General features: G+C 46.6%; 1 protein-coding gene and 1 long non-coding RNA gene across 3 annotated transcripts in view; both read left to right on the forward strand.

The window, feature by feature from the left end:
• The first annotated feature begins 27024 nt into the window (after window positions 1-27024).
• dag1 (dystroglycan 1) lies at window positions 27025-59467 on the forward strand. The gene is made up of 4 exons (XM_023324899.1): window positions 27025-28117; window positions 44903-45511; window positions 54643-55101; window positions 55828-59467. Exons 2-4 carry the CDS (start codon window positions 45095-45097, stop codon window positions 57631-57633), a joined length of 2682 nt encoding a protein of 893 aa, XP_023180667.1. The 5' UTR covers window positions 27025-28117; window positions 44903-45094; the 3' UTR covers window positions 57634-59467.
• An 11291-nt stretch (window positions 59468-70758) lies between these two features.
• The window catches only part of LOC111605913, a 1590-nt gene continuing 571 nt past the window's right edge, over window positions 70759-71777 (forward strand). The window contains exons 1-3 of one of the 2 annotated variants that reach the window (XR_002751897.1): window positions 70759-71078; window positions 71333-71496; window positions 71628-71777. The exon at window positions 71628-71777 is cut by the window's right edge and continues 571 nt beyond it. This is a non-coding gene — a long non-coding RNA (uncharacterized LOC111605913). The remainder of the gene's footprint in view (window positions 71079-71332; window positions 71497-71627) is intronic. The other variant, XR_002751898.1, reaches the window with a different exon arrangement.

Below are 71777 nucleotides of genomic sequence, written 5' to 3' on the forward strand. Positions count from 1 at the left end.
TCATCGTGTTTCATAAACGGCAGCAGAAATGTTGGACAGTTTGGATTAAAGTTCATTATAAATCCTGGAGCTGAAATGATTTTGAATTTGAATGAATTTGATCCAAATATTCGCTCTGCTCTGTGTTCAACATGTTCACGCTGAAGCAAACAGGAGGGACAAACCTTCAGTCTGATTGGCTTCTTGTTCTTTCCTGTTTCCTGTTCAGATTCAATCCAGCGACTCTCAGCAGAACGGCTCCAAACGGGATTATTTAAACCGCTGCACAGCAAGCCAGGATTATTCTCTCCTTCAGCGTTTAATCTGATTCTGCAGGACGTTGAGCCGCTGTCCCCCAAAGAGAAGACATCTGTCCCCAAACGGTGAAGGACGTCCAGGTCTGTCCACAGAAAGACGGGAGGTGAGGAGCAAATGGAGCGTGCAGCAGATGTGCCAGAGAGCAGCTGGTCTCCGTCCATCCAGGGAGCGCTAAAAGGCCGGAGCGTCTCCGAACGCAGCAGCTGAACAAGACGCTGTGAGAGGAGAAGAAGAAGCTGGAGGACCAGGAATGAAAAATAACGAGCGGAGAGGACACGGAGTCTGGCTGACAGACGGGAACATCAGAGGTTTGATCTGCTGCTGCTCAGAAACATTTTATCCAAACCGGGACGTACCAGGTCGCTTAGGACGGGGCGACGTTTACAATGACTCAGTCAGAAATTAATCTGGGTTATTTAGTCTGAGGGAAAATGAGGAGTTCAGTTTCAAAGTCAGATTTTCACCATGTGAATCATTCTTTTATAAATGTTACAGTTACAAAAGAATATATAAATATAACATTTAGATCTGAGACACAGCAGATCTGCAGATGAATCAGCGCTGAAGGATTCAGAGTTTATATTGAGCTTCTCAGCTTTAGGTTAACATTCCACTTTTCTGCAAGTAAATTAGCTAATCACATAACTCAGAGCTGACTAAATATTTAGCTGGTTCAGAGCTGAATGTGAGAAACTTAGATTGTTAATTAAATATTTAGTTTAATAATTGAAAGATTAACACAATGAAAATATGACTTTGAAAAATGAAGCCCATTTTGTTCTGTTTTGACAAACTAAGTAACCCAAATTACTGCTGATAATTTATGACTGTAACTCTACAAACGGTAGAGGCACACGGTGAAATAACCACAATAATTCACAAAGTATTTTCAGTGGAGGAGGAGGAGGAAGATGAAGAAGAGGAGGAGGAAGCAGAAGAGGAGAAAGAGAAGAAGAGAAAAAGGAGGAGGGGGAGGGAAAGGAGGAGGAAGAGGAGAGGACAAAGAGATAGAGGAGGAAGAGGAAGAAGAGGAGGAAGACGAGAAGGAGGAAGAAGAGGCAGAGGTAGGAGAAGAGGAAGAAGAGGAGGAAAAGAAGGAAGAAGAGGAAGAGGAGGAGGAGGATGAAGAGGCTTTCAGAGAGTGAGTATTCCTCAGTTCTTAACATTGTTCAGTTTCTGAAACAAGCTGCACCTTTAACCGGACCTGGTACTTATCAGGTTCAATCACTCTGGAGCTTTCCTCGCATCACCTCTAAATCCACTTATTTACTTTGACTAGACCATGCCGGAGGGCGTTTCAACCCCACAGGAGCTTCTAACAAACCTCTGCTGACTTTTATTGAATCTGAAAGCAACGTATTCATGATCTGGTGGACCGGGCCATGAAGTGCCAAAATCACAGAACCTTTGACCCAGACGAAGGTTCTGGAAACATGGAACCGATCTGGAGATTCATGAGGTCAGCAGAGCGGCGCCTGGATGAGGGACGAGACGTCCTCTGGACAGAGGGGACCGGAGCGGAGACGAGTCGCCATGACGGACGGAGAAAACACCCGGCACTGCCTGCCCAGCACGGCGGTGGAGGGATGATGATCTGGGCTTGGTTCGCTGTCATTCCAGAGGGAACCATGAGTCCATCAGGCTCGGTCCAAACTGGGTCATCAACAGAACCAAGATCCCAAACAGAGCTGCTGGTGTGCAGCACGACTGGAGACTACAACGGCCTAGTCAACCTGAGCAGGGGTGAAAGGGCGTTTAGGACGGCAGAGAGCCTCACGTGTTTCACATCAGATGGTTGGTTCATGTGGAGACGAGTCCAAACTGGGAACTTTTACTCAGGTTCACAAGAACTCTGGGAAAAAACGGGAACAGAGAGTTTTATTCAAACTGAATCTTCAGTCTTAACTTCAGACTCCAGAACCTCTGGACTCTGAGTGATTTGGACCGAACTGGGTCATGTTACTGATTGATTAATTTGTTATTGGCTCATATGAAGAGCAATAAATGTGTTTGTATCTGAACTGATTAAGACGCATGGAGCTGGTATCTAACTGATCTGGTCCAATAAGGGAACCAGACATGTCGGAACCAGAACTTTTCTCTGCAGACATTAACGTTGCTGATCGCCTTACGCTGCTGCCTTGATTGGTAATCAAACAAACCAATTTAGCATCAACGCAGCAAAGCAGAATCAGCATCCATCAGCTCCAATCAGCGCCTGACGACATCATCACAGAGAAAACACGACTCTGAGATAAATCTGGTTCTGTCTGGTCTCTGATTGTCCTCTCTGGTTCCTCTCTCATGTGTTAATGCTAAAGGACGGTGAAGGAGGATTGATTTGGACCCGGCAGGTAGAACCCAGAGTGGTATCAGTCAGAACAGAAGCTGCAGTCAGCGGACGTCTTTTAAACTTTCTCCACTGACTCTGCCCAGTCGGCCATTTTTGTTCGTCTGGAGAAGTTTCACGGGATTTTCCGTCTGTTTGTGTGGATCAGGGGCGTCAAACTCCAGTCCTCCAGTCGCTGTCCTGCAACGTTTAGATGAGCCTCTGCTGCACCATCTGAACAGAATAATTAGGTCATTAAGGTTCTGGAGAACTGATCCACACCAGGAGGGGAGGAGGTGATGAAGCCGTTTCATTCCAGTGTTTGTACCTGTGGCACATCTAAAAGCTGCAGGACGGCGACTGGAGGACTGGAGTTTGACACCTGTGGTGTGCATTGTAGCTCAACATCACACACTGTACCACCAAACATGATACATTCATGTTTTATTATCAGCATGCGTGGAGTCCATCAGGTTTTGAAAAATCGTCCCTGTGAACCAGGCGTAACAGGAAATCTTCATCTGGTTCTGCAGGTGAAACAATCCCCAGTAACTAATTTATTCCTTTCTGTTTCACAAAGTGTGACCTTAGAGCCCCTGATCATCCAGCACATCCAAATTATTGTCAATAAAACTTGGTTAGCCTCCTCTGGGTTGAGGTTTGAGTTTTATAATCACATCAAATCAATATTTCCATGTTACTTTCTTAGAATAAAGAGATTCATGTTAACTACGGGTCTTTATTGTAGATACTTTACTTCCTAAAGTACAACACATTAAAATAATCAGTGAACTATCATTACAGCAGGACTACTGTGAGGTTTTATGGTCTAAATGAGATCAGTACCTGGTTGGTATCGGTTTTTCTCCTGGTCCTTCAGAACCAGAACCACTATCTAGTTTGTCATCCTCTAAACGTTTGCATCGTCTCTGTGTCCCGGGCCAGCTGAGCAAACTAATCGATTATAATCAGGTAACCAATCAGGGTGCAGGTAGACCAATTAGGGAGCAGCAGGGATCCTGGGAGTTTCAATTAGAGGAGCTGATTCGGTCTAATTTAGAGCAGCTGCTGCCGAGCTCCGGGTGACGGCTGCTATTCCCTCTAGCTAGGACCGAGGTGTCTGCACCGACACACACACACACCGACACACACACAGAAACGGATAATAATCCAAAGTATTTGCTCAGACTAACCATGCAGAACCACACTGAACTCTTGAGGACAAAGTGACTTTCTGGCTGTCTCCACCTCCCTCTCTTCTTTCCTCTTTATCTTCCACTGGTTTGCATCCCTTCCTCCTCTCATCCCTCCGTCCTGTGCTCCTCTGTAGAGGTCAGAGGGTAAACACATGCAGTTTAGCGCAACTTGACATACAGTAATATTCTGTGTCTGCACTGTGAGCTGACAAGGAGCAGAGATTTATCTGTAGGTTGGTGCAGAGCGGTGAGATGATGTCATGATGTGAAGCTGAAACCGGAGCGGCTGCACGCTGCTACATGCAGCGCTGACTCAACCTCACTCTAAAATCCTCTTTATCCACGATCACTAATGGAGTTTGGATGTAATGGTTCCCAGTATAACAGGCTGAACTGCAGCCACTTTAAATCTCCTTGACGTTATTGTGCGTAATGCTTCAGGCCCTTCGACGAGTCCCTGATGAATCCCGCTTCTAGCCGTTATCTCGGAACGCTCCGGCTTCAGGTTGGGAACAGGAGAGGTTTGTTGGGAGCTCCTCAGATAACCTGCTGGTCTGGATAACCTGTCGGTTTATTTTAGCGGCTGCAGATCAGAGGAGTTCGCTCTGTCTGGGTAAATATCTCTGGATGCTGGTTAGTGAAACAGATCGCTGCGTGTGGTACTGATGGTTTTGTTTCACTGACATGGCAGACGGACTAAACTCTTCTTGTCTGTCTCTCTAGCTCCGTTTCATTTGGGAATATCTGGCCACTGCTGCTACCAGGAAGGCTTTCCCATTCCTCTTCCCAACTCTTGAAGAGTTCCTGAAGTTATTTTGGTTCATTCTTCCTGCAAACACGTCTTAAAATGTCCAGCAGTAAGAGACATGGTTCTATTTCTGGCTCCCTGATCCTCCTCTTCCCCAGCCGGGCCTTTGGGTCACTCAGCTGACTGCCAGATGACCGACCCACCACAGGGACATTTCATTTCACTGCTGTAAGAAACTGTAATCAGATGACTCTCATAAATGTCAGGAGCTACGTGTTTAACATTCAGATGCTATTTTAGGCTAGCATAGCTTCGCTGATAGGCTAGCTCCTTTTAGTACAACTTCAACACAACAATGGTGTTTCCATTGTCCAATCAGGTCGCTAGAGTTAGAAGGACGAGAGAAGCAGCTTGGTTGTCTATCACTGCTGTTAGCGGATGTGGCTGTGCATCAGATTAATGGGCGCACCAGAAACATGCAAACAGAAAGGTTCCTCAGAAAGGTTCCCGACCTGATAGAACTTTAGCATGGAAACGAAATTTGGATTAATCGAGTTAAAATCTTTAAGCGCCTCTGAAGAACATCCGGTTGTTTTCTGGTCGAATGTTTTTCTCCCAGGTTCTGTCTGCTGGTTCTGAATGCAGAGGTCAGAGATCACGACCTGAAGCTTCTCCAGGTTCCTCCCAGGGTTTTTTCTGGTTTTACTTTGAGAAACATGCCGTCCGTTCAGTCAGTGGAGACAGAGCGTCAGCTGTTCTGGGTCCGTCCACAGCGATGGTGACGAACGCAACGTCGGTCTGGTTCAGACAAAACCTGAAACGTTCCCAGGAGCCGAAGATTTTCTCTGATCTCACAGGAAGATTAGCTTCTTTTTCTGTCATTAGGAAACTTTCTGAGGGACCTAAAACACTCTGACCTGCCAACCCTGGATCAGCTCAGAGACACGTTCACACTCTGATCATTCCTCTGCTTTCACACACACCCACACCCACGGCTTTCTTTGGTGGTCCTGCTCTCTGCTGATAATCAGGGGGCTGATAGTTCGGCTTTATTAACATCAGGCTTGTATCTCCTTGAAAACGCGATGGGCGAACGCGGACGGGAACAACGCGACCTTTGAACCCAGAGGGCATCTCATTCAGCTGGCAGCTTGCACTACAGCAGTGTGGGTGTTTGCTTAAACCCAGCAGCTTTCATTAAAATCAGCTGGCTTTGTTTCCACGGCGATCAGTCAGGGTCGGAGGTTTGATTCCCTGAGGAGCAGAAACACACTGAGCATGAGATCCGCTTCTTTCAGGCTTCATGGTGTTAAAAACTGATATAAATCCACTGCAACATCTGATTAATCTCTTGTATTTTATGTTTGGCCGCCTTCGATAGTTTGCATATTCAACGTCCTGAAAATATCAGATTTATGGCTGAAGGTTTCCCTTTATCTCGTTGCTCTGCACTGAAAACGGGGCTTTATGAAACAAACCAGCCACTCGTGTTAATTTTCCACAAACTGATCCAACGTTCACACGACGCCATCGCTCCAACATCACCTGAGTCTCCAAACGTCTTGTCCACCCATGAGTGGGTTTATTTGGGTCAAACATCCTGCGAGTCTGCAGCTGCGTCAGCGAGACGACGACCGACGGTTAGAGGGAAAACACGCATCAACACGTCACAGTTAACTCAGCTGTTTTCTCCAGAAACATCCAGCCGCCTGCAGTAGATTTAAACTTCAGGTTAAACAGCTGATCCCATCACTCCATCTGAGAGCACCTCTGACCTCTGACCCCCTGCTGGATGGTGGGTAGTGGAGGAACCAGAGAGAAACCAAACGGATGAAACTTCCCGTTTTAAATGTTCTGGTAATCGGATGTGCAGCATCTTCTGTACGTTCCAGACGGAGCTCCATCTCTGACAGAGCTGAAGCTGGACTGGCTTCAGGCTGGAAACCAGTAAGCCGGGCCGGAGGCCTGGCCTCCTGCTGGGATCAGAGCAACGTTCAGTCAGATCTGCTCTTCCGCCTCACCTCTGAGCTGTAACCCAGCAGACGAGCTGGGAAATCATTTCCATTCGAATATTTCAGACGTCATTGACTCCATCGCTGCCTTTAAAGTGAAGATCATGTCTGGAAGGAAGAAATCTCGGTGGAGATTTACTCTGCTAGTCAGAGCTTTCTGTCAAAGGACAGAATCTACATGGTTAAAGCCTGGACTTCATGTTCATTATTAACTCTACAAAGGCAGACTGAAGACATCACTCTGCAGTCAAACATGAGGGAAACGTTGTCTGTGGAAATCAGAAAGAAAAACATCAACACGTTGTTTACCACAGTTAGCAAACCGTCCTGACGTTAGCACCTGAACTCCAAAAAGAACCGCAGTGAATCCAACTTCTTTACACGGAAAAGTCAGAAACGTCAACTTTTTGTTATCTCTCAGTAATTTTTCTCTCCATAGCCACTTCATCTGATCTGGCTTTCTGATTGGCTGATTCCTTCTTGGAGGCGGGACATCAGCTGACATAATGCTGCCATCACCTAATCCTTCTTCCTCTCTGGCTGTTAAATTTTTACTTCTCTCCAACACAGAAGGTTCTCCTCGCTCAGTGTTTCTGTCTCTGGTCAAACATCCAGTCTGTGTGGCAGCTGGACAATGGTTCTGAGCCTGGTTCTGGTTCTGGCTCTACTGGAGGTTCCTTCTTGTTAAGGGGAGTTTTTCTCTCCGCTGTCGCCTCCTGCTGGTCAGGAGGACTGAATGCTGCAAGCCAATGTTTATAGATTCTCAGGTGCAAGAGGAATCATTTGTGAAACCATCAGAGGAACTTAGCTCAACCTCTGACAAACTAAATCTGGAAACACAGAGGTGACGGAGTGATGGTTGTCATGTTTCCAGAGGTCAGAGGTCAAAGGATGACCTCCATCCCTGCAATGGCACCCTGAGACACAAACCCACAGAGACGCTCCTGCATATCATTCATTTTAAAGATGAACGTCAGCAGAAGCCCCCGCCCCTCCTCCTGTCGCTCGTAGGTCAAATTAGTTCATTACTTCTAAAGGTGACACTCAGAGGTTGCGGCGTGAGCGGAGCTGGAGTCGTGCTGCAGGGGAGGAGGAAAAGACAATCAGGGTCCATTCTCTCCTTGGATTTTAATCTAGACTGAACTGTTGTCGATTATCAGAGCACCTCCTGAACCCGGTCTCATCACAATGGCTGCTTAATGAGAGCGCAGGTGATTGGAGAGGGTCGGCTGTTGCAATAACAAAGAGGAGGACATTCATCACTGATTAGGCTGCGCTCTGCAAGCAGCCGCAGCGGCTTCGATAATCACCGAACAGCAATACGCTCAGGGCTTTAAAACAAAAACACTGCAGATCCACCGAGACGCTCATCATGCTTCAATTCAGAGCCGAGTTCAGGAAAAATGTGCAACCAGAGTTCAATTCAAACACCAGCAGTAAATACCGGGCGGTGCTGTGGATTTCAGTCAGATTTCAGTTCCTGAGAGCCGGACGACAGATGAACGTGTTGCTGCCATCTTCAGAGATTTTAATCTACAAGCAGAAAAACTTTGACTACACGAACTGAAAATAACAGAAATAAATCTGTGGCTCCTGCTGGAGGTGGACGAAAAAATTCAAAATATTCATAAAATCAATACCAAGACTGAGTTTGTATCAATATTAGCATAACAATACTTTAGTTTCAGATTCCCTCTTAATATTTTATTTTTGGGTTGTAGTTTCTCAAATCTACTTGCTCTGAAATATTTTTTGCATTTTGATTTTTCGAAAACAAACTGCACATTTTATTTTTCTATTGTTTTTGTTTACCATGTAAACATGTTAAAGTATTTTGTTGGCCGAAATATGTTTTCATTTTCCTATTAACTAAACAAAAATGTTGTTTGCTATATGCCAAAACTCACAATTACTTCAAAATATATAAATCTTTTGCTATATTTTCCACCACGGAGGGCGCCATTTTTCCACTTTCGCAATGCATGCTGGGTAGATGACGCAGTTTGGTGTGTTCAGTAATGGAGTCTACAGACAGGAAGGCTAACTTTACCTGAGTTCTTCTTTATCCTATTGCGTTTGACTGGTGTGAATTTATAAATTTAGATTCCGTTCCCTGTAATTTAAAAATAGTGAGGTGAGTTTTTATCACACATGAAAACATAAAGAAAAGCGCAGTGGGAAAGAGCCGAACGGATTTACGTTTGTGCCCTGTGCATTTCTCTAAATAAGACTTAAGAGGGTTGATGAAACTGATGAAGGTTCTAACATTTGTTCGTTACCTTAACAAGCTAAAAACAAATGACACGCAACAGTTTTTATCCACAAAGCGCCTAAACTCCGCCGCCGGGTGTTGAGTGAAAGACAGAAACATCAGAATGGAAACTCTCTTAAATGCTAACGGAGCTAATGCTACACCCTGGACAGCCGTCCCCGGACCGGACACACAGCGACAGAACCACTTACCGGATCACACAGTCCGACCCGAGGTACGTGTCATTCCTTGTTTCATTCATGAAGGTAGCAGCAAAACACCAGTAGCTTCTTCCTCCGTTTGCTTCTCCTCATCTTCATCACGCCGTGTGATTTCTACATTCCCATCGATTTCAATTATCTCCGGTTCAAGCTGAAAAAGCTTAATAACGTCATTCATTAAGCCTTTAATGACTAACTTTGGCGATCAGACGTAGCATTTGTCATTTACACAGAATGCATTGCGGCGTAAACAAAATGGCGACGTCCGTGTGGTAATACTTTTTAAAAACGTATTATAAAAACAATTTACAGTATTTCTACTGTATTGTTCTTACAACTACAATAAATATTTCTCAAATAATGTCTATTGTTACAACTAGTTGTGGATCTCTAACAAAATGACACACACAAAAATGCCTGAATGTCAGAGGTTTGATTATATATAAACCTTAAATAATAAGTATTGCTATGGCTGCACTGGCCATGTACTTACCCAGTATCAAATAAATACCAAAACATGTAATATTGCACACCTAAAAATCTGTAGAACATAAAATTACATGCAATAAAATAACAGCAGTTTAAAAACTACAAATGAAAGCAGGGTTTTAAATTTGTTGACAAAGTAATTCAAGTAAATACACTCAAAAGTCAGTTTCAGGAGATGAAATATTATTTAATATGTTTGGAAATAAACTTATTAGATAATATGACATTTTGCAGAAACATTTTCATTTTACTAAAGAGGGTTGATGAAACTTCTTCATGCATCTCCACTGAAGGTATACCTCAGGAATCACTGCTGGGATCAGATCCGTCCGTCCGTCCAGATGGCAGCATTTGACTAACTGTAATCTTTATTCCTTGTTCCCAGTTGGTGACTGTATGATGTTTTTATGATGTAAAGCACTTTGAACTGCCTTGTTTCTGAAATGCTAAAATAAACTGGACTTGACAGCAACAGGAAGTGCAGGGATGGACATGAGAATCCAGAGCAAAGTCTGGATTTGCATCATCTCTAATAAATCAAGAAAAGGTCAGAATCAGTCAGGACACACCAGCATGCTGCCATAACACAACAGAACTGAAATGGTTCTGATAACTTATTAATAATCAGTGATTGGTTTTGAATTTGACTGCAGAGCGAAGCATCAGACACGTCACTGCAGATCAGATGTGGCTAAATGTTGCAGAGGTTTTAACCTCAGGTTGCTCAGAGTAATCCCTCAGATCGCAGGTCTGACTGCAGTCTGAGGCTGATAAGCTCTCATCTGAGCCAGATTATATTCTGAGGGTAACGATGCAGCTCGGCTGCCTCCGGGAGCTGCAGCTCCTCTCGTGTGTGTACAAAAAGATTTCTGATGGATTCTGGTGATCCTGTTTAGCTGTAGTAACACACACGCACACACACACACACACAAAGAACTCACCTGAAAACTTGGTTCATTTTATTCAGTTTTAGAGTTTTAGATTGTTCAACATCTCACTCTGACTTTTTATCGACGAGGGTACACAGTCTGAGTCTAAAGAAGTTACCGTGAACTTTGACCCTGTGTGATCAATGGGGTCGGGCTGCAGGTCAGCCTGCAGGGAACAATAAACCCGACCTCATCTCAACGGGAGTTTGACTCCATGGACTTTTGTTTTTCTCTGACTCCAGCAGGACTTTCCTTGTCTGTGAAAGTCGGTTCTGACCGGAGGACGGATCAGTGTCGATGGAGAGGGAGGTTCTGGTTAAATATAACAAACGGTTTCACTGAGGACGGTTCCTTAAAGAACCACAGAATGACTGAGTGGGTACCAATAAAAATTACCTGAAAACCTGCAGAACCTCGGATCAGAACCAAGTTGAAAATTTTAATCAGCAGTTCTTACAGTTCTTCTAAAGTTGTGCACTTTCAGCCTTCTGGACTTTCTTACCATCTCTCATAGTGGAACATGGTGGTGGCAGCATCATGCTGTGTAGGGACATGTAAAGACTTCCAGATCTACTCGACCCAGTAGGTACCACTACAGTCATTGATCCTCAGTGACGCGTTGTGCTTCACTTTGTGTTCGTCTGTTACTAGAAATGTTTTAATGGGATAAAAATCTGAAAAACATGGAGTGTGAAAACGTAAGCAACTCTCTGTACATCAACACTATCTGACTTTTGTTTCTGACTTTCACCAGAGAAATTTAATAAAATAAAGTTGCTGGTTGATTAAATCAGATAGCTGCTAGCTTCTGGTGCTAGCTGCTAGCTTCTAGTGCTAGCTGCTAGTTTCTAGGGCTAGCAGATACTTCTCGTCTTCCTCCTCTCTAAACTCAAAGCTCACATCACAGAGCCGCTAGTTTCTTTCATAAAACCTTCCCATCATAAACTTTAGCAAAAAATCTGACTTTGAGTACCTTCTGGACATTTATAAGAAATCCCACAAAACTGAGATTACATAAAGCAAGACGGCAGTCTTCTCATGTGGTTAAAAAATTAACAGCAATAAATTGATTTATTTAGTCTGTGATAAGAGACAAAAATATGGGTTATATTTTCATAGTAATATTTTCACCATGTAATTGATTTATTTACAAATGTCTCAGTTTTAGAATGGAACTAAATATTAGTTCCATTTATAATACTTATCTCTGAGCTAGCTTAATATGCAAATTCACTTGCTTATACTTGGAAATAGACTATCAAAATAAAAGCTGGGTTGTGAGAACCTCTATAGAAATGTTTTCTGCTGAGTCCTTCAGTGCTGAATCATCCCTGTTGCTGTAGATTCATTGGAAACAAGAAAAGAGGAAAAGAAACGATGAAGATTAGACATGACGTGATTCGAAAGCAAATAACTCAAATTATTGTTGTTAATTTTTGACTGTAATTTTACAAACAGCTCCCCATTCTGCTCAAATTCCACGTCATCAGTTCCCCGACCCGCTGCAGAGGTCGGCTGAGTCAGGGCTGTGGAAACCTCCTTTAGGCAGGTGGACTTCAACCCCCTCGGCTCTTCAGTCCTTTCAGAAAACACAGAGAAACGGAAAAGGCGCCTCATTCCCGGCTTGTTTTAGAAAGCAGCTGTTGTGTTTAATGTGATAGTGAGATGAATCTGAAACCAAACGGCCCAATTAGCCGTCAGAGTGAGACAATGCTGCAGAGGGAGGAGCGGGGCTGACATTGTTCTCCAGCAGGGAGCCCTCATCCATCCAGGGTGGCCCGGCTTTAAGCCGTTAAGCACTTCAGATGGGATTGGTTGGAAGTCTAAGAGGATTGGCTGGAAGTGACCTCCAGATCACTGCCTTTGGTTGCAACAAATACTACAAGAGCTTTACTGCAGCATGGCTGAGTTCACAGCAGGCAGAGGCACCGTGGGAGGGAAGGCAGAAAACGCCTTTTGGTTTGTTTCATGGTGGCATTTTAAAACGGATGAGTCCAAACTACAAACAGAACTCATATTTTAGCAGAACCTTTAACCTGGATAATGAAAGGAAGGCTGGAGTTTAGAGAAAGTCCAGCAACCTTCAGCGTTGTAGCACCGCTCTGTGCACTTATGGATCAGCGAAAAGAGCAAAACTGTAAAAGTGAAGACGGGTCTGCGGTCAGGAGGCGGCTGCTCAGGCCCAGACTGGGAGGATGAATGGATGTTACAGTTCTGGACAGAGATGGAAACTGGACTGTGTGGATGAAACGTTGTTGATGCTGCACCCATGGCACCCCACCCATCACTCCTCACACCGCAATTATACACAGCCCCGGGCTGCAGGTAATCGCCATTGATCAATGTGTGTGTTTGTGTGTGTGGTGTTTGTGCCTGTGTGTGTGTGGATTGATCCACCCAGCTCAGCCTCCAGAGTAGATAGTGTGTGTAACAGTGACAACAGATACTGGAAAAGCCTCTATCATCAGACCTTAATAAACTCCATCTGCATGTTTCGTTCTGGGCAGAACCTTTGGAGCGACACTCACCTGGAGCTGGTTCCTCTTTCCCATCGGATTCCCAGCATTATGGCGCCATTAAAAGGTGTTTTATATTATTTCAACATCAGACAAAGGAATCCTGAGCATCCGGCAAAATTTAAAACTGCAGGTGCACTGAAGGTTCAGTTTGTTTTAATTCTACTCCAGTCCGTCTGCCTCGACAGTCCGGTCCGGTCAGTGAGGTGTGAACGCTAATCGACCTCTGACCTCTGGTCCTCCAAACCTCGGTCTGGGTTCAGTTGAAGTGAACTCTGGTTCGCCTTGAATATGTGAACGCCAACCAGACCGGAAACCGCTCCAAAAGCAGGAAGTGGACTACAGTGCAGGGCATTCTGGGTAAATCCAACCAACATCAACCTGAAAGGGTTACCAATACATTTCTAAGGCCTTGGGACTCCAGAGAGCCACAGTGAGACCCATGATCCACGTATGGATCACAGGTGGATCATGGAACAGTGGAGAACCTTCAGCATTGGTCCGTCGACCAAACTTCCTCCATACGACCAAAAATGAGTCAGCGGTTCAGATGCTGGTTCTGCTCACCAACCTCAGAACCAGGCAGACTGACTCTCCTGCTAGTTTTCTATGAACTGATCAGGAACTGTTGGTGCTGTCCACCCAGTGGAGTCCTCCACTCTTCAAGAAATATTTCCTCAATTTTTCAACCCAAATTCTTGAGTTCCTCTTCAGTCACTGCTGGGATTCTGGAAGGAAGAAGGAGAACATTTCTGTAAGTTCCCCAGAAAACTGTTTCGTGTGCCTCTGAAACGTTTACAAAGAGTAAAAAGAAGAAATTTGGAATGGTGCCAATGTTTCTGTACAGCACTATAAGTCAGACTTGTTTGTGGATTTTTTCCAAGCAGTTCAGTGGTTGAGGTTCTGGTTCTACAACAAGTCCAGTTCTGGTTGCTTCAATAAGGATTTCTGCTTTTTGCTGATGGTCTGAAGTTGTAGTATCTTTGTGTCTTGTTCTTGAGTGGGGGGGGGGCAACAGAGCGGTACAGCTGTGGATGTGGGTAGACCATCTCCGGGTCGGTTTAGGTGGAGGCAGAACAGAGCCTCCAGTGTCTCCGTTGACCCAGTCCAGCTCTGGTTGTGGATCAACCACAACCAGAGATTGGTAGAGGTTGATAAACCTCAGGTTGTGAGCTTTATCTATAAAGCTTTTTTGGTTTCTCACTCTCAGCTTTCATGAAACACAAGATTTAGACTTGGTTCCAGTTTCAAACAACCAGAACTGCAGCTTCTCAGCATTTCTGTGCTGTTTCACAGCTAATAAGGCTGAAAATTGAATGTAGAGCTGAGAATTCACAGATTGTCCATTTTTCGCTTCTTTTGCTGAGATTGAGCTTGTTTGGACTCTCACCTTCGCTGGGGAACGTTTGGATCTGTTGAGGATTTCTGCCTCTATGAGCAGACCCACTTTAGGTCCATCAGTCATTTTCATGACACATTCTGCTTTTGGTATTTGTTTGTTTTTAGCAGATTATAAGTATTTAAGTAAAAACTAAACTCTGGTCTCAGTGTTTTTGACCTTTCAAGTATTGATTGCTGTTTGCTGACCTTCCTTCTCTACAGCCGCGTCTCGTCAGCCTGCAATAGTTCTTCTCTTTGTTTCCTGACTCATTCTCTCAGCTGAAGGTGTGTGTGTGTGTGTTTTATCTGTTCGCATGCTGAAGGTCGCTGCAGCATTGATCAGATTCCAGAGAAACACTCAGGGGGAACTGGCGCTCTTTGTCTACGTGACTCAGGAATCTTCTGGAGAAGAATCCTGGGTGTCGGCCCGTCGGGGACTCCCTCCTTTCTGTGCCTCGGTGTTGAGTTTCAGCTCCACCTCCAGGTGTGCAGAGATGATTTATCAGAAAGCAGAGCGTTCCTGCTGGAGGCAACATTCAGAAGTGAAACTGGATCGTCATCTGGGTGAAGGGAGTCTGGACTGTGGTCTGCTCTGAAATAATCCTGAGTTCAGATTAAACTCAGATCAACATCTCATCAGAATATAGTTGTTTTTATACTTGTGGTTGATTCATGGTGAGTTTCCTGTTCCTGTAGATCCTCAGCTATTCCCAGGCCAGACTGGCCTACATACGCCTCAAAATGGGGCGTACCTAGAAAACCTGAGGTGGTGATTCTCATCAGTGCATACTGAAGCTCATGAAGAGACGATACCAACAGAACTCTGATGTCCTAACCCAGCCCATGACCGGACCTCAGGAACCTTTTTGTGAGCTCTCCCAACCAGACCAGAGACGTGCAGAGTCCAGACGGGACAGCACTGGGAGGCGTTCCTCAACCCTTCGGCTACCTCTCCGTTGGTGTGGTTCTAACTGGTTCTTCCCCAGTCCACCCAGGTCAGATTCGTTTCCATTTGCATTTCTTGCATGAGTCTTTCCTGTTTTCCGGACCAGTTTAGGAGTGGTACAATCTGGGAATTTCACTCAAACGATTTGATAAGCAGAAAACTTTATTTGTTGGCATGTGGATTTACATCACTGGACAAGCGAAGGCGGTTCTTGCAAACTCCTCAAACAACAATATCATCTCAAACACCATTTTCAATCCGCAACAAGACTGCGGTAGTTGGTGAGCTACAAATCAACATAACCATGGCCAAACCTTGAGGTCCAAACCTTTTTATCAACTGAAGTGGAAGAGTGCATAAAAATATAGTGATATGCCAGAGAAACTGACCGCTGAGCAACAACGCATCCATAGGATCCAAAGACAAGAGGAGCTTCAGGACGTCTGGAGAACATCCGAGTGCAATTACTGACTTGGTGTTGAATGAAATTCAAAGTAAGAATGTTTGATGGAGCCGTTGCGGTCTGCAGGAAAACATGGCCATGACTGATGTGACAGCTTCATTTAGGGAATGATTCAGCCGTGTTTTCATCCAGTGTTCATTGATTTTTAACTCTGCACGGAATCACAACACACCTTCTTCACTCAGACAAACGCAGCATGAAAAACAAGCAGAGGGCCATGGATTCATGTACCTTGTTAAAGCCATTATTGCACAGTTAACCTTGTTTGCGCTGAGTAAAGATGAATGCTTGGTTTTGCTGAAAAATTGGGTGTGTTCATGCGTCAAAGATGGAGGCTAGAAATGGCGAAATGAATGCCTGTGTGAGTAAATGGATGAATGGATAAATGTGCTTTCTTCTCTCTGTAAATGGAGGTTGTGAAGCAGAAAGTGATGTGAGAGCAGATGAGGCTCTAAAGCCGATCGTCTTCCATCCAGGTTCCTCCTGAAATGTTTACGCATCAATTTCAAGCTCTGTTTAAACCCACAGCTTTTATTCAGCTGCGTGTGTGAATGAAAAGAATCTTTAAAGATGGGCAAATGTGTAAACAGTGAACTCTGGCAAAACAAGCATCATCATAATTAACACCTGCAGCCATCAGGGACTCAGGAGTCCTCACCAGAGACGGACGACTCATCCTCATTATCCTCCTCAGAGCATCACACATCAGTTCTTTCATTTGTTTTACTTTACTGTGAAATTTTAAATCCGCATTGCAGAAGGAATTATTCCTTTAAAACTTCACTCTTTAAGAGTCTGGTTTGAAGATTTTACTCAGTAGAAAATCTTCCTGACTTTGGCAGCAGATCTTTTTTAAAGCGGCGGCTCGGATCCTTCAGGGTTCCGGTTGGGTCTGCAGGGCTGCTGTTGGATCACAGTAGAACCGTCCAGCCGACCACCTTTATGTCCACAGTAACTCACCATGGAGCCTTCAATGAACCCCAGATGAGGCTCAGATGAAATATTTCTCACTTTTGCTTTGATATTTTTCTGACTTTTGTTGATATTTTCTTAGTTTTTTGCAGTGGAAAGTTTCCGAGTTTCCATCTGCTGCAGCTCTGAGATGCTAAATGAGAGAAAAGTCAGCAGGTAAACCTGGAGGAAGAGTTCAGGTGAACCACAGGCGTCAGCGTCCTTCAACGTTTAGATGTGCCTCTGATGCAACACACCTGAATCAAATAACCGGGTCATTAGCAGGACTCTGGAGAACTTGTCCTGCTGATGGAGAAGGTTGAGGGACGTGTGGAGTTTGACAGCTCTAAAGTAATCAGGAGGTCGTTAGGGCCCGGCATGGTCGGTCCGGAGTCAAACTGCTTTCAGATGTTCATTTTTTTATCAGACCCACTGAGCCGGGCTCCAGTAGAGGTCATGGTGTTCGGTCATAGTGTGGTAAACATCCATCATGGTGGAGCGGAGCGACTATCACCACTTCACAAGTTTGTAGGAGGAAATGATTAACGAGACGTAATGTCTTACGTTTATCTTCCATGTTATCAGAACAAAGTTCTACAAGTGGAGTAGTTGGGAATGTTTTCCACATAAATAAACACACAATCCCGACCAATCAGACTGCGTTTCTTTATGCAGAGGGGGTGAAATGTTTACCGGGGGGGTTGACCGAAACAGGCGGACGACATGAGGCTGAGAACAAAATGACAAGATTTTTGTTGTTGTACAACGGCGACAATGAGAACCGATGTCGTTACTTCAGCCTTGCAGAGCCTTTTATGGTCGTCAGTCTCCTGTTTTTCCATTAGCGCCACCTGCTGACTTGACCTCTGACCTTAGAGCCTCCACAGACGTTTGTCTCCACCCAGCCTGCTCTCTCTACAATCACAGCATCATCAGCGTACATCGTAATCCTGTCAGAACTCAACTACTGCAAACAAGACGCAGTTTAGATCTGATGCTCTTGGTGTTATGGTAGAGGTCAGGGGTCAACTGAACTGGTGGAATCTGTTCAGTTGGAATCTTTTCAGCTCAACCTGTGAAAACTCTTCATGTTGCCATGACTACGGTACAGGCCAAAGGAAACGGTCCTTACTTCCTGTCTGGTTTCTGAGTCTGAACCAGACAGGAAGCTGCTGACGAGCTGCTTCCTGTCAGTGTGGTGACGAGCTGCAGCGTGCTGCAGTGTGCTGCAGCGTGCTGCAGCTTGTCCACTGAAATGACTGATGTTGAGCAACAGGAAACTGATCTACTCTGCAGCTGTTTTGTTTGGGACCAAACAAAGAAACATCCACCCACTGAACATACCTCCGTTGTAGAGCGGTTTACGTAAAGGTAGAGGCATCTGCAGGGCGCTGTGTACACACGGTTTCCACATCCGGCTCCAGGTTGGGCAGGTTGGGTCATGAAGACGCTGCAGCAGCTCCTGTTTACTCCTCATGGCAGGAATGGATCATTTACCCTCCCCCCTCCTGACTCTGGAAAGTCCCGATGGAAGTGAGATGATGGAGCACTGAACATACTCTCAGTGATGCTTCTCCACGTTCTATTCTGTGGTGCATTAAATTGAACGGTTTCAGTTATTAAAATGCTGTTCTTGCTGCTGATGTGTTTAATGCAAACACTATTTGCATTAATGCAGCGAGACAGCAGCGACTTGTTATTCAGCCTCCGCGTCGCCGGAGCTGCTCCAGAGATTTGTTCCTCACAGGAAGACTTTCCGCTGTTAGACACACTGACAACATCTGACTGAATGCTTTAATATTCAGCGTTAATCGCAGGTATTTATTAAAACTGGACTGAGTTCAGCGCGGGATAAAATCTAACCAGTCCCTGTGCTGTCACTGGTTATTCTTATCTAAGGGCAGCAGTAGCAGCGCTTTGTGCCTGCAGGAGCGTTTTAGAACAGACTTTATTATTGTCTGTCTCCATGGTATCTGGGTCACCAGTTATTAGTTTGTACATGAAGGCCCAGCTTTACGCTGCAGCTGAGTCTGCTGTCCCACACTCGTTTTACTCCCTCTAATCTTCACATGCCTGATTCAGAACGCATGCGAGATAAAGACGAAGCATTTCCGCTTCCCCCACAGTAAAAACGGCCCTAAAAAGACTAAACAGACAAAACCAATGGAAATGGGAAAGACAAGGGAACATGCCACTAAAATAAGGCAGCCAGGTGTGGGAACTTTTTTTACTTATTTCTCCAGCTGAGGAGAAACTGCTGGATTTCCTCTGAAAGCCAAACTAAGATTAACAGAAATAGATGGATGGATCTTCATTACTGGTTCCAGTTTTATACCTTAGCTAGCATTTTATTTAGCACGCAGCAACAAAACCACTAAAAACTTCTGAAAAGAATTGTTACTTGGAGCCAGTGAGGTTTAATGTCTGATAAAAACTGAGGCTAATGTCTGTGGAAAGCCTAAAGCAGGGGCGTCAAACTCCAGTCCTCCAGGGCCGCTGTCCTGAAACGTTTAGATGAGCTTCTGCTGCACCTGAATAGAATAATTAGGTCATTGAGGTTCTGGAGAACTGATCTACACAAGGAGGAGGTGATTAAACCATTTCATTCCAGTGTTTTGTACCTGTGGTACATCTAAAACCTGCAGGACAGCGACTGGAGGACTGGAGTTTGACACCTGTGGTCTAAAGGTAACAGTGGAGGGAACAGAAGTGGCCTGATGTTGCTAAAATGAGATTTCCTGCCTGTTGTGACCTCTGCTGGGTGTTTGGACGAATGCTTCCCCAGGGGACTGGAAACCGTTTAATGGTTCCCTGGGGAATTTCTGAACATGGTCTTTAGTGTTTTCATAATGATGCTGAGGTCATAATTAGTGGTGGGATTAAAGTATTTTATACAGTTAAATACTGTATAAAATACTGTGTGATCAGACGCATTAATGTCACAAAATAAACATTTTTAATTCAAAACCTGCTAAACATTGAATAAATGGATATGAGTTCAAGAACAATATTTATTGTTGTCAATCTGTTATTCAACCATCAGATTGTTTGTTCATTCTTTGAACAAATCCTTTAGAAATGTGGATGCTAACATTAGCGTTAGCTCTACATGTTTAGCATTAAAGTGCTATTTTAGGCTTGAAAGCTTCGCTGATATGCTAACTCCATTTAGCACAACCTGAACACAACAATCATTTTTGCCAGCGTCCAATCAGATCGTTCAGAAGCCAGAACCCAGTGGGCCGAGAGAAGCGGCTTCGTCGACCATCGCTGCTGTTAGCTGATGTCGCTGTGCGTCAGATTTATTGGCGTAACAGAAACGGCTAAATATAAAGGTTCCAGCTGAAACCACTGTAAAAAATAAATACAATTAATTATGTTAAACTTTTTAATGTGTTAAAATCTATTTAATTAATTCATTGAAATTAACACAGTAAAGTCTCGGGCCATTAGTGGTAACACAAAATATTTATAAAAAGTAAATGGTAAAATGTAAATATTTGTATTTATTAAAATGTGTTTTATGGATACAGATGGAAGGTGTCATTAGAAGAACTGTTTATCAGCTGAGATGGTTTATGACTGCAGGATCTGCAGCCTCTAACACTTCATGAGCTGTTAGTCTGACACATTTATACAATCAAACGTTTGCTGTCTCCGTCTTCGTCTCTACTTTACACTTTAAAACTTCAACCTGCATGAAGCAGTTGGTTTATTTCAGACATGAAGCTGCAGTGACTTTAGCTACTGGCTGTGTTTTCTGGAGTCATAAATAATGTCTCTCCTCAGTTTGAACCTGAAGTATGAAACAGGCTGTTTTATTCCCTGTTTACCATCAGAATCAGAGCAGGAAGGTTAACCTGGAGGCATGAGGGGAGGGACGGTACCACCAGAACCGCACCTCATTACCTACATCCCTTAGAGACGCACGACGGGTCCAGATCTGTCATGTCGCCGTGTCGGGTTGTTTTCCCACAGAACCGTCTGTCTGACTGAACAATGTGAGCCCTGAGGGAAGCAGACCTGCTGTGTTTCACATTCCTTCAGCCAGGGGGCAGTAAGGGGGGCAGCGGGGCAGTCAGGGAGGGGCAGATTGGACCCTGATCTCCAGCATCCATGACATGACTTCACATGTCGCTCAGCAGAACGCAGAATACTTTAGTGACCCGGCCATGTGGCCTGAAGGCAGAGACATGAGAAACCTGCTGCAGTTGGATGGTGTGTGTGTGTGTAAGAAAGAAAGTACATATAGGAAGCAATTAGGTTGTAAACGAAGCCATGAAGAAGAGAGCAGCTCTGTAATTAGGTCAGGGATCCTGGAGCCTCCTGGTTGTTGATGATTCAACAGGTGCTGCAGAAGGTCTGATCACCGTGTGAAGGAATCCTCCTGCTCACCTCGCTGCGGCGCGCTGCAGCAACTCTATCTACGCTAATGTTTGTTTCTGTTCAGAGGGGTCTCAGCGGGAAGAAACCAGGCTGTTATTAAATTCAATCTCAGAACAACATGTAGAAGCAGCGCACACCATCAGCCATTTAGCAACAACACCATGCCTACAGGCCTCACTTAGCAGGTCAAAGGTCCACAGGACTGAGATTAGCAGAGCAGCATAAAGGACGAGACTTCTGGGACAATGTCCTCTGGACAGATGAGACCAGAGTGGAGACGTTGGACCAAGATGGACAGAACCAGACATGGCTAATCAAACATGGTGGATTGTTTGTAATTTGGTCACAAACCTGCAGGAGCAGAAGAACGTTTTGAAAGACGAGTGGACCAACATTTGACCAACGTTTAGATACGTCTTTGCTGCACCTGAGGAGGTCATTAATCATTTTGATACTGGTGTGTTGGAACAATCTGAAAGTGTTTCCCTCCTGATGGTCCATCGACCTGGTACCACTGCAACCAGAACTCCATCATCTGCTCCACCTCCAGCTGCTGTGGTTCTCTGAGTCAAACCAACCTGTTCCCCTCCTGACCTGTGGGGGCGCTGCACCAAGAGCCACTGAATGAAACGACACAAAAACCTCTGAAGACACTGAGAGCAACTTCCTTCTTCACCAGATGGAAACAAGATGGAGGCGTCAGATTTTAGCGGTTGGAGGATTTCTCTTTAGTCCTTGGCTAAAGACCAGGAGCCATTTCTGCTGCTAGCGCTAGGCTAACATGTTGGCTTTGGCTGTATTTACCCAGAATGCCCTGCGCTGTAGTCTACTTCCTGCTTTTGGAGCGGCCTCTGGTCCGCTTGGCGTTCACATTCAAACCAACCAGAGTTCACTTCAGCTGAATCCAGACCGAGGTTTGGAGGACCAGAGGTCAGAGGTCAATTAGCGTTCACACAAAATTAACCCTGAAGATTCACTAGCTAACTGGAAAGCTCTACACAATAATAACATAACTAATAATAATGTTATAAATCTTTAAACTATCTTCCAAATGACGTTATATAGGACTGTAGTAACAAACAACAACATGCTGAAACTGAAAGAGTCAAAATGATGAAGGACTCTTTGTCTTGGTTATCACTGTGGGGTTTTAGGATTTATTATTTCACATTTTAATCATGTTTGTTCTCCCAACCTTCCGTCAGAGGGAAACGAAGCTCTGACATCTGGAGATTAATGTCTGCTTCATCAAGCGCTGCTGATCTCCGGGTCTTTGAATCCCTAATCAGACCCCTGTCGCTTTCAGGAGACCACATCCAGATCCCTGATCGTGTTTACAACATAATCCTCTAACTGGATGCTGTCCTCGTGTCCCAGTGGCCTTTTCATGCCTCAGCAGCACAAACGCAGCATCCAGTTCCCAGCAAACACAGGAAGCTCAGCAGCAAGCAGAGGCTGGAGGAGGGCTGGATAGTTTATATCCGTTAAAGGGAAAGATGAAGAAGTTTGTGTCTTTATGTTCTTTAAAATCCCCTTTGTGGATTTTATTCCTGTTTTCTCCGTTTCTTCCTCATTAACATCACGTTGTGCTGCTTGGTCTCATTATGGTTCTAATATTTTATCATATTTTGAGTTTGTTTAGTGAATTTGAAAGCTGAGTTCTCTGGAGGCTCTGGATGGACGGATGAATGGAAGGTTGGATGGATGAATGGATGGATGAACAGAAGAGTCAGAGGTCACCAGACTGTGTCGGACCTGGTCAGTGTCTGTTCTGGTGAAAAGAGCGAGGGGTCGGGGTTCAGACGCTGTTATTTCAGAACGCGCGCCGAAGCCCTGAGGCTCCTGAACATCTGAACATCAGTTATCTCCTGCCACAGGCTGAACACTCATCTCTGACAGAAGTGCCCCCTGTCGCCTTCCCCGCTCTGCATCTCAACTTCCCGCTCATATCTCTGCCTCCTACTGGCTCTAAAACGCTCTTATCTCCACCTTAATTCCCCATATTTCACTTTAAAGAGCCGCTGTGTGTCTTGATAATCCTCACAGCTCTGTAATTTAGTCGGGACGCTCTGCTCCTGGTCAAAGTCGCAGCCAGTCACTCCATCTCCTGTCCAGCAGGAAATGATGAGTCTATGTTTTATTTGCTCCAGTTACATGAGTTTGTTCACATCAAGGAAGTCGCCGTCTTCAGGTACTGAGAAGATTTCAGGAGAAACAAGCAGCAGCTTCTCTGCTGGACCCATTCTTCCACTCTGACAGGAACGGACCAGATTGGGCTCAACTGGTTCCTTCGTCACACCAGTGATGGCGCAGAGCCGCCCAGAACAGCCCACTGGGCCGGGTTACTGTCCGACATGACCTCTGACCTCAAACAGACACACCCTGTGACCCAAGCAAAACCGTTAGTTTGACATCGGCTGGCCTTCCCTTTATGTTCTGCTGACATAAGAATCTGGTTTATTCAGAAAAAATTTTGTTAATTTCTTATATTTTCACCATGTTATTTATATTTCCACTGTTTCAAAGAAAATATTTAGCTCCAAACGCTAAGTTAGCAGGCTAGCTGTTTAGCTCCAAACTAAATATCTAGCTCTGAGCTACACGTTTAGCTTAGAGCTAAATATATAGTTTAACAAAATAATTATCTAAACACATTCAGGCTACACATTTAGGTTACATAATAAATATTTACATGAAGGTACATGTTTAGCTCAGATTTAACTTAAATATTTAGCTAGCTAAGAGCTAAATATTTAGTTTTGGGCTAAATCGTTAGCTAGCTGAGTACCAGGAGCTGTGAGTTGGTCTCAGTGAGACTTGGTGGAGATTTTATAAACATTAAACATGATAAACACAAATGAACAGATTCAATGAGACTTTATATGATTTTTAAGAACTGAAGATGGAGATGACAAGCTGTAAAGGTCATCGGGGTCAACAGGGTGTGAGATCAACAGAAATGAACAATTCAGGCTCAGAAAACATGATGTGTGTGTGTGTTTCTTTGCCCCATTTATTTCTGCCACAGCTGAGATGAAACATTAATGAGGAGGACGACACCCTAACCCACATTCTGTACCCTCCTCTGGCAGGAAACACACACACACACACACACACACACCCTTACGCTCAGATGGCTGATGTCACACAGATATTTCTGTCGGAGCTCAGAGAGAGGGGCTTTGCCGCCGGTTCCGGTCCGTCAGATGGCGTGCTGCGTTGTGTTGGATTGATGGAGTTCAGAGTGAAGTTTTTCCATCACGCTCATCAGAAAACCCGACGCGCTCTGAATGCCTGCCGTTCGATAATCAATTTACCTGCTGTCTAAAGGTGTGAGCAGCTCCAGAGTTTGTTCCTAACAGCTGCTGCTCTCCGTTTACCAGCTTATGACACGTTTGCAGGCGCAGGCCGTCTCCCAGGCCGCGCCGCGCCGCGGGTAATTAAAGCATAATAAGGCCGCATTAGCAGCACGTTCTCAACAATGAGGGGAGTCCTGATTGGGGGAGGGGTTGCCGCTTTGCATTAGACACGGTCGCCTGGACGAGGCTCGCCTGGTGCATTCCCTGCATCGGTGCAGAGACTCTGGGAGATTCTCCCTCCGCTCTGTGTGTTTGTCTGCAGCTGTTAGTTTAATGCAACACTGACTTCAGTCCCTGCTGGCTCTCTGCTGCCTGCTCCTGTCAGGGCAACTTTATCTGCAACAAACCGCTTTAAGTTTTCAGTCAAACTTACACAAACTGCATTTATTCACACTCTCACACTAATGTTTAGTTAGCAGGCTGAACCTCAGCGCCGTGTTTTATGTGGTCACTATGAGACCCCAGCAGCGATCTAACTGGAGACCCGAGTTCTGGTTCTGCTGCTGAACAAACTGAGAGACCCTGAAGCTTCAGCTCTTCATGGCTTCATTAAAATAAAATGACAGCAGGCTTCATCCATCTGAACATGTCTGGGATCATTATCCTGCTGCAACAACCAGCTGCGTCCAGTTCTGACCCGAACTGCAGCTCAGGTGGAAGGAAATCCATCAGCAACCCAGGAAACCAAAGAGATCAAACTGTAAAGCATGGTGGTGGTGGCAGCATGCTGTGGGGGCTGTTTGGCTGCCAGTGAATGGGAACTACCTCCAGGATGTCTGGATGCTCCTATGAAAAAGTTGATGAAATGCGACATGATGGTTCAGACTGCAGACGCTTTGGGAAATACCGAATACGTGTTGGATGCAGTTCCACATCAGGAAGTGGCTTAGATTTAATTTTTTGGAGATATCTGAATTGTTTGGTGGAGTTCAGGTAGCTGAATGTTAGATCATCTTTCCTTTCTGGAAAAACTGAGATGTTGTGTATGCAAACTAAATCTGTTGCTGCTGTTTCATTCCGGTTCAGCTGGAGCTGAGGTGCCGGCAGGACGTTTTAAACCCGGCTGTTTCCCTCCTCTGGCTTCAGACGGATCTCTTCATGTTTTATTGAACGGTCCCAGAATCTCCGACGGTTTCATGGAGAATTTCTTCCAGCGCTGTTTGCTTGATGTGAGAAATGAAAGCTGAATTCAATGAAACAGTTCCTCCTCTTCTCTCTGGTGATGATCCCATTATTCCAATTATCCAGACGTCAGCCGACGACGCGATGCGGATACAGAGATACCATCAGAACCAGAACCGTCCTCATCACTCCAGAGATTAACTGGAATTAAGCCGTTTCTGTTGGAATCAAAAGTTCTGCTCCAGACCTCTGACTTCCTCAGACACTTTCTGAAAAGTCTTGGTCGGGTGACATTTACCCAGGGAATGGAGAAAATGACTCGGAGCGCTTCGTTGGGAATCTATTAAAGAATTCCGGACCTTGTCGACCTTCCCTTCACGACACATCCATCAGCCGCATTTCTGCTGCTGAAGCTCACGCTCTGCCTGCAGACGTTTGCAACAATGCTCCGGTTTACAGTCCATTTCTAATCAAGAGAGCGGGAGAGGAGGATGGAACCAGAACCTGTGGAGGATAACGCTCCAAGCAGACTCCCAACATGGAGTCTGGAGTTTCTCCCTGAAACCCTCAGCAGTCAGCAGCATGTTGACTGATTCTCTGGTTTTATGAATTTTGCGTAGAAATCTTGCAGCTTAGCGAACAGATTCCTGAACTGACCCGGATGAACGGATCCAGATGAACGGATCATGATGATGTGGGATGCTTCGCCACCGGAGTCTGAGCTGATGGGAAGAGGACTTGTTCCTCCAGTTGTTCCTGAGATAAAAACTGCATGTCAGCAGGTTCCCGGTGACCTTTAACCTGTTAAATACTGACATGTGAAGAAAGCACAGCCTTCAAAGTTCATCATCTTTTAATGTACAAAGAATGAACCAAAATCCAGAATCACTGAGTGAAAACGTTCAACATGATCCATCAGAGGGAGTTCAGCGACAGAGAAGCTTTTAGACCAGAACTCCATCATCTGCTCCACCTCCAGCTGCTGTGGTTCTGAGTCAAACCAACCTGTTCCCCTCCTGGCCTGTGGGGGCGCTGCACCAAGAACCACTGAAGGAAACCACACAAAAACCTCTGAAGACGCTGAGAGCAACTTCCTTTTTCACCAGATGGAAACAAGATGGAGGCGTCAGATTTTAGCGGTTGGAGGATTTCTGTTTAGTCTTTGGCTGAAGACCAGGAGCCATTTCTGCTGCTAATGCTAGGCTAGCATGTTAGCTTTGGCTGTGTTTACCCAGAATGCCCTGCATTGTAGTCCACTTCCTGCTTTTGGAGCGGTCTCTGGTCCGCTTGACGTTCACATTCAAACTGAACCAGAGCGAGGTTTGGAGGACCAGAGTATTACGCATTCAAAAGCAGGAAGTGGATTACAGCGCAGGGCATTCTGGGTAACCAAAACAGGCATGCTAGTCTAGCGCTAGCAGCAGAAATGGTTTGTAGTCTTTTACCAAAGACAAAATAGAAACGACTCAGACGTTCTGAGAAGAACCGGACCGGGTCAAACGTCTCCTGTTGCTTCCCAGATCAGACAGGTTTTCTCCTTCAGTCCTTCCTAACAGTCTGGCCGGTTTAAACGATGGATCTGTTCTTTGACCCGATGTCATATTTAACATGTCGATCCTTTGAGGTGGGATTCAGCTCCACCTGATGATGATGACGGCGTTTATGGAGAAACCCAGGCTGCTCTCTGCAGAGCTGCTGAATGGGAACTTTGTGGCAGAGTGAGGTTATGGTTCAGTGTTTTAAAAACTGCTGCTGAAGCAGATGATAGAAGCTGATTTTATGAATTCATTAGCAGAGGTTTTATATCCAATTAAGCTTTATTTGAAGCGCTGCTAAAATGTAGAGAGGCATAAAGTATGAAACTGCTGCGGGTCTGAAGATGAGGCAGTGGGAGGAGCTAAAAAGTTCTGGCAATTTCTCACAAAAACCCGATTTCTAACCGGGATGTCGGAACCAGGCGGGTTCTGCTGGAGGGAAGCGGTTCGGTACCGTCCAGAGGAGAACCAGAACACATTCAGTGGGTGAAGAGGAGGAGGCAGCAGCCTGTGGGAGGAGTCATTGAGAAAATGCTGGGCTCTGCCCTCCTCCATCCGCTCCTCCTCCTCCTCTTCCTCCTCCTCCGGGTGGAAAGCAGCGGACATTTGCGTGGAGCTCCGCCGGGGATCGAGACTCTGGCTGCCGTGGAGGCTGCTGAGCTCCGACATCGGCTGTCCTTCAGCTGGTTTCAGGAAAAACGCCGTTTTTCATGAGATTCCGGAACATTTAGCTGATCCCCTCTCTCTGGTTCCGGAGGAAGATTCTGCTGCTTTGTTCGCGTTCTGGTCCCGGTGCTGGTTCGGAGACCTCTGGATTGATTGAGGAGCGCTGCTGCTGCTAACTTTGGAGCAGCAGCCTGTCAGGAGGAGGAGGAGGAACCGAGGAGATCTGACACCGAGCACAGAGCCATATCTGTCCGCCGGAGCCGCACACGGAGCGCCGCCACCGCGGGGGACAGGAGGGCTTATCCGGGGAGGAATTTCACGGTCAGTCTCCCTTCCTTCCTTCCTTCCTTCCTTCCTCGCCTCCTTGTTTTCCCCCTTCTTTTTCTCAGCTGTTCTTCCTCCGCTGTCTGCGGGCAGCAGCGGCGGCTCCCGGAGCTGCTGCAGCCGCCAGACGGAGCCCGGAGTGCGGGCAGAGCGCCTGCTGAGCCCCGCGGCTCCGTGGATCCTCGCTCCGGCTTCGGTAGAGGTTTTTTGGTTTTGGAGGGGCTCTTGTCCGTGACATTATCCGGGCGGTCACGCGCTTCCACGCCGAACAGGTGCGTGATAGATGCGGGACGGACAGCGCCGCCCGGGCCTCTCGGGCTGTGTTTTCCGGGGTTATTTTGGGCTCCTGAAGGCAGCAGACCCGGAGCTCCCGCAGCCTGCGGGGCTCGGTGACCTCACTGGTCCTCGCTCCATTCTCTGTCGGTCACGAACCCGGCGCGAGCGCTAACGGGCCGGTAAAGGGGGCGCGTGCGCGCACCGGGAGGGCGCGCGCCTCGTCCTGATTCCCCTCACGTTGGCTTTGCCATGGAGACGTTTGACAACGAGGACACAGAGGGTCCACAAACCTCCGACAGTTTCCCTCCTGGGACACGACTCCTGCTGCCTTCAGGGACACCCGGACATGTGGAAGTCCAACCGGGGGTTCGGTTCTGATGTGACCCAGGAGAACGTGAACGTGTCTTTGGCCGCTTTCTGGGCCTCTCGGTGTCCCAGGGAGGTTCTAGCTGCTGACCTTTGGGTTTGACCTCCTGACTGTCAGCTGAAAGTCTAAAGTCGGCTCCAACATGTCCTTTAGCCTCCTGAGGCTGAAGTAATGAAACGGGAGTCTTTTTTTCTGGATGGGCCCCATGAGGGCCGTTCCTCTGTCTGAGGAATAAAGGTCCGCTTTGCCTCTGTTGGGAGCCGAATCAATACTTTCTCAGTTCATCACAGTCGGTTCTGTTCTGGAGAGACACGGTGACGTAAATCACTGACCTGCTGCTGCTCTGTGTGTGTGCAGTGTGTGTGTGTGCTGTGTGTGTGCAGTGTGTGTGTGTGTCCTCCCTCCAGAGGAAAGTGTGTGTTTTTCCTCGAGGCGATCCCGTTCATGGTTCTACCGACCCAGGAGTCGTTGCGGGATAATTTGGACCAGAGAATTTTAAAAGTTTGAAACTAGTGAATTATTTTCTCCAATAATATTGATAAATTCATTAATAATTAATAAACGCTCCTGTAATAAAATATTTAGTCTAATCCTGATTGGAGTACAGAAAATATTCCAGAACTTTAACTTTCCCGTTGTCCTGGTTTCCGTGGCGCTGGACCTGAAAACGAAGAACCTGGATCCGTTTGAACAGAACCAACAGAACAAACTGATGGTGCATTCAAGGACATCAGCAGTACCTGGAAATTTCAGTGATTTCTTTCTTCATCAGTTTTGTTTTTACGACCAATGAAGCCAAAATGTTTAATATGAGGCGAACTGGACTGATGGACCAGAACCGAAGGAAGTCCAGTTCTGGAGGTTAAAATCCTCTCAGTCTCTTTGTTCTGATGCTCTCGGTTGGTTCTGATCGTCAGTTTCGGACCGGTTCTGCTCTGGCTCGTGTTTCGGCTGTTTCTGGCCTCCAGACTGTTGGACCTGCTGGATTAGAAAACACGACGTTTTGTTTCTGCAGCTTTTGGATCCAACTTAAGGATCCATCTTCCTCCAGGGAGGAGACGGGGGAAGCGGTCTAGTCAAAGCATGAAGACGGTTGAGTTTGATTTTTAATCAGCTGATCAGATGGGATTTAGTTTCTATTCAGGAAGAACCAGAAGGCTTCCAGAACCTCTGGGTGGTTCTGTCTGCTTTGATGGAGGAAGTGACATCATCACTGGATTTTAGATCCTGAGTGACGGTTTGGACCCGAACATGTTAATATGAAGCTGGTGGAACGAGCTCAGCATTAATCTACTCTGCTGAAACTCTGCCTGGTTCTGATTGGATCTCTGGTTCTGCTGCAGAGATCTGCTCCTCGTGTTCTGACCCGATGTTTTCCGCTCGCTGCGTGTTTTCTTCATGTGTTTTTAGCTTTTACAGAAAGATCTCTCTGTGTGTGTGAGTGTGTGCGTGTGTGTGTGTGTGTCTCTGTCTCGGTGTGTGTGTGTGTGTGTGTGTGTGTGTGTGTGTGTGAGAGTGTGTGTGAGAAACAGTCTCAGTACTGAGTGAAAAGCGCAGAGAGCTCAGATCTGAACCTGCAGCAGAACCTGGACTCCTCTCGGCTCCTTCCTCCTGGTTCCTCCTCCATCAGCTGATCCCGGATCTGTTCTCTGTTGGTTCTGTTTCCTTCTGATCTGTTTTCTCCTCTGATGGATCGGATCAGAACATCCCGTCGTATTCCTAAAACCAGTTGGATCACAGCTGATCATGAACCAGATCAGTTTTACTCAGTGGAGCAGATCTGGATCTGTGTAGAGCGGATCCTGGAGCAGGGATACGATCGGTTGATCCCAACAGAAGGAATCTTGCAGACAGGACGGGTTCTGGACGGATCCGAACTGAACCGGTTTAGTTCACTGGCACTTCACAATATATCACAAATTTGTCATTTTATCTCAATATGCAGAGAACTGCTTGGACGTCTGTAGATATTAGCTGCAGGAGACCGTATGTGTTAGTAGGGGTCAAAGGTCACTACCCTCAGCGATTACCTGAGCACCCCCACCACACCTCTGTCTATTTTAATAGTTAATACACCAAATATACCTTAACACGCAGAGTGGAAACTATGGAAACCCTTTGGGGTTCAGCCAATCAGTAGCAAGGAAATGAATGGTGCTCCTGACCAGCCAATAGCGCGTCAGCTAGCGTAGCTCTGAGGTATTTCAGCTTCCCAAACTGCATTTTCTTCAGAATATCTCAGATAGGACTGCTGTAAATGATTATTTTAGTAATCTATCAATTATTCTGACAGTTAATCAAATAAATGTTGTCCTCTCTGCAGTCGCTACTTAAGCTGCTAAAATAAATATACAAGACAAACTGCTAGCAAGAAACAATGCCGTTTAAGTCTGAAGTATGAAAAACTATTTTAAACCTTTTTTTACGTCATTACTCTTATTCATCAGAAACTACGTCCAGCATCGTCCAGAACGTGTTTCCTTGTATCAGATTCTCTAACAGCCACAGATTAGAGTGCTTTGCGACGGGAACAGACTGTTAGCTGTTAGCAGGAATGAACGCGCTCACTGCATGTAGAGGATGTTTCCTGCTGAGGCGTTGCATCATCGATGATGAGTTAGTGTGAAACACCAGCTTCATCTGCAGCACTCAGCTGCTCTCCTGTCCTGGTTTTTCTGAACTGATCCCACACTGTTGACACGTTTAGTCTCTTTCTTGGTGGCTCTTCTTTCTGTCACTTGCCGGCTCCCTCCGTAGCTGCTAATAGCAGTTAGCATTCGTTAACAGCCCACTGGCAGAAACGCAACACAAACATCCGCCTGGAAAACACAGAACTAAATAGTAAACCTCATTCAATCAAACCTTGATGAATTTTAAAAGTCAAGGTCTCTGTTTTAGCCCTAATCTCTGATGTGCTTTGCAAAAACTAACAGATGAGTTTTCTGAAGCAGGCTGGTCTTTACTGTACCTGTAAAAGTATCGGTTCAGGAAGGAACCGATAAAATCTTCTGCTGAAACCATTTAGAAACTAAAAGTCTGCAGATAAAACGTTTCAGTAAAACCATTTTCAGTGGTAGTAAAGGATAGGTAGTAGGTAGTAAAGGTAGTTAACTTTACTACCTATCATCATGTTTCGCTCATTTCCTGCAGGCGTAGCAGAAACAGGAAGTCTGTTAGGACCTGGCAGCTCCTCCAGATTAAAACCGAATGAAAATGTTTGGTGATGCATTCAGGCAGAGAAACCTGAAGTTCTCCTTGTGGGCCTGGCGGCGGACGGGTTGATGTTTGGGTCCGTTGTTCTGGGCGGTAATTAGTTCAGGGACATTAACTGCTGATCACTGGCTGCTTCTATTAGCGCTCTGCTCAGGCTGCTCAGCTTTCTGGACACCAAGCCAGACGGTTAGCTGGTCGGCCAAGACGTCATTCCCTCCGCCTGCCGGGAACGGGAGACCCGGCCCGGACCGATCCGGTCCCAGCAGGACGGGACTCTGGTTCTGCCAGGACCTGATGTCAGTTCTGTCGGCTGGTTAATCAGACAGTGGGATTTTCCTGGGATCTCCATGACAACAAAGCGGTAAACCGTCTCCAGGAGTCGCCATGATGTCCGGCTGAGACGCGTCCGCCTGCTCTGGTTGCCATGGAAACGGAGCCACATGTGGAGGAGCGTTGCTCGGTCCGCTGTGAAGGAATCCAGCTCCAGCATTAACCCCAAGCAGAGAGGAGGGGGTGCAGCCTAGGAGACCTGCCTGCAATGCCACACTGGTGCTCAGGTCCAGAACCAGAACCTCCAGGTTGGTGAAGAATATACCCCAAGATCATAAAACCAGGTTTAAATTTATGGCAGGGAAAATAAATCAAAGCCCATTCTGTAGATGTTTGTAGGTTTGTTTCATTGGACGGTCCGGTTCTGCATGGACCGATTCTCCAAAACGTCTCGATGATCCACAAACAGGATCTTACGCATTTCCTCAGAATGTTAAAGATGAATCTGTTCTCATGATGTGGAGCAGAAAAATAGTTTCTACCAACAAATCTGCAGAAAACTCAGAGCAGAACTTCTGTCAGTGTGCAGCCATTTTAAAATCACACTGTGTGTGTGTGCGTGTGGGTGGGTGTGTGGGTGTGTGTGTGTGTGTGTGTTGACTTGGACAAACTGGGAGCCACTAAAGCTTAGATGGGAAACAAACACAGCCGGCCGAGGAAATGAGAGCTGAGAGGAGCTGACTTGTTAAATCTGACAGTCAAACAACAGTCGACCCACTTCACACCCGCCCTGTGTGTGTGTGTGTGTGTGTGGGCATGTGTGGGTGTGTGTGTTGACCCAAACAGGAGGGAAGCCTCAGGTTGCACAAACGCTGCAGGTGTGAACGAGTCAGCAGCTTTTTAAAATAGCAGCAGTCTGACTGATCCAGGATCGGCGCTGCTGCAGAGCTCAATATTCCCACTGTCCCTGAACGTCCCTCGCCCTCAGCAGAAAAACTGGTCAGATTCAAACCACATCCCAGTTTATAGTGATGGTTTCAACTGCTGCCGTAAAATTGTTATTGGCATTTAAAACATGAAGCTTTTCGCCGTTGACGCGTTGAATTCACTGAAATGTTTCCTGGTTGTTTAAAGCAGCGTTAAAAGTTTTAGAAGGTCAAAAGCAGAAAAAGTTTTAAAAAAATCACAAATCAGAGAAACAGCTTTTCCTAGAAATCCCTGAATACTGATTTTTTTAAAAAGTTTTATACGTTCATAATCATGATCAGTTATTGATTAATGAGTTGATGATTTTGTCTGGAAGCAGCATTGATCAGTCATCGTTCCATAACTTGATCTAAATATTTTATCAGAGAAATTTCTTCAAATAAACATTAAAATCCTTCTGATGGTTAAACATCTGATGCTGCTTCCTAAAAAACATGGGAAAATGTATTATATTTAATGATCAGATCGATATCTAATGATCAGATCGATATCTAATGATCAGATCGATATCTAATGATCAGATCGATATCTAATGATCAGATTGATATTTAATGATCAGATCGATATCTAATGATCAGATCGATATCTAATGATCAGATCGATATCTAATGATCAGATCAGCTCCACACAGACGTGGTTTAGAGCCTGAACGTTTGTCATGTTGATGGATTTCAGCTGCAGGTTCGTTGTTTGCTACAAACTAAAGAACGCCGATACTGACTATTAGGCAACATAATATATTTAAGAAAGAAATTAATTTTTTAAAATTTGTATTTCAAATATTGCATAAAAAAGACGAGTGGTGAATGAAAAAATCTTCAGAATTTGACGTTTTTATTATCTGAGTAATTGTCAATAATCAGTGGGATAATATATTACTGAAACAATCGTTTGTCGCTGATATGAATTTTAATATCAGCCCATATTCTATATTATGTTGTAATTATTAAAATTTCCACTGACAAAATGACCACACATCTTTTCTGCTTCCTGTAAACACCCACAATCCTTTGCTGCATCACCATCATGTAAGTACAGATGAGTTATTAATATGAACAGTTTGCTGCTGCAACATCTGGATTCTGCAATCGTTAAGATGCTTCAGGTGATTTTCTCTCCTGGTCGTTTCAGTCTCTCGTTGTTCCAACGTCCAGCGGAGCGAACATTCTCTGAAACAAACACATCCAGTTCTCCAGAAACTCCCGGCTCCGGTTGAAAAGCCGATAAAGCTCCAGGAAGTAAAAACTCATGAAAGCTGCGCTCCAATCGCATTTGCAGATTTGTGAGGCGGATCAACATGTCATGTATTCATCCCGTTATTCACTCTCAACCCATCCATTTACACGTTCATCTGCACGTTTATTCCCCTCCCGTTCAGCCGTCAGTCATGTAGCAGGAGGCAGAGACGAGCCGGATCCGAATCCCGGACCTGGGATGTGTGAATGTGACGAGTTGATTTATTGGGCAGGAGGCTGCTGGGAGAAGACGGGGTTAATAGAAAGTGAGAGAGCGAGGATGGAGGAGGAAACAAGGGCTTGATGGATGCAGCAGGAGGGAGCGTTCGCTCAGGGCGACCCCAGAGGACGGGGTGGAGGGCGTTTACATGCAGCACGGGCGATAAGGCGAACAGATGGCACGCCCAGATCCCCGCTGCTAGCAACACAACGGCTTCAAAGAGCCGCCAGAGATCCTGATCTCTGCAGTTTCCAGTTCAACGCCCAGGAAATGAGTCTGCAGTTAGAGCCTGGAACATCGAGACGGAGCAGCAGGGAGCTGACAACGGCGGCCATGTTGGTTCAAGACGGAGCAGCAGGAAACTGACAATGGCGGCCATGTTGGTTCAAGACGGAGCAGCAGGAAACTGACAACGGCGGCCATGTTGGTTCAAGAAGGAGCAGCAGGAAACTAACAACGGCGGCCATGTTGGTTCAAGATGGAGCAGCAGGGAGCTGACAAACGGCGGCCATGTTGAATGAATATTGAGCAATATTTGGTGTTTGAACTATTAAAAATAGCAGTTAGGGCTGCACTGACGATTTATTCTGGCAATTAATTGATTAATTGAATAATAAATTGCTTGTTAGATTTGGACAGATTATTTCTAATTCTATAAGTTCATGATTAACATATTTTTGAAACGCTCCGTGGATCTGACTTCATTAATAAATGGCTGACTGAAGTCAGGAACACAGTTACTGTCCTCAGGTCAGAGGTCAGATCGGGAAGATTTACCTACCAACCGGGTCTAAAAAAATTCTGACCAGCCGGGTTCTGGATGTAACCGTCCCAGTCTGGACGGAGTAACAGGAACGATCCAGAGAAACTCTGTGTGTGTGTGTGTGTGTGTGTGTGTGTGTGTGTGTGTGTGTGTGTGTGTGTGTGTGTGTGTGTGTGTGTGTGTGTGTGTGTGTGTGTGTCTGTGTGTGTGTGTGTGTGTGTGTAACACAGCAGATCTCTGCTGAAGGTGTGTCTGCGGCTGATTGGTTGGTTCTGCTCTGATATTTCTCGCTGCGCTCAGAGAGGCGGGCAGGTGAGATGAGAATTGATGACCTGCATCAGCAGGGAGGATGGGATGAGATGCCCATCACACACACACACACACACACACACACCCATCCGTTGGGAGACACAGCGTTCCAGAGTTGGATGCATCTCGGGGTTTCTGGCAGCGTTCTGACAGCGGACCCAGAACGGACCGGTTTGTCCTGACTGGTCAATTTATTCGTATCATATTGGATATTGATTATTGATTTGTGATCTCTGCATGTCAGTAGAGGACAGAAATATCCCTTATGGTTCTACAACAATCATTAATTATTTTTCGCTGTTGATTTGTTTTGAGTTGATTTTTAAAAATGGGCCAAAACGCATTAATTAACATAATTAACATTTCCATGTAATTACATAAAATTAAAACCAAATGGATCCTTTCCTCTCTGGTCCTGTTAGCTGGTTGATGCATATCATGTTTAATAATAATATTTTAAAAAATCAGGATTTTGCAGCTTTCTGAGTGACATAAGATGAATGTTAGGAGGATGAATCTGTGCCAGTGAGTCAAAGTTGTGGTTCTAAAACGGGACGGCCGGTTGGAGGCTCCCACCCACACCTCCTCTGTCTGAATGAGTCACACACTAAAAATAAAAGCTGAGCCGAACCTGAACCCGGACCTGAATCCGAACCCGGTCCGCCGTGCAGATGATGTGAAATGAAACGCGTTGCACCCAAACGCGTTTGACCTCTGAGGATATTTCTGTCTGACGTGGAGCGCGGAGCCGCTGCAGACCAGCTGGAGCCAAAACCCCTGAGCTGTTGCCATGGAAACCAATATTTACAACATCAGCGCCTCACAGGACCGCTACGTTTAGGGCAGTCGCTGTCCCTGTACGAAGCGACTGCGACTCGTATCCGATGTTTTCACCGCCATCTGAACGAAACCATTCCCATGTTTTTCCTCACCAAGACGTGAAATCTGACAAACTTCCAGGTGTGGAAAATCTGGACATGAACAATGTCTGAAAATCATAGAAACAAAAATAGAATCACTATGAAGATCCCAGTTCAAGTTTTCAACAGAAAGGCGAAAACATAAAAACAGCAGCCGCTGTGAGACCTGCACAGTTACAAGTTAAACTGGTAGTGTGTGTGTGTGTGTGTGTGTGTGTGTGTGTGTGTGTGTGTGTGTGTGTGTGTGTGTGTGTGTGTGTGTGTGTGTGTGTGTTGTTGCCCAGCTGTCACTTTCAGTCAGCAGCAGCTGGAAGCAGCTGTCGCTCACACACATCCAAACACACGTGACCTGCTGCTGCCAGCTGTCAGGGTCCATCATGTCCGAGCTGGTGGTCCGGTTTGACCACACACACACACACACACACACACACACACACACACACACACACACACACACACACACACACACACCCACACACACACACACACACGCTGAGCTGCTGCTCGTGCTTCTTGTTCCTGTTCCAGAATAATAAAAACTAATCCAGGAACCTTTAAATCTCTGTTTGCTGCCTTTAATTCTCCTAAAGCTCTTCAGGCTGAATCAGTTTAAATATGAACCACGGTTCGTTCAGCGGTTCTGGTTCTGGTTCTTAATTCCAACCCTGGTTCTGTGTGGTCCGGCCGTGTTCACATCGGACCTGGTTTTCACTCTGACTGACTTTATTTCTTTTCCCAGCTGATGAATATTCATGACGTCTGTCCAGTTAAATGAGGCTTTAATCCCATTAAACTCGTTTTAATTCCTCTTTTCCTTATTCTCGTTTTCGGAACCGACCCATGATCAGGTTCTGTCCAAACTAAAACTCGTAAAGCTTTTTCCTCCCTGAACGGCAGACATGTCAAACATTTTCATAACTTTACTTTCATTTCGCTGGCTTTGTGGTCACGTTGCCATGGTTACGCCTGGGATGGCTGCAGGAAGGCTTTAGGAGTAACAAGATGAGATTCAGAAAACTAAACATCTTTTCACATGACAAACAGTAAGATTTTAATTTAGAATAATCTGATACTCATATCAGATTGCACGCTGTCGTTACTTATTAAAGATGAAGCTGTGATTAAAAGCAAAAGACAGACAAATATGTAAATTAAAGCTGGAGCAACGATCTACTCTTCTAGTTTCCCCCGACAATAAAAACTTTCTGTTGGTTTTAAACCAAATGCTTCAGTCATTCAGTTGCATATATTAGTAATGATTCTCCTTTTAGTTTTTACTTTAAGAAATCTTTTTATCAAACATCCAGCAGCAGCAGGTAGGGGAGGGGCAGCAGATTCTCAGGCTGTTTCCCTCCTGATGGTCCGGTCGGCCCGGTTCTACTGGAACCAGAACTCCATCATCTGCTCCCCCTCCAGCTGCTGTGGTTCTGAGTCAAACCAACCTGTTCCCCTCCTGGCCTGTGGGGGCGCTGCACCAAGAACCACTGAAGGAAACGACACAAAAACCTCTGAAGACACTGAGAGCAACTTCCTTCTTCACCAGATGGAAACAAGATGGAGGCGTCAGATTTTAGCGGTTGGAGGATTTCTCTTTAGTCTTTGGCTAAAGACCAGGAGACATTTCTGCTGCTAATGCTAGGCTAGCATGTTAGCTTTGGCTGTGTTTACCCAGAATGCCCTGCGCTGTAGACCACTTCCTGCTTTTGAAGCGGCCTCTGGTCCGCTTGACGTTCACATTCAAACCGAACCAGAGTTCAGTTCAACCAAACCCAGACCGAAGTTTGGAGGATCCGAGGTCAAAGGTCAATTAGCGTTCACACCTCACCAACCGAACCCGAGTTTCTAGACAGACGGACTGGAGTCGGGTCAAAGCGGACTGAACTGGGCTGGTGTGAATGCTGCTGCTTCACTGTTTCATCCAGAGTGAGAAGTTTTATAGGAACTTTAGTCTCCAGGATTTCCCAGCAGCCTCCAGGTGCCTGCAGACCCGTTGACTCGCTGTTTGGTTCTTGTTTTGGAGGTTCAGTAAAGTGTCAGATGAGCTGTTTGGACTTTCTGCTGTCGGCTGATCTCTGCAGATGAAGCTCAGAATGTAATCAGAGGTTCTTCAGCAGTAATTATGTCTCGGCCCTCCCGGTGGGACGCCTTCATGTTTCATTTCTGCAGCAGTTGCATCGTTATAATGAAAAGATTCTCAACATTTCCCCTCATGAGCATTCTCTCTGTCACACACACACACACACACACACACACACACACACACACACACACGCACACACACACACCCTGAAAAGCTCTGATCAAAGTGGACGCATGTTTGCCTGCGTTTTCAGCAGAACCATAATTCCCATGATTCCCTCCTGCTGCTTTCCTTCTTGCGGCTGTTTATTTGTTTTGGGCCTCGCCTCAAATTAAATTCTCATTTAGGAGAAGCTGCTGAGCCTGGGGGGGCCGAGGGGCCCGGGGCTCCTGAGTCCATCCTGACGATGTTTTCAGACCGCTGGATGCCGGGGCGCCCCGACCTTGGTGAAGGTTAGGGTAGGGCTGGCCCGATGTCCCGGTTACTGCCGGTTCAGTCCGGATGTCTGGCGCTCGGTGGGGCCTGTTTTCCACTCAGGATGATTCCACAGATGGAGATCTTGTTTGTGGAGATGAGGCGTTCCAGGGCCGCAGGTCGTCTGCTTGTGGAACTCCGGAGCCGTAATCCGTCCTGCTCCGTGTTTATGGAAGCCGGGAGGTCGGAGGTCGCCGCTCCGCCTCCATTCTGCTTCCTGCCACCGATCTGACGGCGGCTGTTTCAGGACGCCGTGCCGCTTCCCGCTGGGTTTCGTGTTTTCGTCGAGGCGTGACCCGACAGAGCTTCACCTCTGGAGTTCCTCCTGTCCCGACGTTCCTGAACTCGCCCTGCTTCCAGCTGGCTGCCGAGGAGCGGCCGGAAACGTCCGCCTGCAGATGTTCCGGTCAGCTGGATCTGCAGATGTTGTTTCTGAAGGTTCTGTTTAAGTGACTCCCGCCGCTCGGATCAGAACTCATCTGAGCTCCAGATCCCATAAAGTTTCTAGTTTCCATCTGAAACCTGTCAGGAAGTCAGATGCTTTTGATGGAAAACCATTTTCAGTTCAGTTTTCTCACCCAGTTTCTTCTCCAAATTTCCTCCAAACACGTCTGGAGAGTCCAACAGTCCGGATCGGGACCCGGCCCGGCAGCGGTTCTGGACTCTGATCATGGATGTCTCTGCGGTGGATGTTGCTCCACTAATGCTGCCTTCACTAACAGGCCCACAGCATGATGCAGCCTCCTCTGTCCTGTTCACCTTCTCCTGAATTATCAGTTATTTCTGATTATGGAAAATCGTCTCTATGATCAGATTGTAATTTTCAGTTGATGATAAATTCTCAATAACATCAATATAATAAAAAAATGTGTTTCAGTTTTGGAGCAATCACTGTGTTGGTGATTCAGGAATCATTTCTATAAATATTGATCTCGTCTCTCAGCCTGAGGAGTTTTCTCTCTCTCTCTGAGTTTCAGTCTTTGTTCATCCTTTAGATCCTAATCGCCTCTTTTCATGCATCTCCGTGTTTTGTCCTGTAAAGTCCAGTAAATCCTGGGTTCCTCCATGTTTGACCTACTTTGCTGCAGGAACGGCTCTGACTCATTGCTGCTTTCATCTGGAACCTGGTTTGAATGCTCTGCAGTAATCCTGTCTTTAGGTTCTGGAAACGCGGCCGGCTGCTGAAACAAAGCCCAGTTGGAGTTCCTCCTGCGCTCAACATTCTTTTTAATTCATTGGAAGAGTTTCAGTGTTGGCACGGCGCTGGCTCCGCCTGCCACCTTATGTTCACACATATGGCCCGGCGTAGCGGAAGCTAGCGGCGGCTCGGCCTTGGACTAGACGGTGGATTTGCTCGGTGATTGATTGCTTTTCTGGCGACGGATCATTCTGCGGCTCGCCGTCCCGTTCCAACTGCAGCCGAGCTAATTACAGGAGTAATTAAGAGCGGGAGCGGAGATTAATCTGAATTCAGTTGAAGGATTTTTGGAGGCAGCGCAGATTGTTCGCTCAGAGGTCACAGCTCTGAAAATTCCTCCATAAGAAGCCGATAACGAGGTCGGAACCGGCACAAAGACTCGGAACAATCCGGACTTCTTCCCTCCATCCGCAGGAGTAATCTGTTTACCCTGAACACCGCCAGCGTGTCTAATCTGAGTGCTAAACACCTAAATCTCATTGTAAAGGTAAACGCTGTAATCCTGCTTCCCTCCAGAGGAAACGCGTCGCTCTCTGCTGGCGGCCAGCAGCCCATTAATAGAGGCGTCGGCTGCGACTGCGGCGAGGACCGGCCCGGTTCTGATGTCCGCCAGACGTCTCTCCGTCTGATCGGCCCCCATGTGGGGACGCTGTCACTATAATTGTCCCCTGGGGTTTTTTTCGCTGCGTTTCATTGGCTGCTGGGGGAAATTCCAGCAGCAGATTCTGATTCGGATTCAGACAGGAACTTTCACACCTTCTGGATCCAGTTTGTCTGAAACGGGCTCAGCTGGGGCCCGCAAGCCGGCCGCTCATGTCTGAGACGCGCTGACGTCTGTTTTCTTCTCTGTTGGTTTATTTTGAGGAGGATCAGAAGCAGAAGCTCCTGCTGGGATTAAAACTTTCTTCCAGGTTAAGTTCTGACATGCTGAGCCGTTTCGGGTTTTCTGAAGGAGTAACTAAAGCCCAGATCACCTTCTAAATGACTCCTTAAGGGTTCAGTCATTATGACTGTGCAGACATTCGCTTGTTTGTGTGAATTTGTTTTGTTCTGCAGTATTTTTAATATCTTTGTGGTTTTTACTGTGCAGACTGTACTGTATGACCTGAATTCTGTTCTCAGATGTTGATCTTTGCGAGTTTCGGTCTCTTTGCTCCAGTATTTCTCCACCATGTGACAGTGAAGGATCTTTCTGTTCTTCTTTCAGTGCGGACACAGAGCCGATCGCTGCCAGAACGATTATTGATTATATGAGATTAGTATTGATTATATGTGAGATTAACGAGAAATGTTCTTTAACAAACATATTCCCTCACATCAGTCTCTCAGCTGAACCTTTAAAAACGTGATAATCATTCAGCCTTGATGGTTCAGATTTTTGAGTTTGGATTTGAAGACGTGCGAACCGATCAGCGGTGAAACTTTTCTACCTCACGGTTTCGTTGGAGCAGTTTCTCTGACAACATGTTGGTACAGGAGAACCTGCTCTGCAGAACCTCCCTCCAAATGGACCACTTTGGGTGAAATGAAGCCTGGCAGCCCGCCAGGCGTCTGGGGGAAACCCTGGAGCGGACCACTGGACCTGAACCTTTCCTCCCGGCTCTGCTGTGTTTTAGCCTTTAGGACAGAACATGTCTGTGGTTCTGCCAGACTGGGTTAGTTCCTCTAAGCTCACATCCAGACGGTGCGTCTGGTTTGTGGACAGAGAGGTTCTGCTTCTGGGTTGATGTTGGTTCTGTTTGGACTCTGGGTTTCCACCTGTAGGATCCTCCGGGTCGGACTGGGCGATCCAGAACAGGGAGCGTTTTCATCAGGTTTCTCTGTTTGGGCTTTCATGCTGCAGCCTGGTTTAAACATCAACGAGGATCTGATTATTTCTGTTTTATCAGAGAGCAGAGACATCAGCCGCTCGTCCTTCACCTGAAACGCTTTTCATGAGCAGATCTCCAGAACGTTCTCTCAGTTCCGGTTCAGTTCCGGTCCAGTTCAGGTCCAGTTCCGGTTCGGTCCAGTTCTTGTCCCTGTGTTCAGATAAATGCTTTTGATTATTCCGTCTGGATCAGCAGAACCTGAACGGCTCCCTAACTTCGGCTGCTGGATGTAAACTTTCCTCTGGATTTCTAAACCCGAGTCGTTACGTTTGGGTCGTTCAGCGGAGCGGCGCCTCCCGACACGCCGGGCATTCTGGGAGCCGGCGCGGCTCCTGACCCTGATGGCACCTGGACGGACTGCAGGCTGTTTCTGTGATTGTGACAGAAGTGGTGAATAATCCGGGTCACATGGCAGTAATTGTTATTTGGGTCGATGTTGTGTGACTGTTGGTATGCGGAGACGCAGTCTGAGTCGCGCTTTGATGCGGCGCCAGGCAGCAGCTGCCCTGTCATTCACACCAAATAGGAAATGCATCTGCAGCTTTCTATCTTTAGATCCACTCAGCAGTTTTCACATAGTGTTCTGAACCCGACCCGCTCCCTCTGGCCCAGTCCAAGCACCGCTCGCCAGCAGAGACCCTGACCGGCTGCATCACAGTTGGCTTTTTAAAAATAGAGCAGAGCCTCTTTCACATTAAACTCACAAACCCGACACATACAATAACTCCTTAAAGGTCGAGTCAGAGTGACCCAGCAGAACCGGCAGGTTCTGGTTAAAACCTGGTCGGTTCAGAAGTTTCTTTGCTGGAGCTGCTGCAGTGAGGAAACTTCCTGGACTACAGGACTAAATTATACTCCGTTAATCTGTGGCTATTAATACGTAAAAGTTTCTGTTTTTGTTTGATTGTTTTTGTTTTTATTTGATCATTTCTGTTCTTCCCTCTGTTGGGACGTTCAGCTGCGTTTATAGAACCATCCGACTCTTCTGCTGCTCAGATTTGGAGCCGAACCTCCTGACCGACCAAACGTGCCCACCCTGACCTGCATCCATACCTCAGAACCGCTCCAAAACCGATTCAGAACCGCCTCATCTGGCTGTAATCAAATAGTTGCTACAGCAGCAGCAGCACCTGTTGCCACATATTAGCTTTTATCACCTGGCAGCACAAAGCTGAACCCATGATGCCTGTTAGCATCTGTTAGCGGCTAAAGTTTTATCAGATGTCGTTGAGGCTCGATGTGTTCTGTTGCTACTTATTTCATTTTATAAAATTTGCTAAACATTTTCAGCATTTTGTGGTATTTATTGTGACAATAACAAAACTTTATGAGCCTCATAATCACACTGCTGCAGATATAAACCCAAACAAAAAGGCTGAATCATTTTCTCTGATGTATTAAAGCTTGATGGCGCTGGAAAAGCACAGCTCAGGTTTTGGTCGCATCAGAGTTTATGGTGAAAAGAAATCATAAATCTGACATGCATTACTTTTATGGTAACAGGAAATGACATAGAATAGATTAATAATTATATATTCTTTATTGTCCCTGAGTGGAGAAATTAAAGTGAATTAAAGATAAATAGAAGCATCTGTATTCACACTAAGGTTTTAATAAGGTGTTACTAATTTACAATTAGGGTAACATATTAATACTCTAGCTATTAAAAATTGTATATTCAGAACAAGAGAAATTTGTGCAGCTGATTGAAATCATTTAGGAAAATTTTCTCAATGTGCGTGTGTTAAAAACAGCCGACTGTTTACCTCTCCATGTGTCAATGATCCGTCACACACACACACACACACACACACACACACACACACACACACACACACACACACACGCCTTCATCTCCAAGCCTTTAGTCGCCTAATGATCGCTGGTTTGTGTCTGAGTAAAACTGGATCTGGTGGAGGGAAGAAGTGAGGGAACGACCAGAGCAGCAGGATGAAAAGCTGGCTGGAGAACGGCGCGGATGTAAAGTTTTCTTAGAGAAAACCCATCAGAGGGAGGCCACGTCTTGACTTTTAGCTGGAGGAAAAGTGTTTTTAGCAGCTGTACAGGATTAAAAGCAAAGTTTGGTCCGGAGGTGGGCGGTGGGGCTCCTGGTCCACCTGGGAGGCGGCGTGTTGTTGCTAGGAGACTCCTGCAGAGAATCCACTTTCTCTGACGGGACAAAGTGAATCACAGCGGGACTCTCCCTCTTTCCCATCCGTCTTCTCTGCTTTCTTTCACTCTTTCTGAGGCCTTTTGTTCCAACACACTCAGTCAGGAGGGGATCTGAGTTCAGGCCTGCAACACACACCTCCACACACTCAGTTTGACCTCTCACAATACAGAAGGCATGCATTCATTAGGACTCCCCCAGAAAGCCCCGGCTGGTTGGGCATTGTTGGTTAAGTCACCTTCACCTCCCCCTCCTTCATCTCTCCATCTTTCATCCTTTCATCCTTTATTCCCCAAACCGGAGCTGAACTAATCAGATTACTCCCTGCGCTCCGGTGCAGGATGGATTTTTATCAGCCAGATTTCTGAGGTTTGATTGGGTGTGAGGTTCTTCATCGTCCGCTCACCGCTCGTCTTTCTCTCCTTCCAGATCTCCGGCCCGATGGGACCGCCGGCGCTCTGAGGAAGAGCGGAGGACAAAAGGAGGCGGGGGGTTTGGAAGGACGGATTTGGAGGATCGGTTGGGGGCGCATGCTCCCCCTGCGGCCCGCCCCTCCTTCATCATCATCATCCTCCTTCCTGCTGCTCTCTGCTTCACTGTCAGGCAGACAAAAGGCCCAGAATGTGCAGTGAGGGCGGTGTGGGCTGGCTGACGGGGGTCAGAGGTCACAGCGGGACTCTGCCCAGGACTAGAGTCTGGCTGCTGGTGCTGCTGCTCGCCGTCGCGGGCTGGACACCGCCTGTGGCCCGCGCCGAGCTGGAGCTGGACATGCTGGGAGGACTGGTGCTGCTGGAGGCGGGCGGAGACGGCGAGGAGCTGGGCGCCGACCTGGAGGCCTCCATGCACTCCTCGCTGCTGCAGGACTTCCAGGAAGCGATGGACAGCCGGCGGGCCGTGGAGTCTGGCAGCATGGCAGCGAGCCGGCAGGAAGCCGCCGCACCAGCAGCTTTCCCAGACTCCTCGGCGGCGGTGGGCCGCGTTTTCCAGATCAAGGTGCCAAACAAGATGGAGGATGTTCACCTGGGAGACATCGTCAAGGTGAGTCAGCACAAAGCGTCGCATGGAAAGAAGCAGGAAGTTAAGCTGGTTATCCTGGACTCTGTCCTGTAATCGGTGGGTTGTTGGTTCGATTCCCACTCAGTCAGACGGCCCAGAGGGGCAACAATCCAAAAAAACACAAAATCTCTCCAAGTCATTTTGGTTCGACAGAGACTCGACATTTTCCCGTTTTATAGTGAAATAATCTGCCAGTGGAATTAGAACTTTTTCATTAATATTAAGGAATTATTCATTTAGAACAAACCTCCACATGTTGCTGAAAGATTATGTTAAGTTAGTTTTGTCTTATTTAAAGTGAACTGAGATATTTGCACAAGAGACCAAAATGACTCGGTAAGGTTTTGTGTTTTTGCCGTACGATCAGCAGCTTGTCAGCATCAGGCTGGGAATGAAGCTTTGGAGTCCAACTACAACTACAGGCCATTTATCGTACGATGACAGATAAACGATGAGTTCAGGGACCGCTGGGGAGCTGGTTTATAGAAGAACTCCTCAGGAGTTTCTGCTGAGAAGAAGGTAGATCCGAGTCCAAGCGGAGACTCTTTGTCTTGGCCGTTGGACCTGACGGACCCGACGGACATGTTGGACCTGATGGGCCTGTTGGACCTGATGGACCTGACAGACCTGATGGACTTGACGGACCTGTTGGACCTGATGGACCTGATGGGCCTGACGGACCTGTTGGACCTGACAGACCTGACGGACCTGTTGGACCTGACGGACCTGACGTGAAAGTGAAGAACTGGCCCGGTCCCAGGATCCGGCCCACCGTTTGGTTCTTGAAACTTCTCCACTCCTCATGAACTTGTAGAATCATCCGTCTGAAAACCTGCCGCAGGAATCGGCGCTCTGTGGTTCTTTACAGAAATATTTCATCTGTAATTGCAGCTAATTTTCCAAAATAGCCGATTTTCTCTAATGAAATCTCAGAGGAGGCGACATTATGGTCCCGTCTCCTTCCTGTCCTCCGTCACCTGAAGCTGGAACACATTCCCCCGTTGGTTCCTCGGTTACCTCCTCTGTCCTGCTGTTCCCTTTTCATCACCACAAACAGACAGACAGACAGACACACACACACACACACACACACACACACACACACACACACACACACACACACACTCCAAACCATCTTCTCTCCATCGCTGCTTTTATCTCTCCAGTTCCCATCCCTCTCTCACTCGTCACATCAGATCATATCAGTGTTATTGAACAGTAGCTTGCACTTTTAGCTGCTTTAATGAAGCTCACCCCCCCCCCCCACACACACACACCCCACACACACACACACCCCTCTCTCTCTCTCTGTGGGGAGCGCTGTTTGTCTCAGCAAACGGTCCATCAGCAGCAAGTTTCTGCTTGGTTTTGTTGTCCTGCCACTCATCCTTCGTTCCGGTGGGGGGGTCGCTAAGCTAACACCCTCTGCTGGAGGGGTAAGGGGGTTTGGGCGGGTTGTAAAAAAGGAGGAGGGGAGGCTGGAGGCCCTTCAGGACCCCAGGAAGGTCTCTGTGTTTGGGGAAAACATCCCGTCTGTCCTCCAATGGAAGGTTACAGGTTAGATTCCCCGTCCTGATGAGGAGAGCTTGGAGTTTGTTCTCCTTTTTAGTTTTCCTTCCACACACTCTTCCCCCTCCTCTTCCTCATCTTTTATTGCTCGTCCTGCTCCCCTCCCTCTGGACCCCTTCCTTCCCCCCCAGTTGTTCTGGAAGGTCGGCGGTGCCGAGGGTTTCAGAGGAAAAGGCCAAATCAATTTCTCAGCTCAGCGTTGCTCTCATACCAACCAGGGAGTATGAGGCATCCCGCCTGCATGTTTCCGCTCTGCTGGCCGTTTTTAGGCCAGGACAGTGAATGCATCACCGTTTATCTGGTCATACGGAGCTTTCCTCTTATCACCTGCAGCCTCCATCAGGTTTCAGCTACAAACATCAACCTGGTTTTGTGTAATAGAACCATTAAACTGCTACTAGTTTAATGTGACCGCAGTCAGATTTCTGCGTGAATAGTTTCTGACCCACAGCAGTAAAGACGGCCGCCGCAGCGCTCTGTTTACGACAGTAATTCAGCTGGAGTTTATTTGGTGGTGTCAGTGTAAAGGGGATCAGACAGTCTGTGGTTTCAGTGGGACTAAACGTGGAAGCCTATAGCAGTGCTGTTAGCTTAGCAGCCCTGCTATTAGCTTAGCAACCCTGCTGTTAGCTTAGCAGCCCTGGTGTTACCTTAGCAGCCCTGGTGTTAGCTTAGCAGTGCTGTTAGCTTAGCAACCCTGCTGTTAGCTTAGCAGCCCTGGTGTTAGCTTAGCAGTGCTGTTAGCTTAGCAGCCCCGGTGTTAGCTTAGCAGTGCTGTTAGCTTAGCAGCCCTGGTGTTAGCTTAGCAGACGGCAGCCCTTTTTATCAGACGGTCAGGGGAAATGTTTCATGGTCGGGATGGGTTTGGTTCTGATCCAAACTTTAAACCTTTTCCACCAGCCGGCCACCTGTTACACAGGGAACCGGTTCTAAAACAGTCTGTTTTTATATTTTGCATTTTATTTTACATTCCAAACCTGGCCCTAAGAAAGTCCACCAGGATTTAACTAGGACCCTGAGAAGCCACTAAAACCTGCTCAGCTCATCAGTTGTTTCAGTTTTTTTCCATCTCCAGTTTTCTGTTTTGTTGTTTTTCTTCTTAACTTTTTTCTTCTTTCTGTTGACATTTCCCCCCTGCTGGGATCTTACTGCGGCTCTGCGGTTCCTCCAGAACCCGTCGCTAGGTTCTCCAGGTCTTTAATCATCGTCTCTCTGCTGCTCTGCATCTCAAACCAGCGAAGCTCTGCAGCTGGCAGGACGGGAGCGGAAAACTGGAGAACTGGGAGGAGATGAAACCCAGCAGAACATATGAGTCAGCCGGGCTGGGCGGGGCTGGACCGGGCTGGGCCGGGCGCTGTAGCACGCTGCCATGAGGTTACTGGCGCCGCAGCGCTGGCGGCCATGTTGCTATGTAATTAAACGTACAGCAGCAGCTGGACTCACATGTTCCTGATTATTTTCTTCCACATTCATTCATGAATCAGCTGGATGTACTGGTTCTGGAAACCATTACTGGTTCTGGTTCTGGTCTCTGATGTGCATCATTTGGTCCTTAGCCGGGCCGCAGGTTTACCCTGCTGGTGTTTCCCTCTGGAACCACAGAGATGCATGTTTGGTTCTGATCCAACGGGGCGGGGGAGCAGCGGGCCACAGAGCTGCTCCCATTGGTTCTACAGAACCAGGAAGGCATGTTTGGTTCTGATCCAATGGGAAGAGGTTCTACAGAACAATGTTTGGTTCTGATCCAATCTGGACTGATTGTAGAAATCGTTCAGAGATAATAATAATTCCTCCAATCAGAGCAGGAGGAAGTGTTGCCATGACGATGAGGTGAGTCCAACCAGGTGGTCAGGCTCGGTCTTCCCGGGAATTCAGAACCAAAATGAGTTCAAATGTTTTCCATCAACATTTCCCGGATGAATCCGCTTCACTTTTGGAGTTTCCTCTTTGTTTTGGTGCTTCATGAAAACCTTCCAGAACCGGCTGCTCGATGACGTCACAACGGACCGGGAGACCGACAAACAGTGGATCTGTTTCATCACTTTATGTTAGAAAATTGATTTTGGGACTTTTTATACCGATTCTGAATCGTAGAAAATTAGAATTGGGAATACATTTTGTGGCTCACCCCTCATGTAAACGTTCCTGTTCTGACTCGGTTCGGGTCGTCATGCTATCCGGTCTGTAAACTCTGAGGCTTTTTGGGTGTGAACTGTCCCAGCCGTGCTTTGATTGACCCTTCCTCCTCGTCCTCTTCCTCAGGCTGCCTCCGCCCTCACATCTTCACCACTTCAGCTTCACGTCTCTCATTATCCCCATCAGTGTGTTTCAGATTTAATGGTTGTTGTTGGAGCTGCAGCTCGTTAGCCGGATAAAGATAGCATCTGTGTTATTCCGCTGCAGACGCAGCCAGCCTGCGAGGCAGCGCTCAGGGAAAACTCCAACATGTCTCCACTTCTCAGCAGGAATCACGACATCGGATCAGTTTGGGTCTGAACGAACCGGGTTCTGACCCAAACCTGCGTCTTTAATCCTGAATCGTTATTATTATTATCGCTAATATATTATTATGAAGAAAATAGATTTTACTTGATCCTCCATTCATTTCTCCAGAACCGCCGGCCCCTTTTGGACCTCCATTACTTATCCTATCAGAACCATCATTCAGAACTTACCTGGGACCTTCACCGACCCAGTTATGATTCTCATTCCAATTCCAGTTTGACGTTGAGCTATTTTCCAGGCTACATGCTAACAGCTAATAAAGTGACAGTCACGATCAAATTTTGGATATTTAAATGAGACAACTGAGAGCAGAAATTGATATTTCATTTTTATGTTTGCCTTTCTGATGACTTTATAGTTGCTGTTTATTGTTAAAAGTGTCAGATTTTCTGTGAATTAATTTTTTAAAACTGAAAACCAGGATGTGCCGCCGGATCACCGACCCGCCTGCTGCGTTTGGATTTATTAACTCCAGAATAACATCATTAAAAAGTGATTTTTGTATATACTGGTGGTTCGGTTGGGATCTGGATTGAATCCCAGTTTGAGGGTTTCTCTCCAGCTTCCTCCCAGTAACGGTTTGTTTCCCAGTGAGTGAGAACCAGCAGCTCCCCACAGACCCTCCGCTGGATGATCCCGGGAAAAGCGACGTTTCATCAGCCAGAGAAGCGAGGGAAGCGAAGCGCGGAGGGAACCGAGACATGAGGAGGAGGCCGGACTGCCGGCGGCGGAAGAAAGCGGCTCATTGTCGGAGGAGCGCGAAGAAAGGAGGCCGTTGTTGGGCCCGGTTCGGCAGATAAGCTTCATATTTAGGAGGGAGGATGAAGAGGAGCCAACAGGGAGGGAGCTGGCAGAGGGACGTCCAGTGGAAAATGTGATGGATGGAGGGATGGAGGAGGTGAAGAGCTGCAGGCCCGCAGCCAGGTGGATGTTTACAGGAGCGTTTCCATCTCTGGGCTCATTTTCTGCTCTTAAAAATGAATTTGTGGCTGGAATCCACAGCAGGACCTTTCCCACTGTGGGAGCAGAACCTGCAGCCGGATCAGAACCGGTCCGAACTGGCCAATCAGGGCTCAGCTCACCACCACCACCTTCTGCCACTCCTTCATGATTTCCGTTTTGTTTACACTGAAGGAATAAACGGGCAGAACCAGAACTCCTCCGGGCCGGGTCCAAACAGAGGACAGCGGTGCCGACTGAGCTGCTCTGGACGGAAAATTCCCCGAGCCGCAGCCGGTTCCAGGAAAAACGGGCCGTTACTATTAATGGATCTATTCTGGGAGCGGCGGTACATGAGGAAGGCATTACGGACCGTAACTTTCATGTCTTCAGACAGGCAGCTGCGCATGCGCCGCGCTTCAGCCGGCCACAGACACGCCGAAGCAGCAGCCATTAAAATATGATGATGGAGACGGAGAGGCTGTAAATCCGAGCAGAACTCCCCGCTTAACGGGCTCGGCCCGGAGCCAGCAGCAGCAGCCGCGCGGTTCTGGTTCCAGCTGAGACCCAAACAGCAGAGGACACGGAGACTAAAATAACACGGAGCAGGTCAGGGGGTTCGGCTGGAGGACCCGGACAAAACCCAACACGGACAGGAGGACGTGCAGAAGGAGCCCAGGGTGGGACTCGAACCCACGACCCGCCTGCTGCTAGGCAACAGAGACAGCCAATAATATTCAGACTTTTCTAAATACTGAAGCTGTTTTTATCATTCAAATTATAAAAACAAATATTCAACTAAATACATTTATAAAATTTTAACATGAACTTTCTGCATCATAAAGTGAATCAAATCATTAGTTTGTAATAAAATTAAGTTTTATAATTACTCAGATTTTAACGCGTTAATTTTGTCACCTTGGCTCCGCCCACCTTGGCGGGTTTCTGAAACCAGTCAAACCAGTGCAGCCAGTCACGTGACCTTCTCCCTCGTCATAAAACACACTTAGGAAACCCGCCCCCTGGTGGCAGAGGTCTGTAAGTCTGTGTGAAGTACATGTATTCATCTGTACATTTTTCTAAATGGACCAAACTCAAAGCAAATTATTAGTTGATTAATTTCCATTGATGAGTTTTCAGTTTAGATTGATTTATTAAACATCTGATGAGCGGACAGCCAATCAGAGGCCACCTCTGGCCTCCAGCTCCCTGATTGGTTAAACACTGAAGGGATTCTGCAGTGAAATCCTCTGAAGCAGTGAAGTATGTAGCCGTGTAGTCTGACTTTAATGTTTTCACTCTCATATAAAGCTGTCGGGTTAAACTTTACGATGATGAGCTCACCGTGCGACCCCTGACCCCGCCCATCAGCAGGCGGCCATGCAGAGAGGAATCCGCCGGATGCGATAACGCCGCCCTGCGTTTCACGCCTGTCGCTCCTGGAGCCGGTTGGTTTGGAGGCCAGCCTGCTGCACGGCAGCGGCTTCCTGACTGCTGATCGTCACGGCAGCAGATGATGAAAGGAGCTCTGATGAGATTATCACTCGTTTCCTTTTAATGAAGCCTTTTAAGTTGGGGCCAAACAGATGTGGTTTCTCCGCCTGCCGTTCATTCGTCAAACCCAACATTAGCATCCATCATGGAGAGCGAGTTCCTCTGCAGTAACGCTCCTGAACGAGGCGTTTAGCTGCATCTGAATAAATTCACTCTGCTCGCCGTCCCTGCCGCCACCGCAGCAGCTGTCCAGAACCCGGTTCTGGTTCTGTCCCGGTTCCTCCCGACCAGTCCTGCAGGAAGCTGGTTTCTCTCAGCTGACGGCCTGTGGGGCCGAACATCAGGCTCTTCTGAAGCTTTACGCTGGAAACGACTGGAGACTTTTTCTCCTCCTCCTCTCAGAGAGGAGGAGGAGAAAAGATGAAGGTTTCTGCTGGGAATTGAAAGGGTTCAGATGAGCATTTATCACTGGTTTCACTGGTTTCACTGGCTCATTTCCACGAGGATTTCAGAAGTAGGAACAGAGGCAAGACTGCAGAGGAAGTGGAAAGCATAAAGTTGAATTGCATAATATTTTTTACATTTTGATTCCAACAGGAACAGTTTAGTGGTTTTCCTGTTTTAGCAGCCTGCAGACGTACCTGAGCCACAGGTTGGTTTGGTCCGTTTCCCTCAGTTCAGAGGTTCATTCACTTTTCTTTCCACTGGCAGTGATGGAAAATAAAGTCTTTTTTTCTTGTTGAACTGGAGCCAATCAGAGGAGAGGATCTGCTCCTTCTCTGCATTTGATTGGCTCTGAGCTTGGCAACATTTATTAGTCTGAGTGGAAACGTCCCGAATGAGAAATATTCTGCCTGACACAAAATGTTGACCTTTGACCTTGGACTCTTTAGGAATGGTTCTTGGTTCATCGGCTCATCCACCGATCCGTTAGTCACATTATGCAGATTTTTAATTTAACTATGTAAGATTATTTTAGGCAATATTTAAAATACATGAGAAAATGGAAACAAGCAAATGATTCAGTTCTTTTCTAAATAATAAACATTTTATCATTCCTTGGTCATTTATAGCAAATGATGAATTTGCAGTTAAAAATCCTTAAAACATCAACATGAGGAAAAACTGAACCTTGAACAGAGTTTGGGTTAATAATTGGTTGATAAAAGAAACTTTAGAGGAGATTTTGTTCGAAATTCAGGTTGTTGAAAATGTTTTTGTCCCGTTTCTGTGGTGATGATGAAATCTGTGTTGCTCTGGTTTCGTGTCACTGTGGTTTAAAACCAGCGGGTGGGGCAGCGGGCGGGTTAACAGGTGGAGCAGTGGGCGGGGCAGCAGGCAGGGTAACGGGCGGAGCAGCGGGTGGGGCAGCAGTCGGAGCAGCGGGTGGGTTAATGGGTGGAGCAGCAGGTGGAGCAGCGGGCGGGGCTGCATCCTGATCAGAAGACGTGGACGCCTGTCTCGTCAGAGGACCTGCTGTCTCGTGGACACGGGGATGAGAACCTTGAGCTCCGTCTCTCGGTTTGCTTCTCGTGAGCCTGCTGCAGCCGTAATGATGCATCCTGGGAGCAGCTCGCTGCATAATTTATTAACCGGGATTTATTAGCCGCAGAATTAATTTGTGGATGGGGGAGGGGGAGATTCACTCCTGTTTCTGAGTTTATCTTTGCGCTGGCATTGTCCCTCCCTTGTGATCCATTTCTCTTCATCAGCCCCCCACCAGCCTCATAATTGACCGACTTATTTTAATTTTAGTCATGTTTAAATAAGGATTCAGCTCTGCGTTTGTGTTTGCGTGTGAGGAAGAGGAGGGTGAACTGGATTTATTGTCCTGGTACCTGAATAAAAACGCTGACGGACTCAGCCTCTCGCAGCAGCTGACTGGTAGAAATACAGCAGATAGAATCAGTTTGTCCGAGACACGGAGGCAAACTGATAATGGTTTATTAGCTTAGTGTTGTAGTTTGGCCACCATCCAGAAGAGGGCGCCTCTGGGCGTCCTCAAGCTGAGCCAGTTGATACAGAAATAAAATGGCAGCACTACAGCAGAATGTGAAGGAGAACGGTCCAAAGTCCAGACGCATTTATGCGGAACTGGTTGAAATATAAACAATCGATGTAATTCAGCTGACTCAAGAAATTGTTCAGATCCTGTAATCTCCATGGCAACCATACAGCTGTTCATTTCACCTGGGTGGACCTAGCCCCGCCCGCCAGGTTCAGCTCCTCCCCCACTCAGCTCCTTCAGACTAGCCAGCAGCAATTAGCAAACAGTTGGTGGAGCTGATCTCATTATAGGAGCTGCTGCTCAGAGCAACGCTGGTAAAAACGTTAAAGGGTTAATAGAGGAGCCATGTTGGGACGACTTCCTGGAGGCGGAGCTTCAGAGAGAGCAGGAGCTTCTTAAAGAGGCAGAGACCCAAAAAAATGTCTGTTTATCAGTTAATTATTAGTCGACTTTACATTAACTCATTAATTGATAACTTGTGTTCCTAATCCAAGTTGCCATGGTAACCAAAGTGTAAATCTCCCATCTTTATAGTGATTCCCAAATGTTCCTAAATCCTGGGTCGGCGGTTGATTCCTGCTCTCTGGTTTGTCTGCAGGTGTCGGAGGTGGGGAAGGACTCGCTGCCCGTCTGGCTGCACTGGGACGGTGGCAGCGGCATCCTGCGGGGGCTCCCTCTGGAGGAGGATAAAGGAGTCCACTACATCTCTGTGACCATCTCCAACCACACTTCCTCTTCCTCAAAGGAGTTTTCCATCGAGGTTCACCCGGACGACCACTTTGATGGCGATTCGTCGGCGCCGCTGTCCGGCCCGGCGGCGGCGGCGGAGGATCCCGTCCAGCCCTTCGTGTGTAGCAACGAGGAGCCGGTCACGGTGCTGACGGTGATTCTGGACGCCGATCTGACGAAGATGAGCTCGGCGCAGCGGGTGGAGCTGCTGGACAGGATGAGGAGCTTCTCAGGCGTGGAGCTGCAGGGCATGAAGATGCTGCCAGTGGTCAACAACCGGCTGTTCGACATGTCGGCCTTCATGGCCGGCCCAGGAAACGCCAAGAAGGTCAGCAGATAAAGATGGTTGGCTGTAAGCTAACAAAGGGACGTAAACTTTTGTTAATAATTTCTCCTGGTTTCTGTGCATAATTAATATGTTTAGCGTTTATTCTTCTTCTCTTGACATTCAGAGGTTCAGTCACATGAACCTCTGAGCGTCAGGTTGTTGACGTTAGCTAACATCCTGTTAGCATCGTTAGCTAACATCTTGAGATGTTAGCTTCTTTTGTTAGCTAACGATGCTAACAGGGGAACAATCTGCTTCTCCTCCCAGCCTTCAGTTTGCTGCTTCCATCTCTCAGTTTTCCTCTGGATGTTTTCACATCTTCACCAGCTGGTCAGATTATTGTCTGACAACAAGCCAGAACCAAAACACTTTCTTTACTTTCTGAAACATCTTAGTAAATAATTCACTTGCATCTGCTCTCCCCACACAAACATAAAAAATGTGATTTGTCACCACAACAACTCAAGCTGCCATATCTGCAAAACACCATTTTTCCTGAGTGTAAGTGAGTAAAACTCCACAGGATTTACCTTTCAGGTCATAAAAGACTTGAGTTCATCAGCAGGCCTTAAACTCAGCCTAATATTTCACACAGAGCTCCTCCAGGGTTCAGGAGCTGCTGCAGAAATCAAACTGCAAAAATAAACAGATCCTCACATCAGCCGTTAGAGCTGCAGATAATGTTACCGAATGGCCAGCTGCTTCATGGGTGTGTCTGTTTCTCAGGTGGTGGAGAACGGAGCTCTTCTGTCATGGAAGCTGGGCTGCTTCCTGGACCGGACCACCGTTCCAGACATCAACAGCGTCCAGGGTCCAGCTAAAGACGGATCCATGTCTGCCAGGCTGGGGTACCCCGTGGTGGGATGGCACATCGCCAACAAGAAGCCACAAGTCCCAAAGCGAGTGAGAAGGCAGCTGAACAACACTCCGACGCCCGTCCTGGCCGTTCTTCCTCCAACCACGGCGGCTGAACCTCCGGTCAGGATCGTCCCAACCCTCTCCTCTCCCTCCATCGCTGCGCCCACAGAAAGTTCTGCCCCTCCGGTTCGGGGCCCTGTGCCTCTGCCAGGAAAGCCTACGATCAGAATCCGTGACCCCATCGCCCACACCCCGACCCTGGGCCCGCCTCAGCCGACCAAGGTCGTCGTGACCACCAGCACCGTTTCCGTTCAGCCGTCCATGTCCAGGAAGATCCCAGTAGAGGCCACCGCCACGCCCACCATCCCACCCAAAAAACCACCCAGGAAACCACCCAGCACCACCCCAAAGACCCCCTCACCCAAAGCCCCCACAGCCAGCACACCGTCATCTGGTGTCATCGACGACCCAAACAACAAGAAGCCGGTGCTGAGGAACCCCATTGATCAGGTCGTTGCTCTGGTGGGAACGTACTTCGAGGTTAAAATCCCTTCTGATACTTTCTTTGACAAAGAGGACGGAACCACAGACAAGCTCCGCCTGTCTCTGAAACAGAACCACAAGGATGTGGTTGGAGAGGAGTCCTGGATCCAGTTCAACACCACCAGCCAGCTGCTGTACGGCCTGCCGGATGTTCAGCACATCGGGAAGCACGAGTACTTCATGCAGGCAACCGACAAAGGAGGCCGCAACGCCATCGACGCGTTTGAAGTCAAAGTAAACCGCTGGCCTGCCAATGACAAAACTCCGGTCATTTTCACGGCCCGCTTTGAAGGAGAGCCACGGTTAATCACCAACAACATCCACAAGAAGATCCTGCTGGTCAAGAAGCTGGCGTACGTTCTGGGCGACCGCAACAGCAGCACAGTGAGCCTCAGGAACATCAGCAAAGGCTCGATCGTGGTGGAATGGACGAACACCAGCCTGCCGCAGCACCCGTGTCCCAAGGAGCAGCTCAGGAACATGAGCAGGACGCTCGGAGACGCCAACGGAAGACCCTCAGAGAAGTTCAAGGACTACATGGGGCCGGACTTCAGTCCGCAGGATGTGAAGGTGCGGGGCAGAGCCAGCTGCCGGATGCACTCCTTCATCCCGCCAGCAGAGGTCAGCATCCCAGAACCTTCCACGGTCACTCCAGGCCTGGGGTCGAGCCGCCACAGCACCGATGACGTCTACCTTCACACAGTGATCCCTGCTGTGGTGGTGGCGGCCATTCTGCTCATCGCAGGGATCATCGCCATGATCTGCTACAGGAAGAAGCGGCGAGGCAAGCTGACCATCGAGGATCAGGCCACCTTCATCAAAAAGGGCGTGCCTATCATCTTCGCCGATGAGCTGGACGACTCCAAGCCGCCCCCCTCCTCCAGCATGCCGCTGATTCTCCAGGAAGAGAAGCCGCCGCTGCCGCCCCCCGAGTACCCCAACATGGCCAGCCCAGAGACCACGCCCCTCAACCAGGAGATGCTGGGGGAGTACACCGCCCTGCGAGACGAAGACCCCAACGCACCCCCCTACCAGCCGCCTCCTCCCTTCACGACTCCCCAGGAGGGGAAGGGCTCCCGTCCAAAGAACATGACTCCGTACAGGTCGCCGCCCCCCTACGTGCCGCCATAAGGCCCGGCTGCCCTCCCCTCACGGCGGAGGGAGGCTCCAGGAACTGCGCTGGTTTCTGCTGTTTCTGTCTGGACTTTTACAGGAAGTGATGTCAAGAGGTGCTAAAGTTCCAAAACAACGGAGGCGATGGACTGGGTGGGGTTTGGAACGGCTTTGAGGGACTACTGGTTCTGCGGTAGCCGCCGCGTTCTGATCCCAGCGGGCCGCTGGCTCAACCCAGAGGAAACCACCGGGAGACCTGCTCTCCCTCTCAGCATTTCAGCTTTTTCTACATTTGAGAACAGGATTTGACTTTTCTTCTTTTTCCCGGTAACTTTTATTTTTCACTGGACTGAAGCGTTGCCTAACAGCCGTTGTTGTGTTCTGCTAGCGTCACCAGACACACGCACGTCTTCTGAAAGCATCAGATCCTCGACCCAACCACAGGCTCTCCGATCGAAGGGAGGGCGAGGTGTGTGTGTGTGTGTGTGTGTGAATGAGTGTGCGTGTTTATTGGGATTCATAACGGTTTGCCTTTTAACTCGGTTTGTCTGTTTTTATCCTTATTCACAAAGTCTAGCTGAGAATAACAAGGTAGAGATGAATAATTGTTTGTTTTGTTAGTTTTAAGTTCACTGTTTGTCTGGAAGATTTTTTATTTGGGGGAGCGAAGTGGGAGAGAAAGAATATCTTCCAAAATATTAACAGCTGATTTTTTTTATTCCTGTTTTCCTACGAGACAAATCAGCCACAACTTTCAGTCCGGTCCTCTGAGACGAGAGAAACCAGGCAGTAAGATCAACGACTGGAATCCTGTGGGAACTGGTGGGAACTGGTGGGAACTGGCCCCAATCATCGACCATCCAAACAGTTTGGACATCAAAAAACCCAAATATGTGATAGAAAACAGGTGTAAATGTTTTGTTCGTCATGTCGGTATTTAAATAATCCAGTTTGGACAGAAGGCCGTCCACATGCTGCCTGATGGGTTACAGGCGGTAACCAGAGCAACTGACAGCGACTCGCAAACAGAACCGACCTCATGGTGAGGTGGTCGGGTTTACCTTCTCTGATGTCACATCCTGCAGCCAATCAGCTTCACCGTGACCCCAGCGTGACCCTGACGGCTCCATCGGGCACCGGTCATCTACTGGGCATGCTCTGTATGTGCTGACCCACTGTCGGACGCTCTGGTTACCACCTGATGACCCAGATGGCGCCCTCTGGTGTTCAGGCTGCATGTGGAGCAGGTGTATTCCTCCGTGACCTGTACTGGTTAAACTGGTATTCCACAGGATTCCAGCTCCGCCTCTTTTCTCTCCGGTAAAACGGGACAAGAAACCCGGAAACTTTAAACCAGGGATCGTTTTATTTGATTTTTTTCTACGTGACGCTGGGACTCTCCCAGAAGTGAAGTTTTGTTTTCCTGATTTTTCCAGATTCAGGAAAACAAAAACATTGAATTTCCAACCAGTTTCTCCCGGAAAACCTTTTTTTTTTTTTTTACTTTTTGATACAGCCTCAAATTGTTTATTAAAATGATCTGAATTGATGATTAGTCTTCTGTGATTTGTTAAAGTTTAGCTTCGTTCACTCTTGGGTCACGTTTGGATTATTTTGGTGTGTTGGCGTCCCCGACGCGGCGCAGAGACCCGGAAGTCGTTTTATTTCCATCCTTTGCCTGAGTTGAGCAGGAAGTGACCCTTTGCAATAAAAGCGTGCGGCGCGGCCGCTCCATGCAGCCTCACGCGTGTGACTCATTCTGTCATGATGTTGGTTTTCGCAGGATGCCAAGGCTTTTTTTGCTTATCCAGTGTGCATTGTAATAATAAAACCAACTGGTACCTTAATCAAACCGACGCCTGGCTCGTCTTTCTTGCTTCTCGCCTCATACCTGCTGGACCGGTGGGGAGTTTCTGTTGTCTGCTCCATCAGACCTGACGCCTGGTTCTGGTTCTCCCTCCCGTCTGAAGTTCATTTCCTCGGACGGCTTCATGCTGTCTGGGACGGACGAGCTGCTGTCCAACTTGTCCAAACTTCTCTTCCTGGTTAAAGGTTTTGCTTTGAAGACTCGGTCCAGTCAAATCAGACTCTCCACCGACTGAATCCAAACGCTTTGCTCTGATATTGACCATTGATTAGATATAAACAGCTGAGCGTCTCCTTCGGCCCAAGGCGATGATTCATGACGGAGTTTAATTTGGAGGAGGGTGAAGCGATGATGAATGAGTTCCTGCAGGAGAGACGGACCTCAGGGATGATGGAGATTAATGGAGGATTGATCCCGGCCTGATTGAGGCGCCTCTCTGCTGTCAGACTAAATCAGCTGTATGTATAACTGCATGGATGTTGAGTCAATCAGCTGCTGTTGCAGTTAAACTTGGAGATCAGACTGAGTTTAATCAGAATGTTTTAAAACATCACAGAGAAAATGGCTTCCTGTTCCAGGACCAGTTGATCTTGGATCCCCGAGTCTAAATAAATATCTTCCTCACCACTGATTCAGTCAAATAAAGAAGCACAAATATAAACTAAAATAAAATCCAGACAGTTTTAACATTTATCTGGAACTTTTTCATCGCTAAATATCCAGATTATAAGAATATTCTGATTTGTGTTTGATTTCTACGATTCGAAGCTTCTTAAGGCTTTGACTGCATTTCTTGATATTAATTGATCAGAATTAAAAACCAAACAGCTTTAGTTTTTATCTAAATCTGGACTGAACTGTAACCGACATGATGCCACCTGTCCATCGTTCCAGTGTGTTTGTGACCAATCAGCGCTCGCATTTCTCCGGAGGTACACGCCCCTTATCCGGAGGAACTGGACCTCCGTCCACGTTGTTCATTGCCGCCAACGCGCTGCAGTCCGAGAGAATTCAAGGACAATAATAGAAAACTGTAGTCAAACGCCAGTGAGGAACATGCAGTTCAATCAGCCGTTACCCAGGATGCTTAGAGGCAGAATATGATTTATTACATTTCCAAAACCAAAGTCTGGAGAAACGCAAGAAATGGATCAAGGCCTTCGGCCAACCTCATGTCCAGTTCAATCAAACTATGATCAACAGAAACCACCGCTTCGTACAGTTACTCATTTGTACGAAGGTAACTGGTAGTAATGACACCTATTGATAGTCAAATCAACAATCAATAAGTGAAGGTAGTTATGTTTGATTTTATGCCTGTGAAGTCTAACGTATCCATGGCAGCATGAAGATGTGCTGCAGTAACTGTGGTATTTACATTTAAGCTCCTTTTTGTACTAATGTTTATTTTTTCACTGATCGTCTGTCACATACCTTACAGTCACAACAAAGTGAGACTTTTAGCAAACATGTAGAACAAAAACATTTTCTATAAAATGTTGTATAAACACTGGGTAAAACGACATGCTACTCTAGAATAAAATAAATGTAGATGTCTGTAAACATCTAAAACAACTTCAGGGTCAAATGTGATCAGCATCCAGATGCAAAGAGTTTAATTTCAGACAATTAGAAACTTTTCTGTTTTGGTTGGAAACATCTTGAAATTTTAATATGCATAAATTGTATGTTTTGAAATCCAACAGGGATGACAAGAAATTGACTTTTTATCGGTGGTTTTCCAATCCTAAAAATCCAGACTAAAGTCTGACCAGCCGTCTACCTGGACATCTTATTGCACTTTATCCTGTTTCCTGCTGACAAGCTTTTCCTGCTGATTTTATTCCCAGCAGGTCTTGGTACCGGCCCACTGAGCCAGCAGTACCAGAACCAGCTTTAATCAGCAGTAAAGTCTCAGTTTATTGTTTCAGGTTCAGGTCTGAAGCCTGAACACAGCAGAGAGCGTTCCTCAGGTTAAAACCAGTTTCTGAAAACATTCTCCACATAATGGAGGAAAGAAAAAGTCCATTTTGGATCAAGCCAGCCCTCTGATAGATTATTAGTTCTCTCTGGAGTTGTGACAGACTTTATGAGATGTAATTTCAGCTGACTGAGTCACTTTTTTCAGTAATTGAACAAAGCCGTGAAAGGCAGCAGATTGTTCCGTTTGTCGGTTGTTCAGTTCCTTGTTGGAGGAAAAGCTTTAGTGGCCAGTGTTTCATTCTTACAGGTCTGTTGGAGGGAAGGTTGATTAAAGAGCACACACACACACGCACACGCACACACACACACAGAGTTTTCAGGGTTTCTATTACAGCAGGAATAAAATGTGTGTTCCCGTAACGTGTGTTGGCTGTTGAAGCTGTGCAGCGATCAGGACTTTATATTGGAAAGGAATTGACCATCAATCTGAGGAAAACCTTTCAGAAAACGTCTCAGTGGCTCCAGTTTTATCATTAAGTGCCACCATGACTCTCCTCTGGGACCATGAACCCGTTCCTCTGGGATCCCGGCTGGGATTCTGGTCCATTACTGACAGAACCGGTGGGACCGGGTCATGGTTCTGGTCACATATTTTCTCTGGGGCTGACATCAGAACCTGGTGATGGATGTTCTAGAACATTACCTTTGTTGTCAGTAACTCTGTATTGGTGGACTGCTGGGGGACGTTGTCCATTCGAAAGACGCATTTATGTCCGGACTTTAACTTCCTGTCTGATGATTTCCACTTCCTCCATCTATTCAGAGGAGACAACCATTCCCTCAGGAACAAACATTTAGCTAGCTAGCTAAATGTTCAGGTTCACGCTAAATACTTGACTTTAGCGACAAAGCAAAAATATTTAGCTTTGTGTTCACACCAAGCTAGCTTTGTAGCTACATATTTAGCTTGAGGCTAAACATTTATTTAGCAAGCAAAATGTTTAGCTCCAAACTAAAAATGTAGTTAGCGAGCTAGCTTGACAACAAAACATTTAGTTTGGCGCTAAATATTTGTTGATAAACTAAATATTTAATTTTAAGTTGTAATATTTATAAAGAAATGAATAACATGGTGAATCTAACATTTCTCTTATTGCTGTTAAGTTTTTACTGTAACGTTACAAATGGCACGCCACAGTTTCAGCCTGAAAAGTGAGACTTGAGAGGAGTTTTTATTTTTCCCAGCTCGGGTTACCAGTGGCTCTTTGTTCACATAACTCTAAATGTAGGAGGATAATAAAAAGCTCAAAGATGAAATGCTGCTGTGTAGCAGAGAAAGTGTTTCCGTCTCTGAGCGGAGCTCTGTGCTCAATGTAAACCAGACAAACTGGGAGCAAACTGGGAGCAAACTGGGTTTGGTTCTCACGCTGCAGTGTGAGAAGAGTCGGCTCCACGGCGCCTCGCTTGTCCGATTCCCAGCCTTCCTGATGGAGCTCCTCTCCTCTCGCTCTTCTCTGAGCGCTCTTGACCTTGTGTTTCCCAGCTGAGGGGCGTGAAGAGACCTGCTCCCCGTCCGCTGTACCCCCCCCTCCCTTCCCTCCTCTTCCTCCTCTTCCTCTCTTCTCCCATTCATTCCTTCTGTAAACCACAGAGCGAGTTCTCGTCTTTAAACGCTCTCATGTCGCTCTTCCCGCTTTGTTTGATAGAAAATGCTTCAGCTTTGATAAGTCCTCTTCAAACCCTCCACTTCAGGCTGTGAGCTCTTCACATTGCTAGTGAGTCATTATTCTGGAGCTGATGCATGTGGAGAAAATTACATTTGGTTCTGCTTGTGCTTCATTCAGGCCTTTTTCAGCTCAATTAAAACAAAATGTAACATCAAAGCTTTGCTCCATTCATGGAAAAACACTGGATCAGGACCTCAAGTCCGAACAGAGACGATCAAATCAGACCAAACCAAACTAAACGGTCGCTCTCTAGCAGCATGGAAACGTGTGCTGCAGTAACTGTGGTATTTACATTTTTTTACATTTAAGCACCTTTTTATGATATTGTTTATTTTAATCATTTTCCAGAAGGCAAATTTTCACAAGCTGGTATTATTTAAGTCATTAGTCACCTGTTTTTACATTTGTGTAATTTTCTATGTGTTTGTTTTACTTATAAACCAGAGCAAACCAGTATCTGAAGCAGTAGGTCTCTGGCTCCAGCTGGGCTCCCGTCTCTTTGATTAAAGCCCAGCGCACGGTGGATGCAGACGGTTTTGGTGAATGTGTTTCTGGCGTCCTGTGATGGAACAGACTCATAACACGTTCATACATAAAGACGGGGGATTAAAGATGGAAGATGTGGAGCTCCTCTCTCTGCGTTCCTGCTGATCTCTGCAGCTGGATGAGTCGGGAAGCTTAATGTGCAGCTGCCATACTTTGCATATTGATGGGAAAATAAATAGGCCACACAAACAACGCGCCTCTCGGATTCATATTTGAACAGCGAGGAATAAATCACACACCTGTGGAGAAACGCGGAGGATGTTCCCAACGACAGATCAGAGCTCCGCTTTCCACCAAACTGGTCCCAGTGCTGAACTGGGTCCAGTTTTATCTCAGTACAGGAACTGGTTCTGGTTCCGGAACCAAGACTTGGCTGGTCCAGAAGGAAAGAACCAGTCGTCCGAGCTGTTGCCATGGAGACAGATGACCTTTCTGCCCTCTAGTTTGTTTCAGACGGAGGAGATCAGCTGCTGCTCTCCTCGTCTCAACCTCCTCATCCTCTCTTCAGAGTTTTTCCAAGTTGATCCAACTGGGAGGAGATCCAGAAGCCCCTCCAGACCTGGGATCAGCTGGGGTTCCTCTGGAGGAGCTGGATGGTTTCCTGCTCCAGGATCCAGGACCGGCCACAGGAAGCTGCAGCTCTGACCTCTGTGAGGGTTTGGATCCTGGACGGTTCTGTTCCTTTAAGCCTTCAGTCTTTGAGTTTTTGTTTCCTGTCATGAATAATCATCAGAATCTTCATCAGTGAATCCTGTTGGACTCTCTGCTCATTAAAGGACAGTTTCTAGTTCCCTGAACTCTCTGGTCTTCCAGCGTCTGATCCGGTGAGCTGCTGGCTGATGAATGCTGCACCAGCGCTGCGCCTGCAGGCGCCACCCAGAGCGCCGCCATCCAGTGTCGAAGCCGATTTCCTCTCATCTCAGCAGCGCTGGGCGTTCTGTCAGGCAGCCGGTTCAGAACGGCTCATTTGTATGTTGATAAAGTGGAATCTCCCAGGTGCCCGGCTGTTTTTCTGAACACTTTCCTTCTGACATTTCAGAATGCCAAGCAACACGCTGATCAGCCAACCGAGCCGCGAGTGTGTGTCGCTGCGTCTCCCTGGGCTCCTGAGTATGGGTGTGTGTGTGGGGGCGTGTGTGTGGGGGGTGTGTGTGTGTCGCAGGTATTAGGAAAGTCGGCTTTTATTTTCTCTGTTTGGTCCCAGAAGCTGAGAGACGATCAGCCTGAAGCTCAGATCCTCTGGACTGAAGGCTTCCTGATGAACAGACGCTGGAACCAGTTCAAACTGGAACCGGTTCCAAACCGGTTAACTCCCTCAGGTCAGACCATCAGACGGGTCGGGCCACAGCATCGGACTCACTCTGCTGTGTTTGTGGCGCTCTGCTCAGCTGCAGCATCTCATTCCTCCATGATTCGTATCTGATGCTGCCAGCTGAGGGTTGCCGTGCCGACGGAGCCGTTAATCCAGACCCGAATCTCCTTCACCATCAGCCGTCGCTCAGCTCAGACCGTCTGCAGGTCTGTTTATTCAGTCCTTGGGTTTGAAGCGTTTCTGCTGCAGAAACATCAGATTAGATGAACATTTGTCTCTTGTTGATTCAATGAACCAATAAACTATTTTTCTCCTCATCAGACTGAAAATGAAAAGTTGAAATGAAGCAGAATTTGTCCGTCTTTGGCGCATGCAGGAGTTTCAGCTGGCACACTTTTCTGCAGCCCAGGCGGGGGGGTTAAAGGTCATCAGAGATGTTTACAGGAACATCCCATGGAGAGCTTCCAGAACCTTCCGGGCTCCACTGAACTCATTAACTGCTGCAGCTCCGTCCAACTCGCCTGACAACAACACGTCACCAGAACACGGAGGATTCTGGGTTTCATTAGGAGAGATGAGAGAACAGAGAGTCTGATGGCAGCTGGAGGGGAAACATTTCAGCTGCAACCTGGAGGCAGAAATACAAAATACTGCAAACTCAACTCAGGTTCATTCAAATTAGATTTTTTTTCCTGGAAAACTCAAAAGCATTCTGGGTTTTATGGGTTAAAAGCTAAAAAAATGAAATCTTCAAATATTTAATGATCTGTTTGATAAGTGATTGTTCAGCACCATGGACAGCAGCCACTCCAGTCCAAACTGGACCAGGTGTTCATAAACCAGTGAACCCAGTTCTCTGTGACCATTTCAACAAATACTGAGATGCAGTTCATTAACGAAACATGTTGCTGTTAGAGGTTAGCTTTCTGTCTGTCAGCTTCCTTCATCTGAACACCATGCTGTCACCTTCAGCCATTTTAAAATCCACCCAGAGACGGCGGCCATCTTTACGGGAGCGGCCATCTTTAGTGCAGCAGCCATCTTTACGGGAGCAGCCATCTTTACTGCAGCAGCCATCTTTACGGGAGCAGCCATCTTTAGTGCAGCAGCCATCTTTATGGCAGCGGCCATCTTTACTGCAGATGGCCGCTGCCGTCTGCAGTAAAGATGTAGCGCTCTGCTCCATCTTTAGCGCTGAAGCGTGTTCTTGTTCTGTCGGTCTCTTAAACGCATCGTGGCGTTAAATAAGCTGATCAGACTCAAAGTCAGATTTGTTCAGATTATCTGAATCTGAATGCTCTCCGTAGTTTTCCAGATGTCCTCTTTCCTCTCTGCTTCTTTTTCCTGCTGCTCTCCCGTCATGCATCCTCTGCAGCGTTAACTCGTCTCTGTTCATCCTGGTTCAGATTCCTCCTTTTCATGCTGACACAAAACAGGCAAACCTGAAACTAAATGAATCGAGTTGAACGGTTTAATCAGTCTGAGAAGTAACCGGGCCTCAGCCGGGTCGTCTCCGTTTGGACCGAACCTGAACGTCTCAGAGCGCTGAGAGCCCGACTGCAGTCAGGATGCAGATCAGTGTGACGGATTCCTGCTGGTCCGTCAGAATGGCTGAGAAAAACGTCTCACTGATAAAAGTCTGAACGTGGAAAACGTCAAGACATAAAAACCCCAAACTGTCAGGAGGTACATCGACTCGATCCTCAGAACCAGAACCGAGCTTAATGTGATGATGGAGCAGCAGAGGGATGTTGGGTCACAACTTTCTCTGGACTAATAAAAACTTTTCTTCACTTTGTGGTAGAAAATATAAAATATGAATCTGATTTCACACCTGGAAAGTCCTTTGGTTCTCCTGTTTGGTGGATTAAAGTTCATTAGTTTTGTGTTTGGTGAGCTTTGCTTTCACTTTACTTTTTTACAAGCTGAGTATAATTTGCAATCAAAGCGGATGACGAGCTTTGCTCCTATTGGACAGAAATGACGGGAGGGCGGGACAAAGAAGGAAACAAACATGGAAGATCTGCTTCTGTTTCCAGTTCTGAACATCTTATTATAACTGGAAAAGCATTTTGAAAGTGAAGAGCAGCAAAACAGAGAGGAGAGGAGCGATGGAAGAATGACGAATGTTAAAACCAGAGTGTCAAAATAAAAGCCTAAACATCAGAACGCTTCATTAATCCAGCTAGTCTCGTTTTTAAATGATGATGGAGCCTGGGTTCCTCTTCCTCATTACAGAAGGTCGGCCGTGGCCTCCAGAACCACGAGGAGACGGACAGGAAGTGAAGCAGAAAGAGCCGTGTCACATCCTGAAGCCTCGTCACGACCATCGCCATGAAGGACTCTCAGCGTTTTAATTAAGGCTGCGAGTCAGACTGCAGCTCCGCCGTCCGTTCATTTTATCTGCAGACAGAAACACGGAAACGTTCAGGAATCTCTGGGTTCAAACTGCATCTGAAAAAAACGAAACGATTCAAAGTTTTATGAATCACTCAACTCAAAATCAGGAAAATGGAAACCTGGAAAGATATGAGGATGAATCAAACATTCACCAGTTCACAGAAATGAGGAGAAATTTTAAGAAACATTCAAAGTGAATCAATTTTTTCCTCCAAAGTGAGCGACTCACTTTCCTCTGCTGCACAGAACCGCCTGGCTGCAGATCGGCCCGTAAAACTCAACATGAGTTATCCTTGTTCTTCATTTAGAGTAAAGTATGAATTAAAACCTGAGGATTTCTGACTCGGCGTAAATCCATCTCATTATGGGCGGGGGGACCATAAACAGGAACATTTCTTTAAAACTTTAAAAAGTTTTAAAACACAATCAGGACCAAACATGACTAGTAATGCACATCAAACATGTTTGTTTTTTTTAAGTAAAACTAAAATTCAAATGTTGCTTAGATACGAGTTTTGTTCAGTCTCACTGATCTAATCTCTGCTAAACTTTTACAAAGATTTAAGGTTCTAAATAAAAAAGCTTTAATGAGTAAATGCTCTTACTAAAGTTCATCATAAACATTGATTTATTGTAATGACTCCCAATACAAGTTATGGCCTATTTAAATTATAACTTGTTAAGTTGCTTTATTTTTAAGACTTTTTTAGTTTTGTCATGTTCTGGATGACTGAGAACCAACAGGTAGATAGAAATGAATATCTGGGAGAATCATAACTCAAACGTAACATTTAAAGCTCTGTGCCTTATATAGAAAAATATACAGATTTTATTTTGTGGTTTTAAAGTCTCTACGTTGAAGACAGTGAGAAATAAAAGCACAACTTTTAGTTTCTTCTATCTGTTCTCGGCTGTTGGCCATTTCCTCAGCCTCTCCTTATTTCGTTCTTTGTTTCTTTTGCCTTTTCATATTGATATTATTTAAATGCAAACATTTCAACAATGATTTTTTTTGGGGGGGGGGGGCAATTCTAGACTCTTCCAAGATGGGGGGGTCCAGGCCCCCCCGACCCCCTGCGATTTACGCCTATGCTCAGAGATCAATATGAAGGGCTGAGTAGTTTGTGGCGCGACAGAATCCGTCTGGACCGGAGCAGCTGTAGACCTGAGCAGCAGAAACAGCAGCAGAGCTGAGAAAATGAAACGGGCCATCGACAAGTCGGAGCCCAACGCAGCGCCTGCTGGGCTCAACGGAACCGGGAAGAACTAATCCGGGCCGTGAGCTTCATTAGTGGGATCGTGATCCGACGCGCAGCAGCACAACCATCTGCAGGAGATGTTAGGAAGGGAGGAATGAGACTTAAGACCCGACTTCCTGGTCTGGAGGAAATGATGTCACTGCTCAAGCAGCTGAGTTTGAATAGGCAGGAAGAGCATGATGTCATTTCCTGTAAATGTTTTAAAAATCCTTCAGGCTGCGGCTTCAGATCCTGAACTCTGAGGTGAAACCTGCAGCAGCTGAACTGGGATGGTTTCCACCAGTATGGCTTCTACTGGTTCCAGTTCAGCTAACTGTCTGTGGAAATAACTCGCCCAGTTGGGAGCCAGAGGCAGCCATGTTTAGAAACCCACAGCTTCTCCCTCCTGATTGGCTGAATTCACACCACATGGTTTCTGTGTCTGTCGGTGCTTCGATTTGTGACATGACAATAATTCATCTGGAGAATCAGAAAACATGAAACATCCAGTAGTTTGTTGTCTTCAGGCCAAATGTCAGCGAATAACTTTAACTTCAGGGGAAATTCATATTTTTACTAAAGATAAACCAAAGCAGAATGATCCCAGATTCCCTTCCTCTAAATATTTCATTTATTATCTGATTGTTGTTTTAATCTTGGTCTTAATCCAAATGTTGTCCAATCTGCTCCTGCATCGTGTGAAACTCTGCAGAGCTGGAATGATGACGAGCCGCAGCCTGATGAGAGGAATGCTAACAGTGAATAGATAACAGATGTGATGGTGAATTATTTATTTCTGTAATGTCATTGCAGAGCGCGAGAGCCGAGCGCCGTCAGCGAAGCCCTAACTTTGTCACTCCTAATAAACCGTGGCAGCCTGGTGACTAATTAGCTCTAATTTTGCTCTTCGGGGCTTTAAGGGATGTTTGAAACTCTGGCCGAGTCGCGGCGCTGCTGCCAGGAGGAATGTCACAGCCAGGCTGCGGCTAAGCGGCGCTGGCACGCCATCAAGACGCAGGAAACTCAACAACAGCTGCAGGAACCTCCGGCTGACCTCTGACCTCCGTCAGCCTCACTGACGGTTCTGATCCAAACCCGGCAGGAGTCATGAGACCCGGCCGAAGGAACGGGTCAGCAGGGAGTTCAGGTCTGCAGCATCAGCAGGTTTTAGTTCTGGTTCTGGTTCTGCATCAACAGGCAGCGAAAACATCCAACGTTCATGGTTTTAAAAACAAAATCCAACCTCAGATTAACAATCTGCCCATTTAAAACAGGTTGCATGAAAAAAATCATATTTTTATAATGTAGTTTGATCAGAACAGTTCTGGACCCGGTCCGGTTAAAATCCTCCTAATATGTCCAGGCTGCTGCTGGTGAGTTTCCAGTCTGAGCCAGGTGAACTGGTTCTACTGGTCTTACAGTCATAACATCATAATCTGAAGTTTATGGAGATTTGGATTAGATTTCCTGCTGCTTTCACTGACAGCTCCGTAAAACGCAGCTCTGCTCTCCTGGAGACGGATTTCCTCCAGGCTCTGAAACGGTAAATAAGGCAAAACGTGAAAAGTAATTTATTATTAATGTCACGAGGATAAGTTGAAATATTCCAGATAAATCTGCTGGGACTGTAAACAGAACATTAACCTCCATTACAGCCACGTTTCAAACTCAGAGTTTAACCTGAACTCCTCTGTTCTGCTGCCATTCGGCCTAGTTAAAGGCCACGCAGAACATGCAGGATTGCTGTTAGTAGCTTTCCATAATCATAACTGCTGATTTTATTAAAAAGTTCAAGGAGAATGTTTATGATCATAAAAATATAGAATATAGAATATGGATTTGTGCTGCGGATCAAATCTGAGGTCAGACTGAACCGCCGCCAGCTCCTGGGTGCGTGAGCGGAGGACAGGAGGCAGATTTAATTTTATAATAAATAAATAATAAATTATTATTTAAAATAGTAATATTAAATCTGCCTGCTCAGATTATTTTCTGAACTTTTAGCTTCAGAAAATAATCAAAATAAAAGCAGAATGTGAATAATTGTGAGTTTGGCGCTGAAACCAGACGGCGGCACAACAGGAAGTGAGAATCTGACAGAAACCAAACGTCATAAAAAATCATAAAAACTTCATGCTGGTCTCATTTTTCAGGAGATTCTTTATTATTGTTTTTCATCCCAGAGGATCTGCTGTCCTCCAGTGACATGACTAAGTATGAAATCCTGCGAGATTTTGTGGGATTTGAGGTTTTAAAAGTGGGGCGGAACCTAAGGACAGGGACGTTTATGGCCAGCAGCTTTTGGCCTTCCTTCGTTTTAAATCGTTTTAAATAATTAGTTTTTAATTTTTGAACGTGATATTTTTACCAACATGCCTTTAGTTTCTAGACGCCTCTAAACTTTAAAAGAATTGGTTTTCCTGAATTTAGAAATGGAAAGAAACAAACAGGTGAGTGTTTGTTTTATTGTTTGGAGCATGCTAATGCTAACATTAGCATGCTATGTTTTGCTGCGGTTCTGTACCAATTAAGCTAATTTGTTTAGTATTATTCCATGAAAAAAAGAGAGTTATATATTGTTAAATAGCGAAATATTTAACATTTAGTTCTAATTTTAGTAATTAATTGTACAGTATTTTAATTATTTTTGCACTGGGTTATGCTAACCAGCTAAGTGAATCATATATATTTTTATCGAATGGAGTCTCCACTCCGCCCAGATAAAATTCAGCTGCTGTGATGATTCTGCAGCATCGGCGCCGTTAAAGCAGCAACCAGGTTCTGCTTTGCTGCATTTTACTGCCCAGGATTGTGAAGGTGCCACCGGTGTAATTTATCGAAACATCTGTAAAGGGAGGTGCCTGTTTGGTAAGCCGAACGCCACACACACACACACACACACACACACACACACACACACACACGCACACACACACACACACACACCTGGAAGTCTTTGTGTTTGAAGCAGCTTTATCTGATGTTTCTGGCCTGAACAGAGATGATGGACGTCCAGCTGAGACCAACAACAAAACTTCAGTCAGGAGCGCCTAATGGGCCGCCGACAGAAAACACAGACTGTTAGGTAAACCGGCATCAGCTGGATCCTCATTACTTCACTCCAGGGAGGAGGAAACTCTCCTCCACCC

Source organism: Xiphophorus maculatus, chromosome 20 (genome assembly GCF_002775205.1).
Source record: "Xiphophorus maculatus strain JP 163 A chromosome 20, X_maculatus-5.0-male, whole genome shotgun sequence".
In the NCBI taxonomy this organism is placed as follows: Eukaryota; Metazoa; Chordata; class Actinopteri; order Cyprinodontiformes; family Poeciliidae; genus Xiphophorus; species Xiphophorus maculatus.

Coding starts and splice junctions, on each gene's coding strand:
- dag1 (XM_023324899.1), top strand. CDS start 45,095: ATGTGCAGTGAGGGCGGTGTGGGCTGGCTGACGGGGGTCAGAGGTCAC. Junction 45,512..54,642: donor ACCTGGGAGACATCGTCAAG/GTGAGTCAGCAC, acceptor GTTTGTCTGCAG/GTGTCGGAGGTGGGGAAGGA. Junction 55,102..55,827: donor GCCCAGGAAACGCCAAGAAG/GTCAGCAGATAA, acceptor TCTGTTTCTCAG/GTGGTGGAGAACGGAGCTCT.